The sequence below is a fragment of the Neodiprion pinetum genome, chromosome 5 (genome assembly GCF_021155775.2).
Source record: "Neodiprion pinetum isolate iyNeoPine1 chromosome 5, iyNeoPine1.2, whole genome shotgun sequence".
Taxonomy (NCBI): Eukaryota; Metazoa; Arthropoda; class Insecta; order Hymenoptera; family Diprionidae; genus Neodiprion; species Neodiprion pinetum.
In genome coordinates this window covers 16,164,378-16,236,466 of record NC_060236.1, presented here as the reverse complement: position 1 = coordinate 16,236,466, position 72,089 = coordinate 16,164,378, and the positions used below count along the sequence as shown (strand labels likewise).

The following is a 72,089-nucleotide window of genomic DNA, read 5'->3' as shown; positions in this document are numbered from 1 at the left end:
ACAAGACGAAAAAGCAACTAATGTCAAAAGTCGGAAAAAAGATATCAGACAACAGCCAAGCTGCTCCAACTGGACAGGAACTAAAAAATTTGCATCCAAGAATAAACCTTCAATACAAGAAAGACTGACAAGAAAAAGTGAGAATGAAATAATTATCGCAACTGACAGGTATGTTGAATTGTTCATGACTCTGAACAGAGAATTGAAGAACGGAATCCGTTTCTGGCGTGGGGAACACTGCAGAAACATGCATCCGCAGGGTGGAGAGGGGCAAAAGCAAAATGTAGTTGAACATATTCGTCGTCTTTCGATCAGCTTTTTAAAATAAAAATTTTAAGAAAGCTTAAGATAGCTGCAATTTACCGTTTACAGCAAACATGTTAATTAATTTTATCACATTATCGAATTGAACCTCTGTCTTTAAATGTAGATGTTTATCACTTTCTGCCGATGGAAAACAAATTCGACTTGGCGTGGATTTCTGTAAAAAAAAAAATTCAATCCTTCCGAATACGAATTGTACTTTAAAGTAGATTTTCAAGAAATTTTATTTATTTTTTTATCTACGGGGAATTCTTTTACAGTATAAACAGTAATACATGTAACATAATACAACAATCTCCATTTCACAATTTTCATTTCTTTTTCATACATATCTATGAAGAAGCAAACTCCAAATGCGCCAATATTAAAACAAGTGAACAATCGCGATATCAGCCAAAAATCTGTGCTTACAATTAATTTTAAAGAAAGATTCTTTGCAAAACTACGAATGACAGGGTTCGTAAATCGTGGTTATTTTAAGATGATTTTAACGCAGGAGCCAGTTTTTTTGGAGATGCTTTAGGTTGTCAAATCAAATTTAACCGATTAAAATAAATATAAATTTAAGTTTCGCAAAACTACTAAATAGGCTACTAGCATCTACCCTCATCGAGAATTCCGCAGCTCATCAAATTAATTTGAACTAATCTAATAATTATGACTAATTCGTATATTTTTACGTAATTATGACTATGAAACACATGACAATCATTTTCATCCATTATATCATACAAATTGATTCAGTGGCAAAAAAAATTTCCATTACAATGTGACTATAGACAGTTATCTTCTTTATATTGTATTGAAATAGTTCTTTTTTCGAAATTTACAAATTTATGCTGAAATTCATACTACTGACACCATTCGTAGAAAAATCTATAAGGAACAAAAATTTTTTATCTTTCATGTTTTGTGAATGTGAATACTTTGTGAATACTGTAGAAGTTATTTTACCAGGGGAATTGCAGTTCAATAGCAAAAGAAAAGAACAAACCAGACAATATTTGCTAAAGAATTTATGTTTCTTTGCTTGCAGTGATTCTGATGTGTCAGAGGTGGGTCCCAATCGTCTTCCAAATCCGTAAGCAATACTCGTCTGACATAATAATGCATCATTTATTCGCCTGTGATTGTTGTTGATGCTGTATTTTTCAAATTTCATTTTAGTACCAATAAAGTCCGTCAAAGTAATAGAATATTACAATCGACAGCAAGACGACGTCGTCCTATGTAAGTTGATACTTGACATTTTGTAATTGTGTGGGTTTGCTCGAAATTAAACTTTGGCCCTTGTTCGCCTCTCTTTATTTCACGTTAGTAGAAACCAGAATGATCATATCCTGCTTTGAAAGCTGAGAATTTGGAGTACATCCCTGAAGTATTATGTTTTTGAATTGGGTGGCTGGGCATCATTTCGTATAGATTCATTCTTGTAAACTCCTGATTGACCTATTTACTAATAATTACACCATTTTCATTTCTACGTAAAACACAGATGATATGAAACGGAAATGAAGAATAACACTGGTGAATATGATCTTGTGCCTGAATAATGCATAATTTCACCTCATTCCTTCCACCTTAAATGTGAAGAAAATTATCATTATTTCGCATTTTCATTCTGTACCCAGAACTACGTTTTTCAGTTTTCCTAAGAAATGAAAATAGGTGCGGACTTTTTGGTAGCTACAACCACCAATTTTTTACAGCATATCACTTATCCACTTCTGAATCAACATAATTGATAGGCCAAGGAAAAATTCTAAATTCTAAGGGTAGTACTTTTTAGGTATGAGTCCGGAAACTTGATCTAAGGGTAATTCGATGACATTGAATCGAATGGTAATAATAATTTTGCAATGAACTGTCGAGATCATTATAAAAAAAACGGTTAAACGGTTTAATTCGAAATCTAATAACTTTATCAAAAAATATGGACAAAAAAACACGTAAAAAAGTATCTAATGTTTATCTTCGTATCTTCGAAAATTAGGGAGAAAAAGGCGAATGAAAATTTATTCTTAAACGTAATTTCTTTTCAATCGAATCACCACTGGTAAGGTAGGGATGCAAGATATGTCTGTCCTAAATATACGAATTTAATATTTTTTTAATTATTTCATTTTTTTTTCACTTGAATAACTTTTGTTTTACTTATTTTTCAAATTAAACGGTTTGAGCCTCTTTATAATGATCTGGGGGGTTGATTGCAAAATTACTATCACCATTCCATTCAGCGGCATCTAATTACCCTTAGATCAAGTTTCCAGATTCATTCCAAAAAGCACTACCTTTGATGCTTATTTACTGGTCTACGATCGAAGTATGCTGCATATAAAGATACATCATGATGTATATGCGATACAAATCCTTCGATTTGACAAAGTTTATTTTGTAACATGCTTTTTCTTTTTATGTTGTGGACAGACACAGAAATTTTGATAACTGGGAACAGCAAGAGATGGTAAATTACCTAATCAAAAACAGCTGTATCAGTGAAGCACGTGGAAATAGAGTATGGAAGCAGATGATCGAAGAAGGGGTAAGCATGGAATATATTGTTCGTTAAAAGTAACAATCTATATGGTGAAAAGAAAAGCTTGTTGATTAATTTCAATACGAACAAGTTGATTTTAAAGTTTCATGAATTTTGGGAGTTTGTTTGCAAATTAATTCAAAGCTCATTGTGTTGCATTCGCAAAAACTCCTCCACCATAAGAACACACACAGTATTTTTATAGTCTCATAACTTTAACACAAGTTCCTTAAATTTTTGGAAATTTTTGCAGCGGTTTTATATCACCTGTTATACTTGCTGTGATTCCTTGAAAAACTTAATCACTATTTATTAGATTCAGACTCTGTGAACTGGCAATATGTGTTAACTTCTTGCGCTTCTGTGGATGTCGCTGTTGAAACTCTTTCTAAAACTCTTTTTCGAAATTATAACTTGCGATACCATGATCTGTAAAAATTACTCAAACTTCCCAAATTGGTTCACTCCTAGTCTAAAGCAGTTGGTTACTCAAAAAAAGCACTGCATAAACGATTCAAGGAACAAAGAGATGAGTCTGATTATTTACTTTTTAAAACATCGAGGAGTAACTGCAAAGACCTGATGAGTCACGTCTACCCGGTGTTCATCGATAAAACTGAATCCTTAATTAAAGCTGATATTGAGGCTCTATAGTCTTATTTAAATATCTGTAAAAGTATTAGTGAAACGCCTAGCTGCATGTACCTTGGTGATTAGGAGTCTGCAAGCTTGGGGGCGGCATTGCCGATTTATTTAGCGACCACTTTGCAAGTGTATATGATGCTGAAACTCTGGCTACAGTGTCCTCTTCCGCTTCTAGATGTCTGTTCCTCTAGCCTGGTGTCAAGCGGTGTGGATGTAAAGCGTTGCCTGAATTTGTTAAAGGATAATGGTAGTTCAGGACCAGATGGTCTGCATCATCTGTTCCTAAGACTTGCTCTGACTGTTTTGTGTTACCTCTTATGCTAATTTTTAATAGGTCCATGAAGGACGGATAATTTCCAAAAGTTTCGAGAAAGAGTTTCGTGACTGTTATTTAAGACCGAGGCTTAGAGTTGTGTTAAAAATTGCAGAACGATCTCTAAATTGAACTCTATAGCCAAAGTTTTCGATATGATGGTTAAGCGTAAACTCGTTTATTATTCCAGAGCAGCATGGTTTTATGCCTTCTAAATTTACTGTCATTAACCTCGCGGTATACACAGATATCATTAAGAGGGGATTTAATCACAAGTTTCAGATTGACTCGATATACACAGATATAGTCAAGGCATTCCATAAAGTTAACCACTCACTGTTGCCGGGTAACAAATATTTCAGGACGATTATACACTTAACAACGCACCTCTGCTGTGTGCTACCAAGAACAGAGACTTAGGGGTCATTTTGATAAAAGAGTTGACTTCACGATTCATGTACGCTTCGTTTACGGTCAAACTCTCAAGAAAATATATTTTGTCACAAGGATAGCTTAAGACTTTAAAAGGCTGAACGCTTTCAGGACGCTTTACCCTGCACTAGTGAGATCCACTCTTACTTATGTTACGATCATTTGGAGCCTGTATCATGCAAACTGCGACAAGTTGCTCAAGGCTGTGCGGTACAAGTTCTTGTGCTCTTTGGCTTTTACATTTGTGAGACCCATCTGTCTACGACCATGCTCACTCGAGTTTGGCAAGGGATGTTAGTTTTCGCACCCTTAAATTCTTCAACACCTATTTAGACATGATTTTTCTATTGAAAATCTTTAATAACTACGTTGACTATCCTACCATCTTGAATAATTTCTTGCTACACACGCTGGGTAGGCTTCTGAGGGCAAGTTTCCAATTGTTTGTGGTACCCGTGGATGCGGGTAAAAGACAGCACCGTGTCATTACGGACAGGCTAGGGAACCTGTTCAATGATCACTTTGAATGGCTCGACTTATTTGAATTTTCGATCTCCAGGTTTGAAATACTCTGCAGGTGCAGGATCTTGCTTTTCGAGTAGGGTTTGGCTTACTGTTATTCTAATTTATGATATTCGTTCTGTTACACTTTCTTTTTCCTTTATCTTTAATTTTTTCTATATATATAAGTGGCCTACGTTACTTGTTTCTCTTTTTTGTATTGTCTTTGTAAGTGGGAGAAATATCATGAAAAATAAATGAATAAATAAATAAAGTAATCATTTTTTCTATAATTGATACTTTTTTACTAGTCGATTAGTTAAACTGATTTTCCTAACTGATAAATCTTCTGGTATGCTTGGATTGAAGTTTTCTTTGGAACGGAGGGAATTATATGAGAAAATATATTTCGCAGGTATTGCACCTCTTTAACTGGTAAATAATGCATTTTACGTCGAAAATGCAAGTGATATAATGTTTTAAAAATTTTTATTTCCACTGAAACAGTTCATGTAAGCTTTTTTCACAAAAGCTGTTGTAATAATCAAGTGAATAGCGCCGAACTAAAGTTAAATCAATCAATTTATTGAACCAATTTTATATTTTAGAATTATTTCCTTAACGCTATTCCTAATGAAAAATTGACAAATAATACAATTTGTCACTGAAATTAAATACTCCAGAATATTAAAATGCCAACTAGTGGCCATTGCTACATATTCTATATTTTTCGATAAGCTGTACAAGATATTTCTCTGACATTGTGAGCGTCCTAAATTTGTGATATATCAAACCTTATAGATATCTAGAATATACACGTTGACCATTTTTGGCTTCATTTGTGTTGAATGAAAGGTCAGTGAATGGAAATTGAACAGTAAGAAATTGAAACAATGAGAAATTGTTCTTGCTTGCTTCAATATCTGTGCTGCACAACCATTACAGTGAATGATAAAGTGCATTTTGGTTTCAGCTGCTGAAGCACAGAACTGTTCACTCCCTCAACAATCACTTTCGGAGATACATCCTGCCAAATATTCATCTATATAGAATGAGTAAAGATAGTCGAGAAGAGTTCCAACGTCTTAAACAATAGGTTTCATCGTATCAAATAAAAAGAGCTATTATTTTTCTATGTTTGAAATATATTTCTGCGAATATTTGTTCATCCTTTCTAAGAAATTCCTCAATAACAGAGGCTGCGTTCCTCTTGTCTGCATTTGAATCGCCATCTCAGGCAAGGCACAATTTAAATTTTCACCATAGATTTCTTACGTTTTGATTTGATTCTGGAGCCAAACATGAATTATTATGGCGCTAGATTACACCTGCCATATATTTCATTGTGAAAATTACATTTCATTTAGTTAGTTGCATAAAAAATATTTATTCAGTGAATGTCATTGATTGACAATTTGCAAACTTAATTTTTTGCAATTTTGCTCGGTTTCGGCTGGTTCCAGCCGGCCATCATCGGGCTGTTTATTTACAAAATCAAGAAAATTAACTATCCTAATCGTTTTGGATGTGAATTACATGGCGATCCAGGAGATAGTGTGCAATAATTCGAAAAACAAAAAATTCGAAATTTTTATTTTCAACTATTTTATACAGACATATTGTAACGAAGTTGTGTTGTTTACACCCCTTATACATCCTGGCACGATTGATACCGATATAATATTCATGAAATGCTTAATCATATGTCTAATGTTCAGTTACTCGGCCCATTAATATTATTGTAATAACAGTCAGTCTCCAGACTTAAATAGAAGTGCTTTGTGCCCAAATATATACGGTTTTCGCATATCATTCTTTTCTGTGAGACTTCTTTGACTCACCGTTCGCTTAAAACGCACGGTGAACCCATTCATTCTTTTAGACGCAATTCGTAGATTGCCCTTTATGTGTTTAGTAAAAGCACGAGATTATCAGAACGAGTGGGAATGGGTGAGATTTGATGTGCAGCTACCTTCATGCGGTGAATCTTGGATAATTTCCGACATCCGCGGAAATAAACTAAAGGATGCATAAGCGCATACGCAAAGACTTGCGCAATTTCAGTATTTTTTATTCTCATTTTTAAAAAAGCAAATTTCGTTCTGATAAACTCAGGCTTTTTTTTAAACACATGTCTGTGTTAAATAGTTGAAAATGAAGCATCATTATTCATCAAAAAATGTTGAAGCGACTATACCGATTGTGGTTTCATTCGATTGGAATTATGCGAGAAATGAGTTTAGAACCTCCAAAACCTCCTAAAAAAAAAAAAACGTACGGTGTTTCTGGTTATGAGATAACACAATTTTGCGCCCTATTAAAATTTGAAATTCGAAAAAAGTTTATTTCCGATCCATCCTTCTGTAGGTACTTAACTTGGCTTCATTACGTTTTCATGGTGAGAAAAATGTGCCATTTAGCGGTTATTCAAGAATATTATTTCACACTTTCTCGTGTCGATGTTTTTCCGCAAAATTTTTACGAATAGCACATTATGTAACTAGTGCGTAAAATGTACACACGTTTTTCATCATATGATATTTTTTACAATGTCGTGTGGAAAATTCAAATCGCAGGTCAATAATGAAAATATTAAATTCGAAACATTATACTATCAGTATATGGGTGTAGGTTCGAGGGAGTGGATCCAGGGGCGAATTTTACGCACAGTATTGCAAAAAAAAAAACTTATTTCGTTTCCAAGTTCTAGATTTTCTCGATGACAGTAAGAACTCGTCATTTTCTACGATATTTTCTACGTAAGACTGTAGCTGTTTCTATTCAATTTTAGATATTCGTATGAATCTTCACAATTCTACAAGAGTCCAAAGTTTATTTTCATTTTTATGGCCTGTGGATTTTTTAAAATTTTATCGTAGAAAACTGTCGACTGTCACTTTATATACGTACTTTCATTTCAGTTTTTGGAGTAGGTAGTTGATTTTTTATACAGTTGTAGATAGATGTCACGTACTTCATCTACATTACAATTTAATGCAATTTCTACATTGCACGTGTAATTCCTCGTTACAATTCATCGTTTTCTACGAATAATCTAAAAATACATGACGTTTTCATACGAAAGACAATAAAATTCCATTATTTTTTCTGTTTCCGTGTTTTCGTCGAATATTGTAGAAATAAAGGGTCTAGCCGGATAAGAATGGTCAACCTATCCCCACCGAAGTTTGCGGCGCCGATTTTTTCTAAAGTTCCTGACCTAAAAAAAAAAATACCTTGCGCAAAATTACAGCATTCTACATCGATTCCAAGGAGTCTGTCTGTTGAAAAAACGTGTTTTTTGGTCAGGAACTTTACAAAAAATCGGCACTACAAACTTCGGTGGGGGCAAATTCACCATTCTTATCCGGTTCGACCCCTTCACTAGAGTAACTATTCTTATTCCAATTATCATAAGTGTCCCAAATTAGCTCATTGCCAAGTAGCCCCCAATTATATGGGGTACATTGACCCCGAGAAGTTGGGGATTTACGAAAAAATAAACTGTCTCTATCTTATTGGAGATTGAGAAAATGGAATAACCGATGTTAGTGAAGAAACTCTTAGTCTTTGAAATAGATTTGTGGCTAAAATATCCAGAGAAGCAGAAAAATATTGGAAACCAGGGTAAAGTAAGGTAGGTAAAACAATTCTGAAAGAAATGTTTTCTTTCTATATTTTGTGTGTAGGGGAATTTGTATCTCAACAGTCAATTTCAGTAGAACATTGTCGTTCCGGGGGTAATTCTATTGCTCTGCACGTACCGACCCGTTTTATGGGATCCCAATGTAAAATTGAGTTGGTATTGCAGAATACTACGATCTCACTTTCAGCTCCCCTTCCAGACGAACCAAACTCTATAAGGTTAGCAGTATTTGTTGCCGGAAACTTTTACGCAATCATTTTTATGCGGCAAATATATAGCAATAGTTGTTTGTTATTTCGATGTACAACAAGACTTGCATTTAGCAGATATTTCCTTAGAATGCTGACAGCTTTTGCTTAGAATGATTGACTTGAATTTTGATAGCAATTGAGGATACACCTTGTTTCAATATTGCTGACAATGCTTTGCAACCATTGCCGTATTTGTCCTCCAAAGGGTATAGCCGGGTTAATATGAGAAATCTGCCCCCGCGGCTTTTTTGACTCGCACTTAGAGGATCGATCTGGTGTCGAACAAAAATAATTCACCTAAATTTTTAGCTCTTTAACCCAAACAGTTTTCGAGATTTTCAAAAAACCTGTTTTTTAGATTTTATTTTTATTTTTATAGTAAAATTCAGAACTAATCAATGATGATTTTTTTCCTAATTCTTAGGAGTCTAAGACATGAAAAAAAAATGTGATCATGATTCTTAAACGAAAAACTAATTTTTAGCGAAGATGGTACTAAGATGCAGCCAAAAATAGTACATCTAATATATACACATGCATGTACGCACTAATGGATTGATCCTGATATAATCAGGGGGGAGTACAAAAGTTGGTCCGATTTACTCGTAATCCCACACACATATTAGGTTTTTTCGATCAGAAGCAACTTTATTTTCTCTGTTATCTGAAAAACTTATTGCACACGGCAAAAAAGAAATCATTCCAAAAAGATGTCTCTTAACTCTAATTTCAAAAGGTCGACTTCAGATTGAGTAACGTAGATGTCCAGAAATAATTTTTTTCCCATTCTTACCACTTGACCGTTTAAATGACCCGGGGCGGACTTGGTTTTGGAAACAATTGGCGAAGAATGAAATTCTGTACAAAAACTATTCAAAATATTGAAGTACTCGCTCAAGAATCAATGTTTTTATAAAAATTCACGTTTAAACATCTTTAGTGGCTAAACTACAGACTTTAAAACAAAAATTCAATTAATTCCCTGCAAAATGCTACCTGCAGATCCAAGTCTGTGTCGTAGTTGACTGATAACAATTTCGAAAACAAGTGACACCTCCCCCATGCATTTGAACGGGAAAATTTACAATTCTGAGAATGCAATCTTTTGAAATTGGATTCAAGAGTATATCTTTCGCCGAGGAATTCTTCTTTGCTGTATGTAGGTAGGTAGCTAATATTAGTTTTCTCATTTAAATGTGAAGGGTAAGATTCACCAATATATTAGTTTTCTCAGCAGGGAGGGAAAAAAAAATAATCCTTCCAAACGAAACACTCCGATACAACCCATAGGTATACGACGTGTGTGACGTGTATCCGTCGATTTATCTCCTCCCCCCTCCGTCCGCCCGCGGCGTCGTGTTTGCTCCACGTGATTCGCCCCCTGCACGATTGGCGCGTGGCGCTCGCGTGTGAGAGGCGTAAGCAGAACTGATTCCCACGCGCTTGACACTATACGACGGATTAACAGCCCCGTTGGCTTGGTCACTGCTGTTTTTACATGTGGGTTATATGCGCGTATTTATTATAATCGGTACGTACGGTCTCACGCACGGTAAACGCATTATCAAGGAAAGGTTCTAACCTTCCTAATCAGCATTTCGGTGACACGTTACTTTTTTTTTAAACACAAGTGGAGATTAGAACACTGAAATTCTTGTATGCAAAACCTCTACAAATTTGAAGTTTTCCAAAGTCGTAGACTCTTGACGTCGTTGATTTTATCACTTTCGGGCAACCGCTTTATCTCTGGGACGGTTACACGATTCAAAAATATCAAAAGCGGGACGTTATTTATAATATACTGACAATTCTTGAAGAAGAGTAAAAATAAAATTTTGCTCAAACTTGGTGTGACGGACTTTTGGCGTGGAAAATTTTTAACTTTAAATGACTTCGATCTGGAATTTTTGAAACTCTTTATGGTAAATGTATACTAAAACTGTGAAGCGAAAAAAGTCGATAAAAAAACGGTTCGATAATTAACTTCGATGACTTTTTGTGAGCACAGATATCATTTTAACGGCCGGATTACACGGCGCGTGGTTCGGCGAACTTGCTCGTGACTCGGCGCACAACGCGTCATGTGAATGGGCTTGTGCGCTAAGGCGCGACCACGATCTTATAGACAGGTCTGGGAACTCCAGCTGTAAAACCGTGCGCGAAAATGAAGCCGATGTTGTGAATTTTCGCCACTAGCGCTAGTGAGGGAGAGGCCTACTTACGTACGCATACACCGGCCTCGGAGATTGCAGCGCTCCGTCCTTTGGTGCAGAAATTGAGAAACACAAGCTTCAAGACGGTCACGTTGCGTTATATAGGAACGGGCTTGGAGTGCCCAGACCTTTCTACAAGACCGTGGGCGCGACTTTTCCCGTCGACTGTCATTAAATTTAACACAAGTCAAAGGAAACGCGCCGCGTGTTGAGTATCGGCCCGTGAACGCGTTCACACATGTTGCTGCACGACTAGCGATACGTTCTCGTAGGTTAGGTATTTTTGACTACGAGGGATTTTTGGACTCGGACAAGCCTGTACAAGTCGCGCCACTCGCCAATCTGCGCGGGTGTGAGAATGCTCGAGACTTGGATTCTCGCACTAGACAAGCCTCAACGAGTCGAGCCAAGCTCGTCGAACCACGCGCCGTTTAACCAGGCCTGAAAAATTACCGAATTATTTGTGCCTCTTCCCCGGTTCGAACCCTGTTCGTTCTCAATGTTTCGGATTACTAGTGGGACACCCTACCTACTACGCCAAACTACCTCATGGAAAATGACTTCATTTGTTTCATAATACAATGGACGGTCCTCACGGGCATGACAAATAATTCACACAATGATAGCTTACGAATGAGATATTTGCGAAATTTCTACTAGCCCGGTCAATCTAGACATAAAAATAGTGGTCAAATAGCCAAAATTGGGGGAAAGCTGAATTTTTGTGGAGAGCTTGGGTTCACCATGAGAAAGAAAGTTTCGAAAGTCCTCATTAATCCCATGTGCGCTACAAAAGTTATTCGGGGTCATAGGTCAAAATTTGAGGTTTTTTGGATTTTTTTCGAAAACGGTGAGTTTTATCGAAAAAGTACCTTTGACCAAATTTGTAGATCCTCAAATTATCTACAAAAATGGCCCTTATAATTTTTTTTCCAAGAGTCACCATTTCTGAGATATCGCGATTGTAAGAGTCACGTTATACATGATATGCACACATTTCCACGCCACCTGTGAGGTAGTGTACTCGACGCGATTTTTTTTTACGTAGTTTCCCCAGTAGGCCTATTCCACGAACTATTATAATGTAATTTTCAGGGATAATACTTTTTTAAATGCATAATGAATATTGATATTGATATTGGATATTGACTTTAATTGTAGTTTTAATTTTTTTCATATTTTAATCTGATTCATACACTTCAACGTCTACTTCAACAGTCATGTCTTGCTCGATTTCTTCTTCTTCTTCCCCTTCCTCTTGCTGGATGTTCATCAATTCTTCAAATGCAGATGAACCAGTTGTCTCTTCATCAAAATCACATGAATCTTCCTCTGTCGTATTTAATTGGACATTTGAACAAGACTGACCTTGGCAATTGGTACATGCTGGAGAACACAGTAATCCTACTTTTTTGCAGCCACATTTTCCACTGCAACCTTTTTTGCAGTTGCAAAAAATAGAATTAAGGAGTATTTCTGGAGCGGGTGGCAGTAAACTTGAAATCGGTTCGAAATTATTATCTATGAATTTCCAACCCCAGTCTTCTGGGTTAAGTTGATTGCCTAGCCATGTCTGAACTTGATAGAATACTCGATACAAGTGTTGAATAGCAGATGCCGATGTTGGGGGGAGACATGATAATTGTACTTGCTTCTTGCGACGAGTATTTTTGACAAAGGTTAAATATCGGTATTTATCTAGACGATAAATTTTTTTTGGAGCTCCATAAACAGCAAGGAGAAAGCGAATTCCTGCTGTGATTATTGTTTGCGGAGAAGAATCAGTTGCTTTAAATACTTTTGCGCAGTCAATCAAATCTTTTTTTTCGAATAATTTTACTACTGAAGTTTTGCCCTTTCTATACATTGCTGAGGTACTTTGTCGATAAAACTCACCGTTTTCGAAAAAAATCCAAAAAACCTCAAATTTTGACCTTTGACCCCGAATAACTTTTGTAGCGCACATGGGATTAATGGGGACTTTTGAAACTTTCTTTCTCATGGTGAACCCAAGCTCTCCACAAAAATTCAGCTTTCCCCCAATTTTGGCTATTTGACCACTATTTTTATGTCTAGAATACCGGGCTATACTCACAATACGATTTTGAATGAATTTACGAACCCAGTTACTAACCAATTTCAGTCAATTTTCAGAACGTGACAGTAAATTAACGGTGTAATTGTCACAAATTTAAAATCTGATTACTGATTCCGAAATTTACATGGTAATTTTTTTATGGGCATTGCTCAAATCTGAAGCTTCTAAGGATTTCGTATAAAGTTTATACATGCGCATGTTGAGTAGATTCAGAAAAAAATTCCGTAATTTCCAAACAATTGTAAAATTATGGTGATATTATTTAACGAAGCTAAAGTGGAACAGGTTTATATTACATGAACAATAAAGTCAAAGATAAAATGATTGATACTCACACGTTACTGCACATTGTACACAATATTTCATTGAACAAAAGCCTCAAAATATTCATTCGTCAATTAAGATCAAGTATGATACTAGAAAGAATAGCGACATGGGCAAGAAAGAACAACAAAGTATACATTCATCTACACACCATTCATACGTCCACAATAAATGTTATAAGCAATATGATGCCTTGTATAATGAATGAATGTATTTGTGTGAGTGTGTCATAGGGCTGTAAGAATGAGCTGAGGAATTAGGAGGTCAGTCGTGACATGAGTTTCGTCAGAGTAACTACTCTTGTACCACACAAATCTGTGTATAGTTTTGATTTCTATGGCACCTTGAATATATCCAAATTAAATTCAGTCTATGTTAGAATTTCCTACTCCTCCACCCTTGGTCATAGCGGCATTAGTTGCAACATTAAAATATGCCGTTTAATAAAAAAAATGATCAAGTAACTGAAAGATCCACCAGATAATTAATACGGTATATCAATAGACAAAAATTGCAATTGCAAAGTTCGTTTGTGACATTACTTATTTGTAATTGGAGCAAATTGATAATACGGTATGGAGAACTCATCCAAATCCAACGTGAGACGCAACAGCTTTCGAAGAGAAAACAATTCAAGATGATGTGGATAGAGATCAAAATGGATGCCACGTGTGATGTTGGAAAATTCTATAACCCAGGGGCGACGAATCAACCACTTGATTTGGTGCTCGGTTAATGTGGAACTTGTTTGGTCTACTGTGTGACACTGATGATGTTCCTTTTATCTATTGCATTTTATTGACGTTGATATACTACGTGAGAACAAAAGGTCGGAGAAAATTATTTGAGTCACAGCAAAAGTAAACAAAAATCACTGCTACGATGTATTATGGACCGTTCGTCCCTTTAATTTAAGTTTTGCTAACACATATTTAAATTTGATTTTATCGTCACAAACTGTTAAGAAACTTTCCAAATACAGACGGTCAACATTTTAGAATTCAATTTTAGTGTCTGATAATTTCAGCAGCATGTTTAGCAAACTCCAGATGCCGTACAGTAAAAGTATAGTAAAATTACAAACATATAACAAATTTACCACAACAATGTATAAATTCAAAATATGCTTTTGCGTTTTTCTAAGCAAGAAGCTAAATTAAAAAAAATTGATTGCAAATATAATGAGAATGCTGAGAATGCACTTTCAAATACTAAATTTTTATTTTTGCCAGACTTTTGTGTAGTAAATGTGTGGCAAATTTACGAACATTTTTAACACTGCAGACTTCGTTCAGGGCAGATTACCGAAGGCTGCACATGTTATATTATAGTACAGGTATTTTGCTAAACATTTTACCGCATATCTCTGTCGTTTGAAGCACGTTCATTTATGGATAATATTTGTAATAATTGCAAACAAATTTGCAATGAAACACATATAACAGTCTGAATAGAATCGAGGCAAGCTAGCGAACTTCTCGCTCAGATTCGTGTCGAGTTCATAATCTGTGCGAGTGACAAAATCTTCAACTGTTGTAATTACTAAAAAATTTTGGTAAAACGAGTATCGTTACAATAACGGATCAAATACTGTTGAAATATGAGAAAATTTGGCATAATAACTATTTTGTGTGACTTTAGTTGTCAGTATTAAATTTTCGGATTATTGCAACATTAAATTTTGTTTTTTTAGTTTACTAGGGGCTTCGCCCCTGCGCGCTTCGCGCGCCAACCCCATCTCGGCGCTACGCGCCTCACTATTTCCTTACGCATTGTCTAGTAGACAGGCGAATTCCTTCATGTTGATTTGATGACAGGTCTGCACTTGCTGTCCACTTCAATTCCTTCTGTGCTTACTTTTCTTTTTTTCATCAATCTAAGCTTCCATTCGTTGGTTGAAAATTGGTGTTCCTTCTCTATTGATGTCGATTTATCTCCTTGACTTGCTGAATTATTTTTGCTACCGCTCTGCCCGTTATTCTCCAAAATCACCTTCTTTATATTATTTTTTTCTCTATATTTGTGCTGCTGTTCACTCCGCAAAACACCTCTTTCTCTTGTGGTTAACATAGATCCTAGTCGTCCTCTTGCCTGGTTATAGAAATATTTGTTTATTATTCTTCTCTGGCTTATTTGGTTATGTGCACTTACAATTTTATTTTCCTTTTTCTTTTGTGATACGTCCGACCATCCACCGTCTCCATTGCCTTGTCTGCTGGTTGAAACTCCTCCTTTCTGTTCGTTGGTTGAAAAGCCAGTATGATATTTTTTGTTCGCTTCCCTATATTTTCGCTGCTGTTCTCGTCGTCTAATTTTTCGCTCTTTTATGTCCATCACATTGGTTGGTCGTCCTCTTGATTTATTTTCCAAATCAATAATCACAATCGATTCTTCTAATTCTTCGACACCCTTCGTTGAATTATTTTTACTACCGCTCTGCCGGTTATTCTCCAAAATCACCTTCTTTATATTATTTTTTTCTCTATATTTGCGTTACTGTTCATTCCGCAAAACACCTCTTTCTCTTGTGGTCAACATCGATCCTGGTCGTCCTCTTACCTGGTTATACGAATATTTGATGGATATTATTCTATGGCTTATTTGGTTCTTCGCACTTACAATTTTATTTTCCTCATTCTTTTTTGATACTTCCGACCATCCACCATCTTCATCGCCTTGTCTGCTGCTTGAAACTCCTCCTTTCTCCATTGTCATCGTAAATCCTGGCTGTCCTTTTGACTGTTTGGTGATATATTTAGATTTACTATTATTTGATTGTTACTTTTCATACTTATTACTCACTATTTGAATTTTATTTTGGTTCTGCAAGACATCAAAGTGTCCACTGTCTGCGTCGCCGGTGAAGAGTAGCGAAAATTGTGTTTCATTTTGTGATCCGATCCGGTGTGGATGAATTTGTTCTTCGAGATACACGATTAAACATATCTTTAAAATGTCCGCAGCTGCAGCTAATCCTGCTTCTCCCCCGTATATTCCATTTTTATTCATATGTGATTTGTAATCACGAGGTGACCTAATCACAGCGCCGTTTGACTCATTACCTGTAATAAAACCCGCAAACGTAGACCAATTATCCACTATATTTGAAACGATACTCAGTCTCACCTCTGCATGTCGATCTTGAGTGCCGTATACACAATACGCCCACGCGCGAAAAAGACAATTCCCGTCGGGAATCATCTTGATAATTTTCGTTCGCATGTTCATTTTTTGCGTGTCAAAAACAGATACCTATAAAGATATTTGTCAAAGACTGTCATAAACAGCCGATGACAGCTGTCAAAGGGTTTGCTAGATGCTTTTTGTTTTGTTTTCGGGATCTCACCCCACCGCCAACTTCATGCGTATACTATTGTTATTATAATCTTTTTTTTACTATTGTTATTATAATCTTTTTCTACGTTCATTTGTTTGAAACTTTTTTATTAGATAGAGAGATACTTTACCTTGCGAGTTGATGTTCCATTCGTTTAATCGAACAATCGGGATAGTGATTGGTTGAAATTTCGATGAATGGATTAATCGAAAAAAAAATAATCGAATTATCGCACAGCCCTACAAGAAACCGAGTTTTTTATAATACGTTATAACGGATGTGTTTTATTTGCCACATTCTGAAACCAAAAGTTTCAGTATTGGTCAGTATTAAAAAATTGTGAATATTAGTTTTTTTTTTATATACAGGGTGGGGCATTTAAAGTGTGACAGAGCAATAGTACTCAAACTATTGATGATACTCAAAAAAGTCTCAGTTAAAAGTTGCATTGTTCGAGAAGGTCGTCAGACTGGACCATCTTATTTCTTTTTCCTGCAGTCGTGGAAGCTACGTTAGGGCAACGCCACTTTTATTATAAATGTAACAATGTGTTTTTTTTCTACGAAATTATTACTGACTTTGAGGCAAATTCAGTGATTTACAACACAAGGTCGTCTGGGCACGCGAAGTATGAAAATAGTCGAAAAATCGAATTAACACTTCGTCTGTAAACCTGGGTCGTTCGTGTCCGAGCGAAAACAGTTTTGGTTTGTACCGGGAAAATAAGGGAAGGGCGAATGCTCCGTCCTACCTGTAAAAAAAGTTATATAGGAAGGGGATCTAACGCCCAAGTTTCGAAATTTTAGTACCTTCCAGGCAGTGGTGACGAGCGCACGAACTTTGCGGAGGACACGAAAGACCCAGGTTTGCAGACGGCGTGTAGTAAACAGGTAAGTTCGTAAAATTTTTTTTTGTGTTTTACAGTATCTTGACATCAGTAATTAGTCAGTATGCTTAACAAAAAATTTTGAATTTTTTTCTCCAGTATTTTTTAAAAACTCTGGCTCTGTCGCTCATCAAGCCGCATTTGCAAGAGCGTGTAACGCGGCCCGGATTGCACCGATCATTGGCTAATAGTATCCGCGAGATCTTGTCGGCGACCGAAATTGGAGAAAGACCACTGCTCGGGTCCGATAAAATGGATAAACGCAAGCGATGTTATTATTGCAAAGTTGAAAAAGATAAGAAAACGCAGTACTGCTGTGTAAAATGTAAGAACCCCGTATGCGAAGAACATCGCGCCGTATGTTGTTTTCAATGCTTGGAATATAATAATAAGCGTAATGTGTAATAATTCATTATAAAATTATTATTAGAAAGTATTTTTCATTGTCAAAAAATGAAAAAAAAAATTTTCGCTAATAAAATGTGTGAAAACCAATATGCATCGTACGTAATTTGTTGCCTGTTTTCATGTCCAAAACTTAAGCACTTTACTTTAGATAAATGAAACAAAATATTTTTTTTCTTCAAGCTGCACTATTTACCTTTAATTTAAAATTTGAAAAATTCCGATATCTTAATTTGTCTCTGAGTTACAATTTTTTTTGTAAATCAAAATTTTTTCCGGAATTTCTTCATTTATTCAACAAAAAATAAATAAAAAAATTAAATTTTCAAGAATTTTCCAATCGGCACTTTAAAATGAATGTTTCAAGAAGTGACATGAATTTTTTCAGAATTTTCTGATTGGATTAAGGGAGTGAAATAATGGCCGGACGCGAAAGACCCACGTTTACAGACGAGAGGTGCGGAAAATACCTTTACAGACGAAGGGTTAAATCAAAATAGTTATTTTCAAAGGATTTACTAACCTTGGTCAACATCAGCTAATATTATGGATCAAGTTTAGGCCGCACTTTTAAAATTACGTATTATTGTCACAAAATTAGCTAATCGGCAGCTTTATTTAAACCTTTCCTTTTCCAAAGTTAGAAATAAAACGCGTCAAAAATAACGGTATATTAGACAATTTTTGAGACACTTGAGGTAATTATAATTTCTCGTGTGGGTATAGAAACACGCTTGCTGGCTTCCGTATACCGGGTGTCTCTGGTGAAACTGCCGACTCCGATTATAGCTTATCTGCTATGGAACTGAGAGGCGAGATTCTCCGAATCTTCCCTCTACGACTCTTTCAATCTACTCGCATTTTCTCTTCCATATTCTTGGAACTGAAAAAAAACGATCTGCACCCCTCTTTGTCGGCTCACCTAACATAAGCTGATTGCAAGTCTAGCATTGCGCGCTGATAATTTTCAAGCGAAACAATTATCGGCCGTGATGACGTAACCAGAGACGCGTGCCGCCGCGTGGCATAAATGCGTTTGAACACGACCTTTTTTCTTCACCCTCGACGGCTCCGGCAGTATAAGGTATAAGGGCTGCGCGGATATTCAAACAATATGCAAGAGTACATAAGGCCGCCTAATTGCAGCTACCGTTCCATTAGAGATTAAACTTCAAAAGAGTATGAATTCGATTCGGTCGCTCGGTTAATTAACGTACATACTTGATACTTCGATCCTCAATCTTCGGTCTATCTGCCGGGTAATATCGCATTTATTCTTATACACTTAGAAGAATTTCATTTCTTACAGTTGGGTACTAAATAAAATTCTGCAAACGACGTATCCTTACAATAACTGTTTGAATATTCTTAGAATTATACCTATATGTACAAGGAAATGTGTAAAATAAGTGACTGTGTCGAGGGGCTGCCTACTTGAGAAATCATTGAACCATTTCATCCAAAATCAGACAGGCAATCGCTAAAAGTCGCTGGAAATCAGTCAAATCGCATGATTCCTGATTTCCTCATGATTTCTTAAAGTATAGATATATTCATAGGCATAGATACATTCTCGATGTCATCCCCTATTACAAATGAAAAAATTTTAAATGTTTTTCAGAGAATAAAAAAATTATTCTAATTTCTTTAATAATCTCTGTTATTGATTGAGTATCCACGTATCCCCGATCGTAAATTAATTATTGTTAATCTATAACAATTAATCGATATTCATTTCTCGAGAGTCTAAAATTCAATGATTTCCAAAACCTAGAAATCACTTTTAATCGTTGGAATAGGTAATCTCATTGATTCGGAAATCACGGGAATCACAGTCTAAATCACAAGAAATCGATTCCTTTCGGAAATCGTCGTGTCACCGAATCCGCGAGTGAGCAGCCCCTCGGACTGTGTTGTGTAACTATCGTTGCCAGTAATACTTTTTCTGGTTATTGCAAAATTCAAAATTTCATCAGTATATTAAAACCTTATCATAAATTTATTTTTTCACCAGCATCAAATTATCACAACAGTTACAAGAAAATATAGTACGAGTGAGTATAATCAAGAAGTATCGTAACACATACTAGATTATATGGTTAAAGCTGCAAAATTCATATTTATTTTGTACCCAGGGCTACATAATTAATTTTTCGAACATCTCAAAGTGATCAATGCTGTTATTGGTCAAAGTATTTTCCGTGCGAAGAATTCATCTACTTCCGCGTTCATGATTTTTATAGTGCTCCACTTCACCTGATATATGAAATAAATCTGCTGCACTGATGAAATGCCCTCTGTAATTTAACGTTTGTGACATGCAGAGTATTATAAGCCGTAGTTTGTAATTGTTTAACCCTCCGCCGGCTATCCCTTTTTTTGACTACGCCACCGGCTGTCCATGACGATATCGTCATCGGCTATTTTTAACCCACTTAGGAGTATCCGAAAATTCCCAAAAAATTGAGGGAACCAGTTTTGGGTATCATCTCAATATTCCAGAAGTTTTCATTCCAAAATGTTTAACCAATTAACAGATAGAAATTTATAAACAATGTAAAACGGGTAAATTCGACCATTTCACTAAAAAAACGATATCTTGAACCCAAATTTCTATTAAGAAAAAATTTTCTACGGATTTATTCTTGATACTATGGTCTTTCAAAAAAACCTACTCACATTGGGCTCGGTTCCAAAAAACCTATTTATTTCACCACCTGAAAATGGGCTAATGCGAAAGAAGAAATTTCGCATAAAATTGAAGTATTCATGAAAAAACAATGTTTTTATCGCAAAAATATGTAATTTATTAGTGAAAAAATGAATGTTGACATGTTATATGACATTTCAGACTCGCTTTGCTCGTGCGAACAACCTCGAGCAAGGTAAAAAAAAACAGTTCCCACAACAGTGTCATAACATACTATTTAGGTAAACTTGATAAATAGGGTCAGAAACTTTGATTATCAAAGAGAAAATGTGGATTTTATACGTACCTCAAAAGTCGAAAAAACTGATGCCGCCGGCTATCGGTGACGAATTCGTTCACTTTCAAACTTCGAACCGTCGTAACTTCGCAAGGTCCTGACGCATACCAACGTGCTTGCGCGTGTAAGCGTATGCCACCGTGAAGTTTTTTTTAGGTGCGGGTCCCAAGCCGCATCCACTTCTCCCTCCCGAGATACCAGGACGTGCCAAAGTTAGATATGACGATATCGTCATGGATAGCCGGCGGAGGGTTAAACGTTATATATAATCATCACTATAAGGAAATACATAGAAAGTAAGATATGAAATTTGAACCTTTCTTAAAATATAACTAGCCATTTTTTTTAAATGAAAATTCATGAATAAATATGAAAAAATTGTGTAGTACCTGCGATCTTCGATCATTATTTCTACATGCTCTAGCACTTCTGAAAAGACAAGGATCTGCGCCTGTTGCGACGAGTAACGTGTAATTTTGTTGCCCAAGGGCTACTTTTCAACTTTTCAATAGTTTTTCCTAGAACGCTTCGATTCTGATTGAAAGGTGAAAGCTTAATTTTCAAAACGGCAAGTCCCGTACAGCGGACTTCAAGCAAGAAGTAAAATTATTCAATTAGGGGAGAGTAGGCTACACCGTACCACCAGGTAAATCGTACCACTTCGAGATCTCTAATACCCCTCGAAATAACCGCTGTCTGGTGGCAGAATATCGAAGTGTGACGGCTGACAAGCGCGAAAACGAAATTAGACGCCGCTGGACGCAATGGTCGAAAAGGTAAACATAATTATTCATTTCACTAGTATTCGATAAGGTTTCCGACAGTCAGCCCTAAGGCTAATTTGTTTTTAAGGAACCACGTAATGCTTTTCAGTATTAATGCATTAACAGTGCGATCTTTCGTGGTTATTCTACCGCGCTGACATTCAGGTTTTGGTTGCTATGAAACAAATGAGAAATGTTTTCGTAAAACAACAGGTAGTCGGCTAATTCGTACAGATGCTGTTCGGGTATAAATTGTACCGGGGCACGTACCGAGGTACGATTTACTCGAACCAACCTGACATCGATAAGATGGTACACCATTTTTTTGACTTTTTTTTTTTTTGTAAACGTTGTGTACCATAACAAGTGTATATTATTTTTCTATAGTGCATTTTTCGAAATGGCCGTCAAAAGAAAATATCGGTTGTGGTCTCAGGATGACATATACAGCATACAGAAACGGAGACTACGGCCTCAATGAGGTGTGTAGACGACATGGTGTCCCGAAACCTACATTGAAGCGTCATCTCGACGAAAAAAATGCATTTGCAAACAACGACTCCAGCTTTTCTGGCCTACCACCAATTTTCTCTGACGACATCGAGAAAGAACTAGTGGACCGCATTTTACGTTTGCATACGCAGATGTGAAACGAAAGGGGAAACCGAAGGGTAAAAAAATCAAGAAATTGAAATTGTTTTCACCAGAAACTGCCAAGCCCGATGGATTGCAGATAAAAAAAGAAAACCAAAAAGAAGAAGTCACACCAAAGGGTGAAAAATAGTTAAAAAAATTAATTTCTTGTCAAAGACTGCCGAGCCCGTTGCATCTACATCAACAAATAACATCACGATTGACATTGATGAGGAAGAATGGTACTGCGGAATTTGTGATAGGGCTCAGATTAAAGATATGATTCGGTGCTGTGCCTGCAACGACTGGTACCATAAAGCCTGCTCTCGGTGTAAACCCGGAACTAAGACGTATTCGTGCTTTTCCTGCAAGTAAAGGCAGTTGCAGTAAGCAATATTGATACTTTGTTTTGCCAAAGATGAAAGAGAGAATATTTTAGTTAGGTATACGAAATACTTGTTATCCCAAAGATAAAAAAGAATATATTAATTATACGAAATACCTGTTTTCCCAAAGATTGAACGAATATATTAGCTACGTACAAGTTGTTTTTATCTTTAAATAATAATAATTTAGTAATATTACATAACATAAATGTATGAAAAAATGTTATCGTACTAATATAGCATATTATATTATTAAATATTTCAAAGTTTTAATAAATAAAATCATATGTGTTACCAGTAATATGTCAGATATTCCTTTCTTTTGAGGTGGTACGATTTACCCGAACGGTGGTACGATTTACGCTGCTGGTCGGCTATATCGTACCGTTTGCAGAGGTAGAGAAAAAAATTGTTTTCTTACCTTTACCGTCAAATTGAAAGGTCGATGATTTTTGTGGTGATTCCTAAATGAATGTAGAGTACAAAAAAAATATATCCATGACATCTGAATTAAGAATAAAATTTAAAAAATTCCAAAGTCCAAAGTGGTACGATATAGCCTACTCTCCCCTACTGGATTAAAAGAAAAACTTCTGGTGGCTGGGATTTTTTCCAGTCGCTCATTTCGGATTCTAGCAAACGGCTTATTATTTCAACATACTTATTTAGAAACAGTCCTACTTCTTTATAAGAGAGTGCTAGGACGATTAGAGAAATAAGATTTCAAGAAATTCGTGGAATACTGCCTGGAGAGCTCGAGAAACGTGAATGTCTCGATGATCATCACCAATCCTCTAATCCTTATAAGAGAATCACAGTTATACATATACGAATTCGGAGTCTAAACACGTATCATTCAACGCAATCGCTCGTTCACTTATATAACGAGGAGTCTGCACCAAAGTTGGGAGACCTCATGTAACAGGTACAATGGGGGAAGCTATGAAATACGCTCAAACGAAACGAAGGGGAAATTCTCTCATAACAAGAACTCTTATGACGTATTACTTATTATACTGGTTGCTGGGACGATGGCGGCAAATGGTTCATTACCTAACGGCTCATGTAAATAATGAAAGATAGCCGTATAACAAGATTCGTTTGAATCCAGTGATTGATTGTTTCTGCCCTCCTTAAAACCCGCCATATTGGATACGCCATGATGAAAATCACTTTTTGGGCTTTGACCTCAAATCAAGGGTCTGAAAAAGCCCTCACAGACCAAGTTTCGTAAGAAACCATCGCAAAGTTTCAATTAAAGCTTTGTGGAGCTGGTTTATACGGTACTTTTCGTGCAATGGATCCTCGTTTTCTCGGAACCATCTGCAACACGAAGAGTAATCGATCGAGGGTCTTTTTCAATTTTCTCATGTACTTGAGTGGCAAATTTCATATACTTTAGGCCCATGTCCTTTGAACAACACAATGTATTTATGTCAATTTATATTTTAGGTTATCTAAATTTACGGACGTTTTGCAATATCCACCGAATTAAAATCCGCCTCGCTTCAACCGCAACTCGTGAGACTCGTAGAGGCAAGTATGACTCTGTTCTGTGAGTAAAATGCACTTTCGAACAATGCGGCACGGTGCTTGGATGTTATGACGATTATGAATTTTTGTTCGTGTCCCGCAAGGCACGTGCGTAAGTACGCGAGGGTGAGCGGCCGATAGGGCGCGTGGCACCACGCGTGAGAACGTTACTGCTCACACATGATCCACCCCATTATCCCCCGCCGCCGCTGGCAGTAGATGGTAGCTCATTATGTGGAGTATTTACTTACATACATATATATATATCGAGTTATCGAACTCAAAGCTGCTCATTCAATATATGTATTATAGAAGACACAAAATGAAAGTGATTCTCAAGTTGATTGACGTCGGTTCATATTTAGGGGTCGCGAAATTCAAAAATGTGTGTGTTTTTTTTTTGGATGTTCTGTGTGATTTCCAACATATTTTTGAGTTTAGCGGCCCGTAAATATGAACCGATTTCAATCAAACTTGGGTATCCCTTTAATTTTGTGTCTTCTATGAAATATTGTATGAGTAACTTCAAAATCGACTACTCGATTTTTTTTGGCACATTCTAATATATACATAATATATCGTAATAAAAGGTGATCTAGGGTTGCGTCTAAGGGAATGAATGAATTGAGTCAAACAAATCTTACGGCAAAGAATAGTGTGTGAAAAAGCGGAAATATTTTGAATCGGACCGTAAAACAGGTGATTTCACCCTTAGCAACAATCCATGTATGTGTACTGGGACAATCTCTTGAAACTTGAAAATCAACTGCGCATGCGCCAAATAATTCAATCTTATTGGTCGGCGAAATCTTCCCGTCGCGATATTTTTGTCTGCGATGCAGCGGGCCAACGTACACAAAATGTGTACGTTTGAATTTTCAAAAAGCTTAAAGCATTAAATTCCGACCCTTCTTTGAAGAATCAACTTTCCGACCCAATAACAAATGCTTCCCAAACCTTTCCGATTGGCTACCTCAATTATTTGAGATTCTAACCTCGAAAATTCGGATGAACTACATCGCCGCCAGAAAAAGTTTGACAGCTGAAACGGGATGGCCAGCCTGCACGAACAGCCGATAAAACTCGCGCATGCGCAGTTAATTTTCAAGTTTCAAGATATTGTCCTGGTATATTCGCGTGATTGTTATACATGCACGACATTTTTATTCCCAACATTCACGAGAAAAAATGCTCTTACGATGCCACAGCTCTATTTTACTATGATCTTGGAATGAATATACCTATAGATGGCATCACTTTTAAGGAGACAAGTGAGCAAAAACTTAAACTTTGTTGATTGATATGAAGTTTTGGCTATTAATAAAATTCCATTAAGCTAGTATTTTCCTATCTGTTCGAAACGATTGTATTCAGTAAAGTTCTACTTAGATATTCATTCAAATAACTATAGACAATTTGTGCTCTTGAAAAAACTCCTCCCGTTATACTGTTTTTCCTAACAATTTGAAGTGATTATACAGCTATCCTGATAGCATATAGAATAAAAGTTAACATCCAACCTGCAATCTGATGATTAGCCATCTAAATATGCCATATATTTGCAATTGTCGATATTCAAAGAAAGTTTCAGTTAGCAACAAGTCTTATGACGCAGAAAAATTTCATCTCAGATATGATTTGAATATTGAACTTTAACGAGTTTATTCTATGTTTCTTTATGATTTCAACCTTCTTCTACAAATATAAGTGGCATAACTTAACGGCCAATCGTCAGATTTCAAATGAAATGTCAACTTTTGTTATCTACTTTGCTAGAATTCCTGTGAAATCATACATAGTATTACAGTTCGAAACCAAATTTTGAATGTTCGGATGTTCAGAAAGTGACAATCAACCAAAATTTTTTCTCTCTTGACGTCCTCGATCTATAGTAATCATCGGCAACAAAAATCAGCTAGCCGAATGCCTCAGTCCGGAAACAACCGCTCAATAGAGAGGACGTATGAGAATCGCGCTCCGCAGATTTCGAGTACCAGGTTCTCTACCTCCTGGATCATGCGCTCCAGGTCCGCCACCTGCTGAAACTCGACTTCCAGGACAAGCTCTCCGTAGTTCTGGCTGTCCAGGTCCTTGACCTGGTGACTTTTGACCTTCAGGACTAATTTTCCGTAGTTCTGGCTGTCCAGGTCCTCCACTTGGTGGATCTCGACTTCCAGGACAAGCGCTCCGTTGTTTTGGCTGTCCAGGTCTTTTACCTTGCGGATTTCGACCTCCAGGACTAGCGCTCCACAGTTACTGCACTCGAGGTCCGCTACCTGGTGAAACTCGACTTCACGGACTGGCGGACCAACATTTATTACCCATTGAATAATCCTCAAGCAGCCAGTGAGGTATCTGGTAAATCTCGTATCATCTGATAAAACACTGACAACGAGTACGCGAGCGCAGCGAGCACTCGAGCACAAAAACCAGCTCACTATAGGCATCCAATCCCGAGCGAGCTTCAGCGAGCGAGTGTTTTAAAGCTAGTTAACTTGAATTTGTAAGACCAAAAATGTGACCCAATAGACGCTTATTTGCAGAACCTCAATTGTCAACGTTCTTTGAACCAGTATCTAGGAACTTATTGAATTCGATCGTTCTAAATCGACAGAAAAATACTGATTTCGTGATATTTCAAGGATAATTAAAAGTTCATCGAGAAAGTTTGAGGTTTTACTGGCATATCCCCTCAATACACCCCTTGACTGGAGGGTGTATTTACTACCAATCACCGCACTGGTTTTCAGGGTGCGTCAATCAGACGTAGGAGATTGGATGTAAACGCCCCGCACTATAATAAGAGGCGTACCCATGGCATGCCCTGTAGAGTAGCAAGGACTGTCGTACCTTGACCAGAATATACCTTGAAACACGCCCTTCTATTTTAGGGTGTAGTAGGATCTGTTGATCTATAGAAAGAAGCGGTAGCTTGTCATCAGAAATCGTGTACAATGTACTGCTAACTTAAATTTGGTTTATTTACTCCGTGCAATAAACTTGTATCGTAATTTTAAGATTTCAGCATTCCAAAAAAACTGTTAGAGGATTTCGCTCTCGATTTTTGACTGGTTAATGTACAGTTTTTCTTCAAATTTATTTATGAAATTAGATACATATACCCCTAGTAAGTGTACTGCAAAATTTGTGTTAAGTATAAACTGTGACATGTCGGAATTCGTTCACTCAAATCCATCAATTTAATCAATTGTGTCAAAATTTTTTTTCAATCGGAAATGCAGGGTAAAACAATACTTTGCATTAAACGCAGGCAATGCTTCTCTCACCTTGCCGCGTTGCTGTCCCCTAAACAAATTACAAGCATTTTTTTATAAATATGTAGGGCTCGTATGTCGAAGTCGTCTGAATTTGCCTTTAACATCAGAATAGTATACTGTGTGACAAGAGACGAAAGTCTTGGCCCGCGTTACACACCATAGTTTTTGTAACAAGTAAATGAAAAGTGGTTTGGCTTTGCATGGCAGTTTTGCGGGAAGCGAGTAGCCAATTTCATGGCGGACCAGGAACGAATATGAAAAAAACCTCCCAAGAGATAAAAGTGAAGCAAATGTGGACTGTGCTTGCGTGAATCTATCTTTACAACACTGTGCCATGTGTTATATACAGGGTGTCCCATTTTAATCTTACATCTAAATTATCTCGAAAAATATTGCTCTGATCAAATTTTGTTTGAAACAAAAGTTTTAGAGTTCAAAGGGGGACGTTCAAAAAAAATTTTGTTGAAGGTCCCAAATTTACAATAGCGACGCTACGATGGCTGACATGGTTTTTTTTAATGGAAACCCAACTTTTTTTTATGACAAAACAATGCATTGCATTGAAACTAACAACTTTTGTGAGAAACATTTTTCGATTCAGATTGTGGTTTTCATGTTGGAACTCCATTTTTGACTGTTTAGCGCTGTCCGGAAGGTACCATACAAAACCCAAACAAACCCAAATAAACCCAAACGAACCCAAACAAACCCAAACAAACTCAAACAAACCCAAACAAACCCAAAAATCGGTTCGTTAAATAGTCAAAAAAACAGCGCTAAATAGTCAAAAATGGAGTTCCAACATGAAAACCACAATCTGAATCGAAAAATGTTTCTCACAAAAGTTGTTAGTTTCAATGCAATGCATTGTTTTGTCATAAAAAAAAGTTAGGTTTCCATTAAAAAAAATCATGTCAGCCATCGTAGCGTCGCTATTGTAAATTTGGGACCTTCAACAAAATTTTTTTTGAACGTCCCCCTTTGAACTCTAAAACTTTTGTTTCAAACAAAATTTGATCAGAGCAATATTTTTCGAGATAATTTAGATGTAAGATTAAAATGGGACACCCTGTACAACATTGGCTAGTTTCCATCCCGCAAAACTGATATGCGAAGCCCTACTTTTCATGCACATGTTATGAAAATTATATTAAATAACTCTTCTAAGTATAAAAGCATCTTAGATCGTACTTCGGTCCTTCTGGCTGTCGAATCCTTTGACATTTCGAGTTCAATACACATAAATTTTTAAAGAATATTTTCATTATTTTCAAACTTCCGTTTTTGACAATTTGTAAAGGCTGCAGTATTTACGAAACTGTTCGTTCAACGCCCTGGAAACTTTTTAATTGTAATGTACAACGTTTTTACGAAAACGTATCCAAAATGCAAGATTTTTCCTCAATCTTTGAATATATAAAATTTTCGAAACCAGCAATTTCAAAATAATGACAAAAATTCTTTAAAAATTCATGTGAATTCAGAAAAAGGAAAAAAAGAATTCCCTGTACATTTGTTAAACAATATTTTGTTTAAACAATTTATTGATAACTTTTACGCATTGTTATTATTCAAATTTAATTTTCTTATCGTCTTCATTATGGTTGATTTTGTTCCGATCCTCATCTTATCACAAAGTACTTAATATTGTCGACGAGACTCACTTTTCGTTAATGTATAGCCAATACATCCTCAAACTCATGCCCATTTAAACACACAATGTTTCAAGTAAAACGTTTAAATGAATATGTATGTATTTAAAAAAAGGATGCGTTAGTAAAATGTGGACACACAAGTGTTTTTCCAGGCTAATTTTTTGTAACCAAATTCACATTTCCCTTGCAAAACAAACATACTGCTCGAATAAATGAATGCTGTTGCGCTTTAGCATGGAAAGGCGTCTCTTAGAGATGACACCAAATTCCATGTTAAAACGTTAAAACCTTTACATTTTACACCCTCGTGAAGCATTTGCAGGTCTGATTCAATATTTAAATCTTGGAACTCGGTTGTTTAATACTAGTTCAGTACTTTCTCAATTGAAAAACTGTGATAGCTAATCGTTGTTGCAACGAATAATAGCTTGTATTGAGTTTTACCCAAAAGTTTCCAAGTTTCGCGAGAAACCTCGCACCGACAATGCAGAGCTCTCTCGTATGATTTATTACAGTCATTGCTTGGAACATGTATAAATGTATTTGTTTATGAAACCCCCTTAATCGTTGGCAGAGTCAGGTCGATCATCCGAGACGTTCGAGCATAATTTAATTGGTCTTCCATTTTCGTGACCACGACCTTGTAGGTAGGTCCCGTCGCTTCGTGTCAAAAAGTGTCCCCAAAGTTAAACCAATATATATTGCGGTACCGGCAGTCACGATCTATTGAATTGTTGTAGTGATTGTGGCTGACCGTTAACTGACGATCATCATATGCGCATGTGTCGTGTGTGTAGACTCCCGGCACCGCCATATTGAATTTCTGGTTTCACATGTGAGACATCATCGTAGGGAAGGGTGAGCAAGGCAAATTTGTCTGGCAATCAAATATTTTGAGAACTAATTAATAATTTTACAATAAGATTTATGAAAATATTCTATGAATGACCCTAAAATTTCGGTAAAATGATATGCCAAACAATTGTTCTTTTTGAAATTGAATTAGATCGAAATTTGCAGCTGAAAAACTAGAGCAATTTGATTTTTGATCGAGTTGGCAGGAATATAAATATATAGATAGAATCTATCCAATTCTCTATCCTGTCAAAATTTTAATCTGTCATCTTCAACCTACCGTTTTTTTGTTTTTACAACAAATTGTATGAAATAAAATTATACTTAATTTAAATTTATGTCGTAATTTAAATAAGCACGGTGGCTCCTGCGTGAACTACAATCCGGCGCTATCAGCTAACTGGGAAAGTTCTAACCTCACCACAAGTCACAAGTACAGAAGAGCCAGCGTTATTAAGTTTTTTTAATTTCAAGTAGGACCTATTATTCGAAAATTTCAATTCACATAGAATGATGACTATTGTAGGGATGATAGAGGCATTCAAAACGTATACATCTTCAAATATCGAACTCGATCATGTTTTCTGAGGACTTTGTATCTCTATAATTCTTTTCTATAACTACAGACGTTGCCTTTACTTTATGACGATATATCTAGCTATTGAGATTCTTTTCTTTTTTCCAGTTTCAGCAAATGGGTTTTCTTCTCTGCTGCATGTTTACTTATTTTACTTATTTATATTCCTTACTTTTTTTCATTTATATTTGAACTCGTAGTCGTACCTTCTGATAGGCTCCGGTTCTCTTAGGCTCCGGTTCGGCGATCATTTCAAGATTTTTCGATCTGTTTCTGTTGATTGATTGAACACTATGATTTTCGTCTTTATTTATATAGATGCACCCATTGGCGTTAAATCGTATCGATTACCGAAATTTTAATTACTTGCAGAATACTGATACAGTCCGACCTCCAAATAAGAAACCCGGCAATAAGAAACTTTCCCCAGTTCCTCAGTCGAGCGCTTCCCCCACTCCGACTTGAACTCCGAGCTCGAGATTTTTGTGCGCGAAACCTCTGGTTAAGAAACCAGCCCGAAAGGGAATATTTTGGCGAAATAGAGTGAACGCTGTGGTGTCAATTGATGTGTGGATGCGTACGTGAGTATGTGTGTGTGCGTGTGTGAATGTAACACAAAATTTAAAAGTTTATTTGAATCTTTTTGTATTTATTTGACAGATATATGTGGGCGTTGACAAGATTTCATGGAACATAAAAACAGAGAGTAGGGCATTTAAAGATTTTCATATAAAACAGCAAAAGATTCCGAGACGTAATGAAAATCGTTTTCGTCTTGTTGAGTATCATTTTGTTCCACAACGCACTCAGCTGACGGTCGAATATTTTCGAGGCAGTCGAACTCTGCCATCGAAGATGAATCCTCAGAAATATCGACTGTTTCTTCTTTTAGATTAATGGGATAAAATAATATGGACATAAAATTAAACGTTTATACTCACTAGACGATGGCATAACGAGCATAGCTCATGGCCAATTTTAAAGAAGAAACAAAAAAAAAATAATACGTTACGTTTTTCGGTTTTTTGAATCCAATTTAATACCGTTGTTGCGTCTACCTCTTCATATCCGTCGACTTTTTTCATGAGATTCAATAGCTCGGTTACGTCTCGATCGTCTGCAGTTAGCGATTTGAAGGTGACGTCAGTGCCCACAGACATATCGAGATTATCGATAATAAAAGAGTCCTCGTCCGTTTGAGTCGACGCATCTCTGATTTCTTTGGGCCATAAGTTTTTCCAGCAATTCTGGATCGTTGTGGGTTTGACCTTTCTCCATGCATCAGCAATCCAGAAAATCACTTTGTGCACGTCAATTGTCTTCAAAAACTCGATCAGCGTCACGTTTTCATTTTGAGCCTCAACGATTGCATTTACGAGGTTAATCTCGTAACGTAATTTGACGGTTTGGATAATGCCTTGGTCCATAGACTGAATCAGAGAGGTGACATTTGCCGAAAAAAAATTTACTCCGATGTCGTTAATTTTTACGTATCGATGAGTTCGACAATGGTCGACGAGAAGTACTGCCGTCTTTGGTAAGTTCTTGGAGTTGAGAAAAGTTTCAACTTTTGGAACAAAAACATCTGTGAACCATTCCTCAAAAATCTCTTTATTTATCCACGCGTTTGTCTGACTGCGGTACCAAACTGGCAATTCATCCTTATTCACGTTCCTCAGACAGCGTGAATTTTTTGATTTTCCAATCAAGATCAGCGGCAACATGAAATAGCCATCGGCATTAGAACACGCGGCAATAGTAACCCGTTCCAACTGTTTTTTCCCACCAGCAGCTTGTGCCTGATCAGCTGCAACAAATGTCCTCTTGGGGGTACTTTTATACATTAGCCTTCTCTCGTCCATATTGAAAACTTGGGACCTTTCAAGTTTTTTTGTAGCCACCATTTCAGCAAATTCTGCTTTATACACATTAGCTGCTTCCACATCGGCTGATAGTTTCTCCCCTTAAAAGTCCATAAGACAAATACCATCATTTATTGGACAATTTTATTCAACTATTTACTAGTTTTTTTGATCATTTATTTAAAAAATAATTCTATTTTTGTTTACAACGGAAACCGGAGCAAAGAGAGTAAAAGAAAGTTCAGAATCAAGTAAAAAGCTAAATTAAGTAAAGAGTAGAATAATGAAAATTCCATTTTGAATAACCCGAAAAACAATCATAAAATGAAACATATAAACCTCACAAAGGCCAGGTTTCTAATCTAAATACAAGAGTCGCAATTTTTCGCAATACATTTTGAGTAAAACACAAAGATATTCCTTAATTACGAGGAAAAAGGAGGAAATAAGGTAAAAGAGTGTTTTTACTAACACAAAACTATACATATTTTGTTAGGTGCTCCGATCTTTTTCCTCCCCTATATTTCCAATCACCTGTGACCTGTGATAATACTTACCGGTGATTTTTAAATTTTTAACGTGGGTTCGTCTCTTCCATTTCTCTAGCCACCCGTGGCTTGCTTTGAAATTTTCTGGTCCGCCGATTCGAGAGTTTATCACGAGAGCTTGTCGGCATAGCATTGGTCCAGAAACTGCAATGCCTTTGCAACGACAATCAGAAAGCCACGTGAATAATTCGGCGTCACGTTCATTTGTTCCTGAAACTTTTTTCAATGTTTTCGAATGGCTCGTTTTGGCGGCATTCTTTATTATCTTCTCATTGGATCTCCATTTGCTGAGAACACTTTTATTCAAGCCGTATTTCGCACAGAGTTCTCGAGAGTTCAGGGTTTTACACTCTTCCAAAATTTTCTTCTTTTCTTCAAACGTATATCGATTACGTTTGGTCACAGCGACCTCTTTGTTTAAATTAATATCACTTTGTGGCGGAGATTCCGTAACATTCTCTTCGACTTGTACACTGCAGTCTGATCTCTTACGCTTTTTCAACGTTTCGGTCATTTTAAGACAGTTATATAATCGAAATTCAGACGTGAAACAAAGATTCGCTAGATAAATGTCCACGCGCAGTCAAAAAAATTTTTGCATGAGCGATGGGAATAACAAGTAGGAACTTGTTCGAGCGTGTTTCCTATTGAGAGGATCGCATGCGGAAAAGAGTGAGAGAGACGGACGGACGGAAGTATGCGATATATACGAAAAACTCTTCCCCTTGGGGGCTTTTGGTTTCTTATTGGGAGGTTGGACTGTATTTGATTATAAGTACAATGATGTACAATGATCCTATAGATTCAACGAATGCAAAAGAAACTTCTACGTCATAACACGGGTTCACAAAATTATCTCTGTATAGAATGAGAATCAAACATCCAAAATCCATTATCAAGTTTGCCTACTGTTACCGATACTGATACTCCGTTCATCCTTAGTATACCCCAAGTAAGAATCGTAAATGAATTTACTAAAGCGTTTTCCAAATTGAGTACGCTAGTTTCGACATTATCGCCGAAGCGCTAGCAAAATATCATATCTCCAAATTCTAACTCATCTCTCGTCGAATAATTCACAATATTTCTGGGCTGCAGCGCGCATGCAGCCAAATAGTCTTGATTAATTGTAAAAGGGTAAGCTTCGTCGCGTGCAATTCTGCTGGTAGTATACAATTTGCCCTCAATTTTAAGAAAATCGTTAAAAAATATCACGTGTCCAAAATAGTGATGCGTTACAGTATAAATTACCACAGCTGCAGCACCATTGGCTGAGCATTGATTTTCCCTGAAGAGGTCATAAAATACTTTGTTATCCTGATGAATAATTACGAAAAATGTTGTAATTTAGAATAAGAACGTTTTGACGCGACACTCGCAAGGCAGAGATCGAACAGGGATTGCGACTATTCTCGTCTTAGGTTCACTTAGAGAAATAAACTCAAAATTCAGGTCTAGAAGTATGTAACCTTTCAAACGTGACGTGACCAAACAGTCTCTATCAAAAAACACAACAAATACTCTTTCAACATCAAGAAACCGCGGCGATCCGAGGTATGCTTACTCAAGTAAACGAACAAAGTGTCAACAATAAAATCTGCTGTGAAGTGGGCAGCAGGAGTAAAAAAAAATCCTCATCTACTTTTCAACATAGGATCATTTTATATTTCACACGAATTTAGCATCTCATTATAGGTATGTATATTGGATCTTGAGATGATGCTCGCCAAAGTTCAGTAAATTGTTTCACTTTTGGATCGCTAATCCGAATGAATAAAAAATGTTGCAAAACGGAGGTTAAATGTTATACTCCAGTAGTTTCGATAATTGTGTCTTTGTTAGGATACAGCCTAGAAAAGTTCATAGGATCCATGATCGAGGACGGTAAGTAGTTTTAGTTGCAAGGAATACTTAGAGTTATCGATAACAGCATAAAACGATTTCTTTCACATATTTCTTCGAAATAGCGACTGCTAATTGCTGTTAGTAACATATTCCGTAACGATATGCAGTCACGAACGACGTTTGTACAAGAATCTTTCAATCCCATATATTATTATCATAATTATCACCAGTATTATATTTATACAAAAAAACTGACTTTGGCTCGCTGATGAGCTAAAAAAATAAAAATAAATAATTGTCTCGTCTTATTATATCTAGCTATGAAATATGACATTTCATCAACTCAAAACTTTCATGTACAGGGTGGTGAGGCTGGATATTAGGTATAGCAATGTTTAAAAACAAATCTAGATATTCTATAGCTATTCAGACAACTTTTTCTCAAGACATGGTCGAAACTAGAGGAAGAATGGCAAAAAAGTGCATAAGTGCGTCATCTTCGACGTGGCGCACCACTCACAAAAATATGAAATCAATCATAGGGGTAATATGCACCTGAAGTAATGAAATGAGCAAAAAAAGGTTCCGTTAAACATCGATTAACCTTCGAAATATAACGTTTTTTAACGTTTATGCATTATTTTCGGAATCATTGGATTGGCTCCTCGTGTTAAAAGTCTTTTGGTACTAGATACCCATAATTTCATTCGTAAGGATCCGTCAATCGATTCTTGAGATAAAAAATCGAATGCACAAAATGTCATTTTTTATCCCCCGAAGAAGGTAGAGGGGGTTGTTCAGTTATGAATCGCTGGGCACATATTTTTCTGACCGAAGAAACAGGTTTAAAAAGGATAGTTTGAAAATCCCGAGACAGGGACATTTGTCATTTAACCAGAGATATTCTTTGTCCATGCAAAGCCTCAATTTCATGCATAGTAATTTTGATTCAATTATACGGTGTTCGCGGTTTCTCGAAACTATCAAAATCCGTTGCTATTGCGAAAAGTAAATCTACCACTATTCAAAAGGTATATCATTAATCCCGAGGTGATAACTATTTTCCTTATGCAATTTTCGTAATACTCTTCTTAATTATAGCTTTTCAAGTAATGTTTATTATTTGTTTTCATACGTTTGTACCGGTCCAGGTAGAGGGTTTACTATAAATTTATACTATTTTTCTACGTGCACTGGTTCACATCTTGGATCCACAAGTTGAAGGATAAATATTCTGGCTTTTAGCCCTAATCGGTCACACAATGGTTCCGTAGAGTCGCATAACGGTCACTCAATGAGTTCTAAAAATCTAAAAAAAATATCTAGGTATTGTTTAAGGATCGCAGAAAAAGCTCTCTCAGTTTTCCTAACCAAAATTTATTGTTTAAATATTCTAAAAAAAATGGCAAAGTTAGAGAAAGTGCCAAAAATGTCAAAGAAAAGGTGTTTATTACCATGAAGAATGACGCCAAGAGATTCATATCCACGACTTAGGGACTCTACGAGGGCTTTGAAAAATGTTTAGGGTGAAATTCACCCAGAGTGACCAATTAGGGTTAAATTCACGGACACTAACGAATGCCGATCGCATATGAATATGTACTGCTTACGTCAAGACAATTGCGACTCGTAGACACTGCAAAATTCAACGCATGTCCGGCCACGGTTTGTACAAATGCATTTTGTTTTATTTTCTTTCGTAAAGCAAGCGTCATATTAAGGGACACACCTAGTGTGACAGCCTAAAAAAAAGGCGATCTTTAGGAATTGAAAAAAAAAAAAAACCACTGTATCAATTGTTTTTAAATTTTAAGGGTATATTTATACATATTTTAAGAATACACAGTAAAATTTTTGAAGAAAAAAATTAGACATTTTTCGAGTTACACGCGATCTTCGACGGCGCTGAAAAAAAAAGGTCCTCCACTGCTGCAGTTATTCCGACCTTATCCGTGGATGAAAACTAAAAAAAAAAAAAACCTTGTTAAACTAGAAGATATTGTCCGTACAATGACCTACCAGTTTTTTGATCTGATCAAAAATCGAATTTTGGCAAGCCAAAAAGGACCAAAATTTTGGGTAAAATTCAACTTTTTTTAAAAAAACGCCGCCATTTTGTCAATTTTTGATTTTTTTTTCGACCGTAGGTCATTGTACGGACAATATCTTCTAGTTTAACAAGAATTTTTTTCTCTTAGGTTTCATCCACGGAGAAGGCCGGAATCCCTGCAGCAGTGGAGGACCTTTTTTTTTTCAGCGCCGTCGGATATCGCGTGTAACTCGAAAAATATTCAATATTTTTCTTCAAAAATTTTACTGTGTATTCTTAAAATATGTATAAATATACCCTTAAAATTTTTAAATAATTGATAGAGCAGTTTTTTTGTTTTAATTTCCCAAAAATCGCCTTTTTTTAGGCTGTCATACTAGGTGTGCCCCTTAAACCTTTTTGAAAGCGTTCGATTTTTTATGATGAACTACGAGGTCGTCATGAATATCTTGTCATTACTGTGATTGCGCAGAGAAAGAGCGAGGAAAAGTTTATTGTAACAGCGTCAGATATCACGCTGGTGAGTTTGGCATATTTTGTCCAAGAGAATTGAGCAAGTAGCATACCACAATCTGGTCACTGAACGCCGATAAGACGAAGAATTTAATTCTTCAACTACCGTCGAATGATGCCGATAGGATTTAATATTCTATTACGTAAAATAGAATTGTCAAAAATTATGTAACCAGAGACCCACTCGCTCTGAAACACATAGCTGCCGGTGATAACACGGCCAGCTTGCATTATCAATATCGTATCGGAAGAAATACGGTAACTAAAATAATCACGGAGAATAATGAAGCATTTCGGAAAGCCTTTCAACCTACTCACTGAACTCACGGAAGAAGACTGGTCTAAAAGTGCTGAAAATTTTGCCGATAGGATTTTCCTAATTGTGTTGGCGCCATTGATGATTAACGCGTTGAAGTGCAATGCTTTAATAATACAGGATCTGCTTTTTAAAATTGTAAAGGCAGTTATAGTATTGCACTCTACTTGCTGCTTGTGATGCTCCGTATCGGTTCGCCTACGTTAGTATTGGATTTACTGAAAGAGAAAACAATGGTAGAATATTCCAAATCTCACATTTTGGAAGGTTCATCGCAAATGACACTTTATCATTGCCACCTCTTGCTACCATTCGGAGTAGCAATGCTTTTGTACCACACGTATTTGTTGGTAATCCGGCCTTCCCATTGACGGGAAATTACCGGTTGAGTCGAGGGAGGATAACGATTGGGAATACATTTGGGGTATTAACTTCCCGGAGCATATTTTGAGAAGAGCTATCGATGTATTACCAAAGACTATCGAAAGCATTGTAAAATGCTGTGTAGTTTTACATAATTTTCTGAGAGATAATGGATTAAGAATCGATCTGAGAAGAAGGGCATCGCTTGCTGCTACGATACGTGGACCGGGTATACCGTTTTGGTAACTTTGAACCTGGAGAATGTCGAGAAAATAACAGCGACGCGGGACTACGAAACCTACAACCTAATGTAGATCGAAATTCTGCAATGGCAGCTAAAAGCATACGCACGAAATACACAGAATATTTTGTACAGGAAGGTGAGATTCCTTGGCAGTTGCGGAAGCTCTCCTACTTTTTACGACCAGGATTTTCGCGAAAGGAAAATGTCTATGACGGTATTTTTGTTATAATCAATAGTTCGCATGACGGCATCCGACACAGCCTGCCTGATTTTAAGTCTAAGCAGTAGATTAAAATGCTGAACGACATGCGCTATCGACAAATAAAAATGCTCGTCGGGCATAAATTTTTCCGTATTCGGGGTAGTCCTTTATTCCTTGGTTTTTTCCATATCCAAATGTCAGTTTCAATGGGATATGGCGTAGAATGTCGTACTCTTTTAAGCGTTCGTGAAGAGGTTTGAGTTTAAGTCGGCCGAGGTTCAGAGCAATGAGGTGGAGGTACCAGCTGTGTCTTCTTTTGCTCCACCGTAGCTGTAACGTCACTACTGCCATTGGATCGAAGAATCTGTTGTGCTGAAAAACAAATGAAATTAAGTCGAATACTTTGAATATGTACTATGTATATGCGCATTATTACATTTTTATGATGAAAAAAAAGTTGGAAACAATAAACATTACCGTGGGCTGTCTAATTCGGTCGTTGAACAATGGCAGGGACTATAACAAATAAAAAACTATTGTCAGATGTTTTAGTATGTGTACGTGACTTACTAAATATTCAATCCCAATTTCTAATAAATTATCTGAAAACTATATTTTGTCATAACTTTTTATCAAGTTTTCATGATTGATGTGCTTGCATATTCGAATTATCGAATTATTTATTTCGAATCGAATATCGCTATTTGATTTAATTTGACTCTACGGCTGGTTTCTAACGCCATTTCTAAGTGTAATGACATATTTGTGAGAAAAAAATATTACAAAAATGTTTAAATGATAATATACACCGTTCAACATTTTCTTTATGAAATTATGGAATTCCGGTTAATTATGATCTCTTGTAATAAAATTATATGATAAGTATACGCAATTAGTGAAGTTGAAGCCAGCAACTAGAGTTAGCAGCCAAACCTGTTAAACTTTTCGGAAACAGAAAAATGTAGTTCAGTTTTATCCTCATAAGTCTATAAATGTATTGGAGGTTCAAGGTGTTTCACGAACCTTTTAGTCTCGGATTTCACTACCTTATTCGAACGAACGTTTTCAAACAAAATTTACTAAAACTGTAATGGAAGTTTTATCCTCTTACGGAGGAGTAAATTTACGTTACTTTTTTCAAGTATTCGAAAACTAATTTCTTGAATTTACTGTAACATTACCGTAAATTTATCAAGTATTAGTGCCGTAATTTCAATAAATCTGTGTATTATTTTTACAATATTATGAATTGTAAGTTTAATGGATGAAGAAAAAAATTGATGTTAGATGAGTGTATAATTGATGTTAACGATTTTTTTTAGCACAAACAGCATTTTAAGAACTTATCAGTAGCTACAATCGATGTAAACGCATTTTGTATCAATTAGAAAACATAACGCATTATTCGTTCAGAACCGGGACTCGAAAATCTCGTTCGCTCGCAATGTTTCGGATTACTAGTGGGACACCCTACCTACTACGCCAAAGCACTTTGTAAGAAACCACGACTTTATTTGATTAATATTACAATGTACGATCCCACGGGCATGACATATAATAAGTACAGTCACTGAAAACTCGTCAACAAGATTATATTTTCAGAATTCGTACTCAGAGTACAATTTCAAATAAATTGACAAAAGCATTTACTTTCCAAATTTAGTAAATTGTTAGATAGTCTTCTTCCTTTCGCTGTAATAGATTTTTAATTTTAACAGACTGTAATCGAATTTCTTTGTACATTTATCACGTGAATTCTGCAGAATGTTTAATAAATTCCAAATACCGGATAGCAAATTTATAAATATAATACATTTACTACATAATTTAGTAAATTCAAACTACGCTTTTACGTTTCTCCAACCAAGTTAATCAAAATTACAAAATTTTATTGCAAATTTATTGAGAATCCTTAATAATTCACTTTAAAACACGAAATTTGTAATTTGCCTACAATTTTGTGTAGTAAATGTGTAGTAAATTTACAAACATTTTTAACAATGTAGAAATGTTTTGTGGAGTCTCTAAATCACGCTACAGGTGTCCAGATGAACGATCTCTCAGTGATATCAGCTTAGGCTATCATAAATTGCCGAACAAGTGCCAACTTTGCAATAAACGAAGCACCGCCTGCAATCTTATGTAACTGTCAGCTCTTTAATGTGTTAATAATTGAAGGTTAATCCTGAAATGGTGCACTGACACACCGACATTGACACTGATATAGTAATAGTAATTCACTGATAGTCTATTGTGTAGAATCGAAAATGAAAGAAGTATGTACAAAGAAAATATGGAAAATAAAGCAAATAAGGGAAATATAGAAAATGATTAATTAGCCTTTGACCAATTAACGAAACGAACACTTTCCCCTATAAATTAATTGAGGTTAACTTAATAGACTTTGAAATTATTATTTTACTAAAATATTCTAAGTTATTTATTATTATCGTCCCTTCATAAATTTATGGGGAGATTCTTTCATAGATCGACTTTTCACGGTTGATAGATTATGCGGTACCGAACTGAGGATGTTGATGCTGCTTTGTCTTTAGCATAAATGATTTTATTGTATTCTCATTTCCCCTCCTTATATCGAGTAATAAGTGTTTGTTTTGGGACGGACGGGCGTCGATAAGAGCGATCGCTGTCGAGAAGCTTCTACGACCTTCTACGAACTTCCAGAGTGTTCTTCTGATTCTAAATGTTTCCATTCGCTTCTATATACTCTTGTGCATATGATTGACATACTGATTTAACAGAACGTTCGAGATTTGTATCGTGGGGATATTTTCTATACCGGGACAATCTCTCGAAACTTGAAAATCAACCGCGCATGCACCAAATAATTCAATCTTATTGGTCGGCGAAATCTTCCCGCAGCGATATTCTTGTCTGCGACGCAGGGGGCCAACGTATGCAAAATGTGTACGTTTGAATTTTCAAAGAGCACAAGCATTAAACTCCGACCGTTCTCTGAAGAATCAACTTTCCGACCCAATAACAAATGCTTCCCAAACATTTCCGAGTCACTACCTCGATTATTTGAGATTCTAACCTCGAAAATTCGCATCAACTACATCGCCGCCACAAAAAGTTTGACAGCTGAAACGGGATGGCCAGCCTGCACGAACAGCCGATAAAACTCGCGCATGCGCAGTTGATTTTCAATTTTCAAGAAATTGTCCCGGTATGTGGTGCATTATGTGCACGTCACACATTAATTTTATTCATCAAAAGTTTCATCTGATACCTGTACTGAAACGTTGTAGTACAGAAAACGATCAGATGGATACATGTGGATGTGTGTAGGGATTTTTGTTATCCCGAGGGAAAGTGAATAATGGGATTCTAAAAGCCTTTCTTTGACTTACTCCATTCATGAGATGTATCAGCTATACAGTTAGTATTGAACAGTATTGATGCACTCTTCTGCCACTTATCGTTGACAAGATAGCGTAAACAGCTTCCCGACGTACTCGAATTAAAATATTCTCACGAATCGGCACAAGTAAATTTCTTTATACTGTGAGACCCCGTTGTATTCATTGCGCCGTGGATCTTTCTCTGCCAGGTCTTCAAGTCTTAGAAAAACAATTTTCGACAGTCATTCATCAGGCATTTCAAGTACTTTCTCAAGCCAGCTAAGGGTATCATTGAGAATATCGACCGCCAGATTCCTTTTGTCACCTTAAATTCTGACCGCGTGATTCGGGGTTCCTTGATTACATACTAGATTTAACAATTTTTTTTAAAGTCGATGCCTCAAACGAGTTTCAGTTTTTCAAATAAAGAAGATTCCATTTCAAAGCATGCGAACTTAACTCTGATATTTGTGAAGAAGTTCGTGACCAGGAGGTTGATTGAAGATGAAATTAGTCGAAAATTCCGGTCAGGAGAAGAAGTTTAATTATTTGGAAAACGTAAACATAATAATCGACGTTTCGGCCGGGCCCTGCCGACCATCCTCAGGAAAATTTAAAATTTGACGACCAGTTCATGCTTAGGTGTTGCCAGTTCAGCATTTTGGACGGAAGTGGAAGTTACTTCCGTCCAAAATGCTGAACTAGCAACACCTGAGCATGGAAGTGGAAGTTACTTCCGTCCAAAATGCTGAACTAGCAACACCTAAGCATGAACTGGTCGTCAAATTTTAAATTTTCCTGAGGATGGTCGGCAGGGCCCGGCCGAAACGTCGATTATTATGTTTACGTTTTCCAAATAATTAAACTTCTCCTGACCGGAATTTTCGACTAATTTCATCTTAACTCTGATAGTGCACACTGCCAATTCTTGACCATGACTTCAGCCGTATCAACCTATAAATTGCACCAACTATCCGAGATCTTAATGCTGAGTAGGTGTTGTACTCGCCCCAACGAGTATCCAGCTCTGACAATGAGACAAGAATAAAGGTGCACTCGACATTTATACTAACCTACTCTACAAATTAATACGTACAATGTACTGTAATCACCTATGATGACCTACACAAATACGAAAGTCGCAATGTGTTTAGTCATACGCATACCGTATGGCGTATGGTCATGTCCCATAGAATGCCAAGTGTCTACCATACCGTGGAAGACAAATCTTACGGTTGAATGTATTAGCACAAAAGACATCGGATTTCGAGACACAGTGTAGGCTGTGAATACCTGCACTCTGTACCTTTTATAGGTACTATACGTCGACGCCTATAGCAAAAAGTATCACGATTCAGATATCTTACGAAAACTAGCATGTTGTGGTTGTCATCGCGAAAACTAGCACATTTTGGTATTCACCGCGAAAACTAACATGTCTCGGATTTCACCGTGAAAACTAGTATACTCGTCGTCGAACTGAAATTAATAATATTTATATTTTGGGACGTTTTGTCACTCTTTGACTATGTACTGTGAAATATACAAATGACGAATTAAAATCATTTCGACCAACCTTTTGAAAATCCTTATCACACTAATCGAAACATGATAGTTTTCGCAGCGATAACCTAAATGAGCCAATTTTCACGGCAATAACTGAAACGTGCTAGTTTTCTCAGCAATAATTTAAATGTGCTAGTTTTCGTTGTTAAAACCGAAACGTGCTAGTTTTCGTAAGAAATCTGAAACATGCCAATTTTCGTAAAAGGCGTCGACCCAATATAATGCAGTCATAGTATATAAGCCGAGGGGCTGCTCACTCGCGGATTCGGTGACACGACGATTTCCGAAAGGAATCGATTTCTTGTGATTTAGACTGTGATTCCCGTGATTTCCGAATCAATGAGATTACCTATTCCAACGATTAAAAGTGATTTCTAGGTTTTGGAAATCATTGACTTTTAGACTCTCGAGAAATGAATATTGATTAATTGTTATAGATTAACAATAATTAATTTACGATCGGGGATACGTGGATACTCAATCAATAACAGAGATTATTAAAGAAATTAGAATAATTTTTTTATTCTCTGAAAAACATTTAAAATTTTTTCATTTGTAATAGGGGATGACATCGAGAATGTATCTATGCCTATGAATATATCTATACTTTAAGAAATCATGAGGAAATCAGGAATCATGCGATTCGACTGATTTCCAGCGACTTTTGGCGATTGCCTGTCTGATTTTGGATGAAATGGTTCAATGATTTCTCAAGTGAGCAGCCCCTCGGTATAAGCTATACACGTATATCCATATTATTGTGACGGGTTTTAGTCCGCACGAAATATGGGGATAGGCAACTAACGAGAGACGGGGTTTCCGAGAGAGACGAGAGCATGTTTTGAGGTGAAACTTGATGCGTGTATCGAACGTGAAGGAGAATCTTGAAACTATAATAGTTGACAAAATGGATCGGTCCCTCGTGGCGATCGGCCACGCTCCGGTCGGTAGTGTTCATCTTATGAATACTTAATCTAGGTGTGTGAGCGCGTGTGCGTAAAGGTACAAGGTAGGATAAACTGCACTTCTGGCAAAGACAGGGGTGTGATGAAAGGAGCACTATAGTGTGCCCTAGACGATTTCGACGTTGACGTGTATTATACGTATATCCAAATATTGTGACGATTTGATTTGACAATTTACATATAGTATATTGAATGAATTATTGATTTGTGTGATATCATAAGTAAATCGTCAATTTTATTATAAATCATAAATACGTGAAAATCAAAAAAAAAAAGACACATTCGTTCTTTTATCAAATAAATAAATTAGAGGTGTATAATTGTATAAATAAAATCGTAAATATAAATCATTAAAAATCATTCATCCGTCCATCCATTCATTCGCAAGATTTAAAATACGCCTTTTATGCATAAAATATTCACTATCAAATGTTTTCTTTCTCTTTTATTCCAATGCGTCTAATTTTCAAACTATTCGGCTTCTTCGAGCCACCGGTTATTTGTTGTTCATTATGTTTTACTTAGCTTTAGTTCTGGTTATCAGTCGAAGTCGGTTTCGCAGTTTTCGCTTTTGTAGACGGCTTTTTCACTTTACGTTATTTATAAGAAAGAAATGAGAAAGAGAAACGAGGACTACGAGGTATTCTGTTGTCCGTTTGTAACTATGAAAATTATGAACGAAAACACTTCGATGCATTTTCAATGGACGTAGAAATACAGAAATGGCACGGATTCTACGAAATTGCAATAGTAAATTCGCAGAATTCATACCTTTTCTTTATGTCTGCGTGAAATGAAAATGCGTTGGAATGTTTTTGCTTAGAATTGCGTATGGAATTGGGCTGTAGAAATATAAACAGTACAGTTCATCACTGCGGGATCACTTTTCGAATTTTCGATCGGGACAAAAAGTTAAATATCTCAGCCAAAAAGAGGCGTAGAGTGATGTTCTAAATCGCACTTGAAAGTAGAAGAAATCAGCTTATTTACCGTTTTGTTTTTTTTTTTGTAAATTTCTCTGCGAGCTTTTCAGCTCTCACTAGGTTATGTTAAACATGTTGTTTTTTTACGGTTATCGTACTTTCATAAAGTCACGCGTAACTTTTTGAAAAATAGCAATAGGAATGTTTTGTCACAAGGTATTTCAAAGGAGCAAGATTCAACTTCAATTTATTTTTTTTTCGAGTATTTGCGATTTGTTTCCGCAAAGTTATGCAACTTTTTGTACGGTAGTTCATTTTTTAGAAAATCCATTGTAACTTGAGACCTATGGGGTTTAAAATTAAATGTCAAAGGTGGAAAAAGTTATAATATTTTATTTCGAACGGGACGGAATTTTTTATTCCATTTTTTTATGACAATGCCTGGTCAAAATTCCGTAAGATAAGTCTTTTCAACGAGCTACTGGAGATCGAATTAAAAGTTCACATGAAGCTGCAAATTTTTTATTTTTTGTTCAATTCTAAAAAAATTCTAACCCGTTCAAAATCAAATAATACCCCTTTTTTCACCCTCAGCATTTAATTTTAAGCCCCACAGTTCTTGATTTACGACGGATTTTCCAAAAACTGAACTACTGTACAAAAAGTGACGTAACCGGAAACAAATCGCAAACATTTATGAAAAAAAAAAAAGAAACGAAATTGCTACTGAATCCCACCCCTTTGAAAGTCCTTCTAAGCAAAAATTGCTATTACTATTTCCCAAAAAGTTAGGCGCGACTTCATGAAAGTATGAAAATCGGTAAAGAACATATTAAACATCACTTAGTGAGTGCTGAAGGGGTCGTAGAGAATTTTGCAAAAAACGATAATGATGCTGATTATACTTTCAAATGCGACATGGAACACCTCTCTACGCCGTTTTTTGGCTGAGATATCTTTTTGTCCCGATCAAAAATTCGAAAAGCGATCCCGAACTTATGGACGGTATTGTACGTTAACCTCAAAATCGACCAGCGTACCCCCTCAATCGTTGAAGCGGAGTCGCTCCGTCCTTTTTTCTCTCTCGATGTGGAAACATATCGTGCACTAAGACTGTTCAATTACTGATTATTATGAGTGACGTTGCTCGGCGCAGGCATTCTTAGCAAAGCCGATCAGGGCCGAAGATTCCCGATTTTCGATTAAATCGATTATTTTTTCTCACAGTCGGTTTTTATTCTTTACTCCCACGAACGATGCAATACAATATCAATTTATGCGATTATAGTATCAATTATTGTCATTGTCTTACTTACTGACAATAAGAACCTATTTGATGTAATACGTAAAAGATAGATGAATATTTTCACCTGAAATTAAAAAATATTTTGAATAAAACTGTAAATTATCAAAAAACTTTTCCACTATTAACATAATTGACGTACTGAAATTGACGAAATTTTGTTTTCACATGCTCCGTTTCAAAAATTACGAAATAATCGATTGATCGATTAAGTTTTACCGATTCAATCGAGTCGCATTCGATTATTATTGCAGTCTCGATTAATCGACGCATCGATTATTTGTAGGTGACGAGCGACCATCGCGAGACTTCAACGTCACACTACGTATAATATAGCATGTATACCTCTCGGGTATTTTGTTCGAAAACAAGTTGTTTGTATGACTATTAATATAATAATGGATCAAATCGATGTGTTCAAGCGTAGGTGGTAAACTACGTAGAGCCGTAGTGGGTGGTTCCTACTTCATGAATCCAATCCGTAGCAATGATAATTTATCATTGCTGAAATAAGAGGAGAGTATAAACATCCAGTGATTGCTTTCGTAGAATACAGGTGCTGAAAAATATTCAACTGGGAAAACACTGTTGAAAACTGTGGATAAATGATTACCGTTCAAGTAGTTATGAATGTTTCAATAATATAATACAGATAGTCATTGTGTCTTTTCGCCATACTTCCGGGTTCAATCTGCAAGGATAAGCAGAAATTATCAATCGATCAGCAAAATACGACAGACTATGAATACCATGACACATGGATATTACAGAATTAAAAGGGTTGTTTGTTTTTGGTCCATGATTTGGCAGCAAAAACCTCCAACCGAATGGAAACACCGCGTCGGTTGACGTATTAGTTGACCATCAAACTACTAATTGCAAGAAAATGTAGTTATACAAGTGACCATAATCAAAGAGAATAGTAACACATACAAGACTTTCTGAATACAGCTAGAAAATTAATTTTCACTTTGTATTCAGAACAATATGTTTCGGTTACGGTGAAAAATGAAACTAGTTAAGGACTGTACGGTAATAACACCTAGAAATGTTTTTCGTTGTGTCTCCATTGAATGTGGATAACGTGATTTTGAATAATTTTCCCATCTCATAAGTTCACTTATAATATAACGCCAGAACTACTGACCGATTTTGATTCTTATTTTTTCTGTGGATAACTACAATGTCTGGCCAGGTCTTAGGCTATATTTTATTCCAACAAGATTAGTAGTTTTGGAGATATAACAATATTTGTAAGCCAAGTCGGAACGCGATCACACACTTGTGCCAACGCTGACTATAAACACTTTCAGATGGACGAAATTTATCATAAAGAGTTTTCAAGGTCTCGAAGAGCTCTACAAAAAAAGTCCCCGAGAGCATATACCGTTTAATAGTTTGCCACAAAAAGTATTTGTATAGTAACGCGGGCCGAGACATAACGGGCTGTTAGCACTCCATAATTCGAAATCAATAATATAATTTATCGTCCTGACAGAATTTACCCGGTAAGCAATGGCATAAAAGTGTACTGATTTTTTTTGTTTCGTCAATAGGACTGCTGATAATAAGTAATTTTGATTAACAATCTATGACGGTGAACTATATTATTATAAAAGTTTTAGTTATCAAAATAGAAATGAGTGTAGCAAAATATGATTGAGGCAATGTTTGCTCACAGCGGATTTGACTGAAATTTAATGCATATGAATTCGTTGTTTACGTGAAAAATAACTTCCCACCACAGTTCATCCATCAACGTCAATAATTCAAGAAGACAATCATGGAAAAACATTGGAAAACTTTTTTCTCTGAAACGGATGTTCGATTCAGCTATAAAAAATATGTGTTGTCGAAACGGTATAACAAGTACGGAATATCGTACAAATTTGACGATGACTTTTTAGTAGGGAAATTTCGCATAATTTTATGGAAATATTTTTACGCAGGAAGAAAGAGATATTGGTAATCGTTTCTCTTGAATGGTCTTTTCGAAGTTTAAATTATACGTGTAAAAAAAAAAAAAATTGTGCGGATGTTATGGCTATTATATTGTAAAAAGATATTCTGCCGTTACTGAAATCTGGGAGAAATCATGGAAAATTATCGTGTAGTCAGGAGTTTTGTGTCGTTTATCTCAAACAATAATTCGTAGAAATAACGATAAAAATTTATAGCATTTATAGAAATGAAGTATGAACGTATAAGTCAAAAATAGAAATTTTCGTAGTCATTAGGAAAGTCTTGAGTCGGAAGATATGACTCAGAAATTTCTTTTCATTTCCCATACTTTTGAAGTTAGTTATTTTACAACTTAATAAGATATTTAAAAAATACCGGAAAGCCTGCCAAATTTATTCTCACCCCAAGATAATTTTCAAGCTAACGTATAACGGTTCAGTTTTGGGTACATAATTTTCTAATTTCCTCCCATTATCACATCCACAATGTAACGGTCTATTCCGTTATACGGTTTGTTCCGACAAAGATTCAACTGGAATTGAGGAGCCTCTCGCAATAACAAAATTTTCCGTTATCATTTTTTTTCTTATTTCTTTTTTAATTGAAACGATACCTTTTCAATGTTTAAAATGATCGGCAAGGAATTTCGGATGTTAGATACTATGGAATTACATGCATATATAAGCTAAAACCGAATAAAAGAAACGTATAAATATGTGACATAAAATGATATAAATAAATTGTATAATTAAATAGGGACGACGGACATCTATGGCGAGAACAATTCAATAAAATGTATCCTGATAAAATCACAAAAAAATAACATGTCAGACTATTAAAAACTTATCATAAACGTTTCTTCCTGGATCTTTTTCACGTTCCGGTTTCCCTTTCCGTTGTTGCATTCGCTAATTCCTTGCCTGGCCAATAGTACTCCCATCGTCCGTCATGTTCTGGTGGTTTTTCTTTTTCAGCGATTCGTAAAAAGTAGGTCGCTGATAATTTCTTCTTGGTGATCGCAAATATACTCCATATGCGTGTACTTTATTTTTGCAAAATTTTATCAATTCGTTGGTTTGTTTTTTTTCTTTTTGAGAGCGCGCTCTGATAGCTCCAGACCGTTCATTCGTCGTCTCAGGATCACACTAGCGATTGAGAGATCATACATCATTCAAATAACCGGCCAGGTCAAGGCTTACCTACTACCGAGTCCCGTTGTCTTTATTATTGGCGGCGTATTCAAACTGTTACAACTAATCCTGTGCTAATACAATTCACCTTCCAGTGACTCAGACGTGAGTTCAATTATCAATTATACACCGTGTACCGTGTAGGGCAGGAAAAGTACGATACAACGATTGCGCTATTCGATCTGACAAATTTCTTTACTTACAATCCATTATATCGAGCACTACCGTAACCACCGAGTTCAATTCAATTAAGTTCATTCTTGCCGTCAATGCCACAACGGAATCCCCGAGGGTCACTGTGCAATCCCACTGATCAAATCCTGACCCTCGTTCTCTCAATATCTACCGGTTAGCGCACGAGTAACCCCCCGCAAATGTCGTTGTATACGCATAAATACGATGTGCGATTGTGCGCTCACTTACGAATATTCCAATCCTCCCTCCCCCACCCCCCCCCCCCCCCCTACTTTCATCCCCGCGACCTTTCGCTCCGCTCTCAGAAGGGTAGAAGTTTGATAAGTCATGGGGAGGGGGTTTATATATAGGAGAAGCCGCGGGGTGGAGGCAGCACTCCGATGAGAGTCACCCTCGCAGGCGCGTCGACGAATTCAAGTTTCACCTTCGTGCCAGGGTTGGTTCGGAAGGTCAACACGGGCTTGCTCCCGAATCAATACGCCAACCCACCGCGTGGCTTGCGGTATAAAACTCCCGCGCTCGCGTAATTGGAAAAGCTAGTTTTGATCGCCTCGATATCGCGTCGAGTACTCGTGTATCATCCGTCAAGCTGTTGGCAGTACGCGTTCACTCTTTTTCCGATCAGGCTGCTGGTTCAGGCGCAAACGAGATGCTGAAGAAAGCGCTGTCCAAATCTGGCCTCAGGATATTAAGGGTGAGCGACACATTTTTTACTCTCGCAATACTGTTGAACAGTTGTCATCGTCCGTACAGTGTTGAGGGGGTGTTATACGAGTGTTTGGGTGAAACAGTGGGTGAATTCTAGAAATTTACGTATTGGCCGTCATTCAATTCGTCCGGGGTTAGTTTTGTTCAGAAGTGTGTAGATCGATATGTAGAAACTTGATTCACTTTAAAAAAAGATTTAATTTACTTCTAATTTTGAGACAGTATTCTTGTATAGTTTTACTCTATTTGCTAAGATTCGAGGTTTATAATTTCTTCCGTTTAACCCAACGGTGACCGTTTCGAGTTGACGTTCAATTATTTGTGAAAAGTTTACCATTTGTTTATTGTATTAATGAAAACAAATGGGTTGATTCCAAAGAGATGGATTGTGAGGAAGAGGATACTCTATCCAAAAATACTGTCTCTAAATTCAAAGTAAATCGTTTGAGCTGGTTTTGAAATATATTGCGATGTCACTCATAATGCTTTGGGTTGATTGATTTTAACGAAGAAAGCAAATCAAGCTCGATCTACATACTATTGCACGAAATTAACACCAATCAAATTGAGAGATTGGTTGTCGAGTTATAAATTCCCAAAGTTCAGAAACTTATCCCGCCGTCTGTTTGTATATTACGTTATGAGTCTGGTCTTTGCTCATCTTAAGGGTTTTTTAAGTATGTACAGCAAATCTATATGCCGTAATTGTTCTGCTAATAATTAATCTGATAATTATTCTGGACTATGCAGGCAAAAGCAGTACGTTACTTTTGTCACGGAGCCACTCAAATACGTTTCATACCATTTCACACAATTGTTGTTCGTCTGCCTGTAACGCATCGCACTTCATCAAATAGCCTTTAACCCTGTTCCCAATACTATGTGCCACATTTGTTTACCCTTTGCTTCCTTACTTATCCATGACTCATATTCGTAAGATAATAATGTAAATGCACGGTGGCCAGCTACAGTGTTCTCAACTTAGCATTACATTTTTGTCATTCATCCTCGTATATTTTCTCAATGAAAATTGTAGGAAAATGCCTATCGCAATCAATTTCACTGGGTCAAAAAAGGATAGCATCAGCCATCAAAGTAAAAGAAAACCGCGCTACTGCATTTCAAAAATTTGCCAGAAATCATTGCAACGTATATTCAAATTTTTCAAAACCGTTCTCACGCTTTTGAATAAGGCATGACCAGAAATTTTCTACAGCTCTAGAAGCAAATATTTTATTGCTACATTTCACCATCATATTTGGAGTATCAGAATGTTTTTTGTTGAATCATTCTAAGTAGTCTCTTAATTTATACACCATAAACATATTACGCACCACTGTCCGATTCTTTGAAAATTACGATGGAATTTTATGAACCAAGCATACATCATGGTTCTTATCATATTTGATGAAGCTTACGTTGATACATTTCTAGTAGGTGAATAGATATTTATTTATAAACAAAGACGCACATATTTTCAAATAAATGCATAGTCTTTTTTTTTGCTATGCGTAATCTGAGAATCAATAATAGAAACCATTTTTCGCATATTTCCGACGCTTATATTTTCACTCCGTTCCCATTATCCCATTATTATCCTTGTTGATTCGCGTGATTGTGTTTTGTGGCTTCAATGATTAGATTACGATTATACCGAAAGAAATTTCTAGTTGTGGTTAATGTTCTAATTTCTTACTACAACCCAAAAATATATTTCTGTGTACGAAATGAGGATGAGTTTTGTTGTTATCATCCACAAACGTAGTAGGCGATACTATTATTCTTGATTATGGTCATTCGTACTATACAGGGTGTTTCTAAGTACACATCGCAGTATGTTGGGTTGCCTGCCATTGAGGGGAATAAATAGTCCTCACAAGTGAGCTGGAACTGCCCGTATTGCCAAGTTGCGTGAATTTGGCCAAGCAGTTGTTCCATTCTTTATTCCTATGCTGAAGCGCTTAGCGATGGCGTTCCGAAATCACGTTAAAATGATTACATGACTTGACACGGTTGGCCTGTTTTACCGATGTTTGATCCCCTAAGCGGTAGCCAACCCAACATACTGCGACGTTTACTTGGAAACACCCTTTATTTTATTGTAATTGTTGCAATAATTGATTCCGAGGCTTTAGGTAAATGAAAAAATGTAGTATAAAACAAAGAATTTTAGTGCTGCAATAGATAATGATAATGTATTATTTACTACTACTATCACGCTTATCGTAAAACAGTCATTTTACCCGAGCCACAATTTTTTTTTGTAATTCTTACAACATTCGAACTTTTCCTCAGTGTAGAATCTGCGTACTTTCAGGCAATAAAGAAGCTTTCAACGAAGAGCAGATTGGCGAAGAAGTCGCAGTCGGGTGCCACGTCTAAACTGTCATTGGGATCTGCAAATTCGAGGCCTTCAATGCTACCAGAACACGAGGCGATTTCGTTATCTTGGTCACTCGCATCGTTGGATACAAAGAGCGTTGACACTTACCTAACGATGGTCAGTGAAAATTTTCTGGAAAGCCCAGAAAACTACAGCAGAAGGAAACGCTGTTGCTGTTGTGCCGAGTATGAAGAAAATCTGAGGAACGAAAACAGGGAGAATGAGATGTTTGTGTAACCTGCAGTGATCATCCGCACTTACAGATACAAGAGAGATTTTGGAATGAAGAAAGAAAAGCTCAACTGTGAAAGCTTCGCAATAAATTTCTGTTGTCCTCGCTCCCGCTAGTTATTATTTCCTAACAATATTTGGAAACGGTCGATATCTACGTTGACGTATATATTTCCAAATATCGAATTCCACGTATCTCAAACGCGAAAAAGAGTTTAACAGCCCCATTTCATATACAATTCTGAACAAAAACACCCCAATACATTTTCATTTTACGCAGAAATAAAAAAAAATGGCACGAATTCTATGAATTTACTATTACAGATTTAGTAGAATCTGTGACGTTTCTTTATTTCTGCGTGAAATGAAAATATGTTTGCTTATTTTTATTCGGAATTGTGTATAGAATGGGGCTGTGAAGCCCTTTTTTAATACGCGGACTTTAATACTTGGAGATATATACGTCAATAGCGAAATCGACTAGGGCACTCCCTTAAGGGCTCTGCTCGTTATCGGTTGAAAGGATCAGCCTGTCGTATTTATCCAATTTTTCAACCACTCCTTAAATTTCTTGTATCTTGACTTTAAATTGAAGGTGAAAGATGGATCTGTATGATACTTTAAGCCGAACAATGAACAGGAAACTTTTATTTCTTGCTACACGTCCCGGGGAAAAATGAATAGAACCAATTAGATACAAATTATATCTTTGTCTAATCTGATCTAAGCATGTAATATAATTATTAAATAGATATCTCAATATCTAGATTGTATAAATAGGTTTTAGCATTTATTTATTTAGATCCGTAAACTTTGTGTATGTGATTAGATCAAATTAGATGGCACTCACTTCTTCCCGGGGTATGATGCAAATTAATATCTTACGAATATGAGTCATGGATAAATAATATCAGATACTTTTGACAATTTTTGGAAAACGTAGAGACGTAACTTGGAAATTCCTCCAAAGCCATATCGCATATTCATACTTTATAATGAAATCGAGATATTAAAAATTATTGTTGACAATGAGCAAATGTATGGGGGAACAGGCTTTTTACAGCGGGTTTGAGTTTTGCTATTCTACAATTTAACCACGTTCCGCAACTTGTCTTTTATTTTATTTTATTGATGCTGTTAACCGAAACGCAATGTGAATTCACTAAGTGAAAAAACTACGTCGTGACCAGCAAAATTACGAGAGTAACTTGTACCGTATGATATATGTCACATTTGATTAGACGTAATCAAAACAACAACAACAACGACGACGACGGTGACGACGACGATCACGAAAAATTTTGAATATCGATAATATAGTCATTTCGTAAGGTCATAAATTTCGAAACGACCAATTTATCTCGGATTTCAAGAAATTTTGATGTGAGTTTTTCTATTCCGAAAAACTAAACAAATACTGGGACGATTTTCAAACTTTCGAAAGACGCTAACGACGAAACGTTGAATATTTCATTGACGATTGGACTCTCATCACTTGGAGAAAAATCTCTTCGTTACTATAGAAATCTTCTGCCACAACTTTCGTTGTCGACCGTACAGACTTGACGAAAAAGTTTAACCGTATATACAAATTGCGTCGAATACAACGAATCCTGTGATCGAATTTCATATACCTGAAATTTCAGAGATTTAACAAGTGAATCGTTTTTCGTAATATTCACATTTTTAAATTCAAGTTAACTTGGTCATTGATAAAAATGTAAGCGTGAAGCATCTTATATTTGTATTTCTGCAGGCATTTATGAATATTCTCTGTTAAAATATACCTTGCGTGCGATATCTAATGATTGAATTATACAACCCTATGTGATAATGTACAAATGGGGGGGGGGGGGGGGGGGGGGACACTTGTTTGATGTGTATACATATTACATGACAAAAGCATTGAGTATCCAGTCGAAATAGTGTCAGTTTAATAATACAGCAGTAGGTGTGGTTTCATTTCAAAATAGTGAAAAAAATAAAAACAATGCACGTAGGTTCGCGAGATTTTTCTTCAAATTAGCATACTACACAATCTGCATATTTCATAAACCACGTCACATGCAGTGTTTGAAAATACGATGTAACGGTTGTTTAGAATTTTTTTTTAAGGGATTAAGTTGGCCGCAGAAATTAAATAAAGTTTTAAAAATTAACACCATTGTAATATACTTAGAATCACAGGATTCGTGAATATCTGAAGTTTGGATTGATATCTATATGACAATAAGATTCAGATACACAGCAAAAAACACCCATCTGAAAAAACACAGTCGTATGAAATCCATAACTCTAATGAACACGTACATACTGGTCGTCTTGTTCCATAGGCCCTTGATTACCTATAATAATTATGTTTGTGAATAATTGAATAAGAATATTATAAAATAATACAAATTTATTATTTGAATCAAAAATAGACTCTTGCAGTATGGTACAGAAATAATGTGCAGTATACACATACTTGATCGAATAATATACTCCATAGATAGGTATAATACGTCTTTGAGGCTGTGAATTTTTCCATGTCTAACATACTGTATAATATATATATAATATAATAATATATATATATATGTATGTATATAATAATATGTATATGTATTATATTATTTTAACAAATAAACGGCTTATTATGTTAGATTCGACAAATTTTACCTTTATTTATAAAAATACTGCGAAATCTTGAAGGTTACTGGTTCACAATGTTTCATTATAAGACCGTCTCGTAGCGTATTTTTGATTAATTAATAAGTGCTATTCTAACTATACGTCCATAACTCGATGAGCTCGCATGAGATATTATTTCAACCAAGACTCTACCAGTTATAAACGTAAGTATAATACGGATCAACACTATTTTTTGTGCTTGCGTAATGCATGGTTTGATTTTATTTTCTTCACCTTGAAAGTGTTATCATTCTTCGAAAAACTTTGTTTTTCTAACCAGATGAGCAATATTTCGATGTTTGATGAGAGAAAATTATGACCAAGTCAAGCTGACTGTCGACAATCGGTTCCGTCAAGTAAGAAAAAACTTTTCAACGATCAGACAGGTTTATTTTCGGCAAATGTACATCGTACCACCCATCTGAAGTTGACAGTGAAGGGTGTACCACAAGCGCCGAACGTTACCTGCTGCAGAGAAATTCATGGACCCAGCTTTGAAATTCAAAGAACTACGAACTGGTCACGGAAATTATGTCAAATCATAAAGAAAGTGGTGGAAATTGGATCCAGATACCTGTGACTATCTTACAAAAGGACGATCATAAAAAATAACATGTCTACGAAGTTGTATTTTTTTATTTATTAGGCCGCAAGACCAAATGGTCAAAAACCTTAATCTTATCATTTTGCATTTCAACTCATTCTAGGCTGTGCTAACATAATTTAGTCGCAACGTGTTGTAAGAAACGTTATTTGCTTCGGATTTTACCAATCTAAAAAAATACTGTGTCTGAAAAGTTCTTACAATTCCGCACGCAAGGGGGAAACCATTTGATCGCGATTGCACCTTCAGGAGTTGTAAAAAGTTGTAAACCTATTTTCAAATAAATTGCGGTTCGGGAGTTTGAAATAAGGCGATTCGAGCGAATGAATTGAAGTACATGCGCTATAAGTCACTGAAAAATTTTTTACTCAAAATCCACGTCATTCATTGGTAAAAAATTTGAAACTACTCAGGAGTTATTTCAGCACAAAGAAAGAAAATTCAACCCGAATTTGGGTGATTTGTTTTTTTTCAGAACCGATTGAGGTCGAATAAGGTGATCCTTGAAGCTGTTTGTCTGCAAATTGATATTTTTGGAAACGAAAGATTTCTTGCAGATACCAATTTTCGCAAAGTGGAGTATTTCTCACGTGGAAAGTTCTTCACATTCACAATATAATGAAAATAATCAAGTTTCATGACACTTTAAATTTTTTCTAAATAATTGTCGATCAAATTTTTGTCAAATTTATTATGGCAACTATTGTTGGTTTGAAGGATGTCAGTATAAAAAACTTTTTTTTGCCTTCAATCACTGTTAGATCTGTTTTCGAGTTGTAACGCAAGGTGAAAGTTACAAAACTATTGTACCAACTTCAAAAATCTGTAACTTTTGCGAATCTTAAATTGCAGATAAATGGCTTTGGGAGTCGTATAATCTAACCTCGAATAGTACATAAAAAACTGTGACATATTTGTTACATCATGTGTATAATGTATTGGCCGTATTCAGGCCGTTCACCGATAAAAAGAGAGTCCTTTGTTTTATGCATTTGTTCTACGATATCTTTTTATGTTTCTTCGTATGTCATTATTCAAAGAGTCTTCATCTTGTACACGTCTGTTCTCTCGGAATAAATTCATCCTTTCCTTTCTAATAATTCAATAGTATGTAATATTTTGAGTGATATATTCAATATTCATTGAATTATAGTAAGACTATGGAGTTTTCTTTGAAAATGGAGAAATACAAAATACTAGAGTTATAAACAAAACGTTACAAGATATCGATTTTTCCTTTCAAATCGCTTAAAAATGGTTACCAATTGTGATGGATTCGTTTAATTTCTCTCTACGGGTCAGGGTGTCGTTTTTTTTGTCGATAGCAGGTTAGAAAAAAGGTGATCCTGAATATTTGAGCTCGATGCGCCCAAATCCGGCCACTAGAGGATTATTAAAAATTTGAAAAAAGTCTATTTTTCAGTAATTTTCAAAAATTTATATCCCAGCTTCTGTATGACTCAGAGATTCCAACCAAATGGCGTCCTTCTTTGGCAACCTTATATTTTCAAGAAAAGAATAGTTAGTTCAAACCCATATCCGGCTTAGCTGGGAGCTCTCAACTGGACTGCTATTTTAATAAAATTTTCCTTATTTTCAAAAGACTCTCAAATCTACATATTTGGAAATCGAAGGATGGTTGACGGCTTATATTTTTCGTTAAGGTATATTCTGATGATGTCTGCCCTATTTTTGCTTGATAGCTTCCATTTCACTGAGATGTCACCACACAAAGTAGGTCGATTTGTGAAAAAACGCTGTTTTTGAATAGCTAGAACATTTTTATATCGACTCGAAATCCTTGGAAATTTTCACGAATTATGCTTCATTGTATCCCTAAGCAACCCTGAAAATTTCAAGTTTGGCTTAGAACTGGTTTCCGATTTATGAAATTGTAAAAATGTCAAATTTTCGATCTAATATGACATTTTTTGTGGTTTATTATAAGTTTCGATAATTTTACGCACTTAATTAATACTTACTCGAAATTCGATTGTAGAGTAGGGGGCAAAATGAGCCAGCTAAATGAAAATTATATTAAAATAGCAGTCCAGTTGGGAGCTCTCAGCTAAGCCGGATATGAGTTTGAACTATTTTTTTTTTTTGAAAATATAAGCTTGACAGAGAAGGATGCCATTTGGCCGGAATCTCTGCGTCATATATAGAAGCTGAGATATAAATGTTTGAAAATGACTGAAAATCGACTTTTTTCAAATTTCAAAAAATTCTCCAGCGGTCGGATCAGGGTGCATCGAGCTCAAATTTTCAGGATCACCTTTTTTTCCAACCTGCTTTCGACAAAAAAAAAGGCACCCAAATCGGAGACCCACCCCCGCAACTTTTCGGCGAAAAGTAATGAATCTGCCCATATATAACCTGTATTATCTTTTAAACAACAGTTTCAATACTCTGTGGTAATTTTTGCGAATTAAAATAACCAGCTCACTCGTTATATGCACTTCAGTGGTTAGGGTGTGAGACGTTCCCGTATGCCAGGCATGTTACGCTGGAAAAGTGTGCCGGCTAAGGGTTAAATAGATCTTCGTAGCTTACGAATACAATAATTCAACAACTAGTCAGCATATATGCCCATCTTGTAACAAAGGTAATAAAAAATTATCGACTTTCTGGCGAATCAACCTCACTAGCAGAGTTTTCTCGTTTTTTCGTACAGAAATGTCTGTATACACAATTATCGCATTATCTTCGGTTTGTCAATCTTCGAAAAATGCGAACAACGAACCTCGCAGAGATTGGTGAGTGTAAACTTATTGTTAGTTTGAAATGTAGAATAAAGAGAAGAAAAAATTGTGGCGAACAGAAACGCAAGCGCGTATCGTGCAGCTGCCAACGACTAATGAGCTCTATATGCAAATTGTGTATTGACTGGCTGCGCAGCCGAGAATGCCGACACGTGGCCGGATATTTTCAGTTTTTGAAAATCACATGAATATGACTCGGACGCTACTGTCGGCGTGAATTGTACAGAAAGCGCAGAATCGATGACTGACTAGTTATATTGTATACATCTAGTCCTTACCCACTGGTAATTAGTACCGGTTTCGTCACGTTGTGCGCAGTAAGCAGAATGACATTTTTCTTCAATCATGCATAGCTGATTTTTAACCCCCTCTGAAAGGTCGGATAATGAGACTGAAACAGGTTTTTTGACGAACTAAGATGGGTGCACAAATACAGCTCGGTCGTTCACCTACAGGATCTGAAAATTGTACTTTTGGAAATGTTTTCCACCCATTGGCAATGCTAGTAAAATTTATTATCACACCAACATCACATTACCGCTGCAGTTGGAAAAAAAAAATAACAATAAAAATGACCCAAAGTAATCAAAAATAATAGTAATTTATACTATATTTTCTCGTTAAGGCCGCAAAAGCGAATAATGTACAAAGGATCATAAACAATTATATGTTTCGTAGAAAATGGTGCTTTATTAAAACATCGCACAATTATAAAATATTAAGGCATTTTTCACGCGTATACATTTGGAATTGATATTTGTTCGATTAGTATCACATTGTGCTGTGTTTACATCTGTCATACTTTTCCAATTATACTCGGTCAAAACTGTCGAAAATGGTAAAGGAAAACTATTGATTAGTTCATTTTTCATTTTGTCAGGAAACAGATGCGCATGTATAAAATATCGAATTCAGAAATAATTTCTACATTCTAATAAATTTCTGTGTTGCAATTGAGCCGCATGTGATATCTATAAATTATAATACATACTTAATTTAATTGGTTGATTAGTTGTTTGGGCATTTACACTGTACAATTCCTTAAAAGAATATTCTATACATTATTGTATTACAACTAGACTGGTATAAATAAATACTTTTTTTTACATTTCAAATTAGGTACTCGTATGACTATCATTTTATCACTTATAGAGTATGGGTTTAGGGATTTACGGTCGTTTCGATGCAATTGGTTTCCTGAGTTTTTGTACAACCCACATATACCATAGAAATATATTGGCAGCTTATGAGTTGCAGGCGGCTGTTTCGCGGTTAATCGCAATTACAGTTCTCACATATATTTACATATACATATTTTAATAATAATAATAATAAATAAGTACACGCACCTCGTAAAACTAAGCAAACTGCTCTCGCTTTATATCAAAGTTATTTTCATACGCATTTCATTTGATTGACTATCTGCTCACGAATCGCGAATCAGACTAGATTCTCACTCGCAGCAGCGCGATATAAAAATGCTCGGAAACTTCGAACAAACTCTCATCACTGGCAGGTTATTCATGACATAAACAAACAGTTAGCGGAGTTTCTGACAAAAGAAATGACAGGCGCAAAAAGAATTATTGAAAAGTTTTTAGCTTATACTTTACACAAGGTTCATGGCACTTTAGTTCGGTTGGGTTTCATATTTGTACAATTGGATCGTCTGGCTTGAATTTCATCGATACAGCGCATATTGAGATGCTTACTTTTTTATTTGATATATTGTATTAAAGTATTATACTTACAATTAATTCAAAGGCAAAAGAAACTAGGTTGAAAGGGATTAACTGACAACGAGTCAAGTGTTCTATGCCGTTCCATCGAGATGATAATTCTAAGTTTCACTGTTTTTAACCACACGTATTCATGAACACGTACAGATTTATTTTATGAGTTTGAATGGAAAACAAAAGATGGCCGCACTTACAGCTTCCTTTCTACTTCGGAGTAAAATATTTTCGAACACTCGATTTTCTCCCAAATATTAGTTCTCATACGCAGTTTTCACATCAACCAAAAGTAAAATTTTTACAGGAACAACTTACCTTTGTCCAGGCTAATAAAAATTTATCAAAAAAAAAAAACGTAGCCCCTCTAAATCATGGTGAATCTTCACGGACAATGCTGTTATTTGTTATTAGAAGTCAATCAAAACCAACAAACCATTACCAACCTTCAATTTGTTAATTAATTCGGCGGTATGAGCTCAATTTCGGTGTTCCGAAAATACGTATAGTCGTTTTTGTTGCGCAAGCCTCGGCATACCGAAAGAAAACGGTGAAACTTGGCTGATTGCGCGTCCGAATTTTTACGCAGGTTGACCACCTCAAGCTTCAGCTTTCAAATACAGTTTGTTGAGGCTATGTAGGTAATGCGAATTTTTTTATATCCAGCAGACCTTGAATAATTCATCGAAAAGGCTCGGCAAACTTTTTATTACTGTTAACTGGCTGACGATCGATGACTGCTATGAGTCATCGCAACAACATAATTTCAATTCGCCTCTTGACGCGAGAGAGTTTTACATCCCATACCCCGTTTCGAGTAAGTTGGCTCCCCTGCCTTGCAGACGAAAATATTACCGCGGTGCGACCTCGCCGACCAATAGAGTCGAATTATTCCGCGCACGCGCAGTCAGTAAAATTTCCCAGTTTCCTCTCGGTGAGTCTATGTGGTTGAATTTCCCAATTGAGAGTGTTTCTCGTCGCACTAAACGCACAGTCCAAGAAAATATCCTACCATGCCGTCAAAGTGAACTATAAAACATCGTCGTCTCGATTGGTCAACGGCTAAAGCCGATCAGTCTTGCAACGTTACATAAACGTCTCACAATCGATTAATTGCTTGGCTTGCATTATCCACTCGGGGGATAACCTATTTGACTTCAGTAGGCCAACTCCGCGCCCCAAGGTCGATAAGGTTTTCCATGCTGCTGTTGGACGTACTGTCCAGGATACTGACCCCAGCCAAGAGCGCCGCTGCCAAGAAGCGGCGGCATGCTTCCAGGTGCTGCGGGCATCCCGACGGAGGAAGAGCTCGACGGCTCGTAGCTTCCGGTTGTAGTGGCGGAACTGACGGAGGATCCGGAAGGCAGCACGGCGGTGGTGGTCGGCGGGTGTTCTCTGTGGAAACTTTGAAGGTGAGACAGCAGTCTCAGACGCAGCGGATCTCTCTCGTCGAGGCCTTCCATGGTGACCAAGTATCGTCCAACTTCGGCAGCGCATTCGCCCCAACCGACAGCGTGGTAGTCCATTGCCAACTTGGTGCTGTCGTATCCTTCCGGTCCTGCGGCACAAAGAGGAAAAAAATATCCTAAGATTATCTCGTTTTCGGTTTCTTTTTTAAGGAACAGCTGCTGAAAGGTAAGAAAATGATTCAAAGCGGAGTTCCGAAGCAGAGTCTCACGGTCGTCATTATTTATCAGCCAACCATACCCGCTGCTTTTTGCAATACATCATGTATAAAGGTGCCCAATAGTCGTTTTTGTAGACTGAACTCTTGGATATTACAATTTAGTTGAACATGAAGTTCAGCAGCGCTGTAGCTGTCGTTTTGTTTAGCACGAATTAACATTTGATATCTCAGGAGCTTACAAAACCAGTTCGGGGCAGAAATAATGTGATAAGTGTGTCCAACAGTGGTCAACTTGATTTTGCAGCTCACAATAAGTTCCAATTCGTCTGGCGAATATCTTGAAAACCAGATTTTTATCGGTAATGCGAGCCTGAATTGTCGAACGTCGAACCAAACATTTTTACTGGAGGAATAATTTCATTTTTTCAAAATTTTGTTAAATGCATTTTCACTTTCATGAATTTGACCAGCAAAAATCACTCGTACGCGCGAGTACATGTGCAGCAAAAAAAAACGGGTATAATGATTAGTGGTTATTGACTCTTAAATGCGGTGAAGGTCATTTGTAGCCTCGCTCCATTCCAACATGCCGTCTACGCGGTTTCCCAATGAAGTTGAACTTAAAAGCGTTAACACAACGAAATACTGAATTAAATAGAATATCGCTATTTTTTATTTTTACTTTTCATCACCTTTGGTGACATAATTTGTAGTGATATTAAAGGATTTCATTTTCCAAAATATCTGTAAGCGTTAGATGCGATTATTGACTGAATTTTTGACAAAATATCGATTCTTCTCGAAAATGCACCGTTAAGAATTTCAACTTCGCGTTTCCCACGTATAACAAGTATCCACTTACGACTGCTTTAATGTACCTTCCATATTTCCAAATGTGTAAAAAAATTCATATCGCTCGCATGCGCATTGCGCATTATGTGACAGGTGTCAGTTCTGAACAAAATAATACGTTTTTTCAAATTACTAATTTTGCGGAATGATCTGTATAATAAATCTGTCTTGTACGTATAAGAATACGATTGACGAGAATGTATACAGCCGCATATAAACCGGTGGGTTCAGTGCGTAGAGCAGTGAATGAAGCTGGTATTAGCTGGGACATGATAATGCGTCTTATTGTTAGCGCTAGGCAGGAATTATACAGCGTAGCGGCAGGTAGCGTGGGAATTATACTGCCAAACCCTTCGTGCTTGGTGCGGTTCGATACTCGGGCAATGTTAAGTCAGCTAATGTTATGCGTTATGGTGAAAAGCCGAATCCACCCTACGTGACCCACCGTGACCCCCAATGACCTGCTTTATCGTTGGTGTCAGGCTGGCGATATTGCGTAGGGTTGAAGCGGTGCATGCTTGTAATCTGATTACCTGAAGTTGCGAGTTGCGCACGATGGGATTTTGAAGTAAAGTTTAAAAGCTTCAATTTTTTGAAGTTATACTTCTTTAGGCGCGTTATGAAAAACTGATGAGAGTGAAATTTCAGGATGCGCGCGCATCACTGTAACACAAAACTGTAACACAAAATTAACAGGATGAAGTTGCCCACTCAACCGAATTCATGCGCGCGCATCACTGTAACACAAAATTAACAGGATGAAGTTGCCCACTCAACCGAATTCATTAAGTCTCGAAAAAAAGCTAAATATTTATCCACATGGTTTTAGTTTTTACAGTCACAACACGTGTTTTATTTTCATACAAGTGCGAATTATATATGTGGCAATAAAATATATTCAGTAGTGATTTAAATTGAATATTTGGATTAATATTATTTACTATTTGTGAATATTAGTGAAAAAATTGTGCTAAAATACTTTTTCAAGTGCTCCAATATAATTGAGGTTAGTTATCCGTATGTATTATTCATTGATATAAATTGAAATATCATTATTTAATATAATTAATACTAAATATTATTAAATTATCAATGTTGAATATTTATTATTGGTTTTTTAATATTCACAAAATAAAGAAATAAATTTAATAGAACATTTAATAAAAAGTTCGTGACAAAAATTTAATAGATTATTTAAATATAATGTAAGACATCCGTTATTTGTTTTATTGTTTTTTAATGATGCCAAAGAAGTATAACTTCTCACGCGCGTACATAAGTACACGCACCCATTTTTTTTTTTTTAGTTTTTCGTTTCGTTCCAACAATCGAAAGCAGCATTCGTGATGTTTTTTGAAACTTCTATCTTGTTCTGGAGTTGTGCACTTTCTGAAAGTACCTATTTCAATTTGTCAAATGAATGTAACTCGGAAATGAAATGAGATATTGAAAACAGTTGACACATGTTTTTTGCCATCTTGAGTTAGAAATTTAAAACATATACGAAAAAATTATGTTTTTATATTTGACAAAGTAAATAAACATTTCTCCATCGTGATGGTCCCGTTTTATTTTCTTGCGAAACGTATCCACTTTCTAATAAAAGATAAACTTTGAATGATATTTTCCTATTTACTTGTGTAGAAGGTATTGGTACGGAACCACATCATTTTCGTAATGATCCGACTTAAATTATGTATATATACTAAAATCTACAAGATAATATTGAGATTGGAATATTTGAAAATAAAATGAGAATTTTCGAATTTTTGTTACAAAATCACTCCTCTGGTAACAAGGTAACAAGAGGCTTGGCAAAATCGATAAACATCCAAGTAAATCAGTTTAGCCCTTTTTGAGGTATTGCGAGCACCGTAAGACGTGTCATCGAGCGAAACGGTGACGTTACTATCAATAAAAATTGCTTCTTATCACTGAATTCTAATATAAAAAAAATGTATAAACGAAACTTGATCTACGTACTTTCGAATAGAATATACCCGAATTGAACGGGATGATTGGTCGTCGGCGTGTAAGTTCTCAGAATTCACCCACGTTTTCAGCCTGCCTCTAATACAGGTACGCTTATACACCCCCTTGCATAAAATATACGAAAATCGTCCTTCTTACTGGTTGAAAAAAAATATAATCACGAATCAGTGAAATTAGAGAAGAAATGTAATTGATAAAAATCTTGGGTCGATTCCTGACTCCAACGCAACTATCGTTCTAATTATAATCAGCATAAGTGGTGATTATTGTATTGGCAATGTTTTATTTAATACCAATTGGCCATCCCTCGATGGTGGTTAGTCCCATATCCGTAAATACTATACGGAGTAGAATCGCTATTATACAGGGCTGGTTTCCCACACGGGGATCGCATCTGCTCCCTACCAAACGCATCGCACAGTGGATGGCTCTTTCCTACGTGCGTGTACAAACACATGCATGCATACATACGTACGTATACAAACGGGCCGTGCCTGCGAATGTTGGACTGAGAGAGGGGCAAGCTGTACCCCGCACCCTCCACCGTGGGAACTTCTCTAGGAAGAGTTTTTGACTTCCGTGCTTCCCACAGGATCTCACAAGCCGAGTCCTAGCACCTGCTCTCTGCGCTCGGTTAGTACCAAGTGCTGGGAGCGATTGTGAATGGGGACGAGTACCGTGTGCTCACGCATCGATATTGCATAGATTATTATAATTCAAAATTATTATACTTTCCCGCGATCTTAGGAGGCTGGTGAGCCAAAAATGTTGACGATTTATTGGAATAATGTATTCGCAAGCTACAAAGATCTCTTTGAAAATACAAAAGTGGAAAGTACTGGAATCGGAAACAAGAGCTAGATATCGATACTACATTTCAAATCGCTTCAAAGTCGTAAATTCGTTCGATTTTTACTCTACGTCGATTGATTTTATCCAAGAAACTATCTTCGTATTTTATTAGCAAAATGCTGGCGCATTTTTTTCCCGCGAGTCCTCATTATCTCACGGAAGATAATTCTTGCGAGATTTTGCAACATTTTTCTAATGCTTCATGATAAATGTCTTTACATACAATATGAGAAAAACTAATGAAGACACTTTTGAACGATTATTCGAAAATCATTTCAAAATCTTGTACAAAATTTTGCGGTCTTCATTGGAAACACATGCAAATATTTACAAAGAATTGGCATTAAAATCTCCGACCGATCTGTAAATCATGCATGTTTTAGAAAGTTTTTCTGCGGCAAATTCTGAGGAACAAGTCCGCTGAACACATATTATCGCTTTTCGAATACCGACGCTCACGGATTTTGGTTCCCAGAACCAAGTAATACGGAAAAAGAAATCTCTGAACAACAGATGGGCTTCACGGTTGCCGAGTTACAGTTACAGTTGAAATTCTCGGCGAGAGGCGGCCGGTCAACAGGTGTCTTCCGGTCTGGGCAAACCGCCGGAAAAGCTATCACACCTTCGCCTATAACCGCGACCATTCTGCGAATCGTTGTTTATTTTCATTTACACGTTCTCCTGATATTTTGTTAGTTGAATTTTGAGTTTGATCGAAAACCAGATCGTTACTGCTAATACTGAGATTCGATGGTAAATTTTGGATAAATGATTGAAACCTACGCGATAACAATATTTAAGTTTGCCAAATTGTCAAGTTATTGACTAAATATTGTATGGGTACATGTTCATTGATTATTGAAATTATTCTCGATCTACGTTGATCGATTGAAACTTCAGGTACATTTGATTTCACTGATCGGACTTTAATGAGAGCACTCGAGGAGTTCATTGAATCAAGAATCAATTATTGCTCTTATTTCATCACGAGATGGTTACAGATTGAAGATTTGCCAAATTCACATATTCGCAACCTACGATTAAGATTTTCCTACATAGATTCGTCGGATTTTGTATCAAGATGGCGCTTATTTCGTTGAAGCGACTCATCTCTACAGCCCCACGAAAATTTTTTTCTCATCACTTTGGGAAATATTCAATTTTTTAAGTTCGCAATGATGTTGATTTCGATTAAATAATAACAATGTTAAATTTACTAGCATCAACAAAAAAAAATACCGTTTTGGTCAATTTGTAACCAATAACTTTTACAACAACATTTTAATCATCATGGAGTGAAATTAAAAGACCCTAGTAGATTTAACACAATTTAAAAGCAATTTCAAATGAAAGGGCGATAACTAAGCTCTTGTCAACATTTTGAGTCTTTTTTTTCTATGGCACTTTTATCGTAGCTTATGAATCTTCAATATCAACTCATCAAGTATTCTAATTAGAATAAACAATCAGAAACAATCAGAAAACGCTTAATTAGGTGCAGCTTCGATTTGGAAGATTCTTCCCAGCGACATCATGTAATATGATTATAACTACACCTAAGTTTTGTCACTCCATCCACACTTTCTACTCCACAACTTTCATAATTACGTTTTGCAGTTCACGCAGGATGAAGGCTGACGATTTTTATGACCGCTAAAATATTTCAAAAACTGACCTTTATTTCTCAAGGTACGTAGATGTTCGACGGTGAGTTGAAGTATTTCAGCTTTTTCTAATTTTCCACTGTGAGGATCCCTGGCGGCAGCTGGTACCAATCTTCGCAATTCTCCGAGGGAAGCGTTTATCCTGTCACGTCTTTTTTTCTCAATCATTCCCCGTCTTCGTTTGCGCGAAGCGTGCTGACAGGAATCACCACCTGGCGAGTTACACCTGTACAAAAATCAGAAGAAAAATTTGATTGATAATTAAGTAAAGTTGAAATTATCCCAAGCCTACGATAAGGGTATATATTTGTTTGTCAGATTCCACAGGCTATATCGAAGAAACTCCGACGATTTTTTGAGAACTCCTTGTTCTAACTACTACAGCATTTGAGACGAGAATTTCCATTTCAACTTCTCTAAATTATCTAACATCTGTATTATAACACGTGTTAGACCAGAGAATAAAGTTTGAGTATTCTCCGATATCTTATTTACTTTCATTAATTTGAACAATCAGGCGTGATGTAATAAGCGACGGCAAATATTAAGATTAATTTTGAATCGAGTTTTGAAATTTGAATCATAACGCAAATTCTACGTCTATTTTGAATGATTCGTATCGATATTTTTACATTAACCACTAATTTTTAAGCCCCTGATACCGTTTTTATTACTTTGATAAATTCAGATTATGATCTTGAACTTCACGAATAGGCTGTATTTCGTACATTATAGTATATTTCTAACGCGCAAATCGATTTGCCGACGAACATCTTTTTGTATAGCACTGACAAAAATTTATCTGTATCAACTCTGGAGATGAGTATTTGTGAAATTTTTGCCAGCCAATCTGCAGATCTCTGTAACGAACTAAATAAGCCCAAAACGTTAGAATCGTGTCAGAAACAACAAAGTTATTTTTTTCATCATATTCTCCACATTTCGATTATAAAACCTTTCTTGCAATTGTTCATACTTAGTTTACATCGAATTTGCTCAGATTCTGTCATTCGTTTTCACTATCAATAGCACGAATAACACTCCTAGAGATTTTTCACGAACGAACCTTACTCTTTTCAAAACATTAGCTTCAGAATATCCGGCAGAATTACTGCAAAAATTTAAAAGAACTGCTCGCATTCTTATCCATAGGGAGCCGTATAGGTACATAATTCTTCAACTGCGGAAAAATAAGTTGAACATTGGATTTTACTCCCGAACGAACTTACTAAAATTAACGAAACGTATATAACATCAACTTATATGTTCTTACTAAAACTAATCTACAAATCTTCTTTTTTGTCGAGAATTTCGTCATCCCGTTTACTTGCAATGGTGCGAAACCTCCTCCCTCACAGTCGGGTTTTTGTACGAATAAATTTTCTATGCTTCTAAAGCGGAAAAATCAAAAATAGCATGGTGATATTTTTTGTTTTTTTCAACCAAACAAAGATTGACGAAAATACAGCAGATTCAAAACTGCAACGATTTGACGTCACCCATTCATAAAGTACAACATCTACGCATATATCGCCAAATCAGTCAAAGTAAATTGCTTCTCACGTCCGCAATTATAATTTTTGATGAAAATGAAAAAATACGACTCGATTGTTCGATGTTTCTCTGTGTTGGACGTATGTGATTTTTTTAATTTTTCTTTTTTTTTCACCATAATCACGCGGAAGTCCACATTGCTCGAACGTAAGGATATATCAAACTCACGGTTCTTTCCCACTCTCCTCGGAGAAGACATCGTCGCAGTCCGAATCGCTCATGGTCCGTTTCATCCCCCTTGACTGTGACAATTGTTGCTGTTGCTGCTGCTGGTTGTCCTGTGCCCTCAACTCGGTGATGTCGTTCTTCAATTCGGGCAGTTCGTGACTGGGTCTTAACTCCGTGAGGTCCGGCCTCATCCCGGCTATATTATCGTGCCTCATCTCGTGCCTGATGTCGGCGGGGTGGCGGAGTTCCGGCCTCTGCATGTCGTGCCGCATCTCGTGATGGTGACGTACATCCGGGTGTTGAGGTTGGTAGGAGGGATGCGGGGGCGGCGGATAGCCCCAGTGGTGAGGCCCCGATGGGCCCGACAGTGACGGCAGGTGACCCGGGGCGACGGCACCGGCCGTTATGTCAGAGGATAGCAGGGTGCTGTTCTCGTCAGATCGCGGTACAACTACGCGCCACATTATATCTCGCGGTTACCGAATGTCCGTTGTCACTTTCCAAAAAAATATCACAAGGACGTGCAAATTTTATACCATATGTTACTCAACCTTTCACGTCATCTCGATAAATAGTAATATTGACGTAAGACATGACCTGAAATCCCAGTGTTTATGCACAATGTTTAAGAGCACAGCTTATTGGTCCCCTCGCATGTTCTCCAGTAGGCGGAAGGTCTACTTCGAACAATTAGTTCCTGTAGTAGTTGTATAACTCGGGGTTGAAAGGAGATTATCGCATCATTTTTGTTCCGGGTTTTTTTTTTTTATTTTGTATTTCTCTTTTTTTTCCAATTATAATCCGGAGATGCGGATAACTGTGGCTGACCCTCGGCGAAACATGACAAATTATTTACCGTTAAAATATGTAAATCCGACCACTGGTAGCGACGAAAAATTTCTATTTATGAGAAAGTTTTTAATTTTTTTTTTTTTAAATTTTTTTTTATTTTTGTAGAATATACACACTCGTAACGTTTGTCACGTGTCTTGTTCTGAAAATTTCACTGTTGTAAAACTCTGCAAACGTTTACAACGACGATGTAATTATCCCGCGAAAATATCATTTGCATTTATTTACGATGATTTATAATGTTCGACGCACTTCACTTCACAATTCGCGGGACAAATGTTTCTTATTATTCGTCAATCCACAAGCCACGTGTAAGAGAAACGAGTAAATGTTCGCCTCTGATTTATTTATTTTTTTTTTTTTTCGTTTGCTTCTTCAAATTATCTTCAACGGTGTTTAATTAATCTTTTCTCAAAGTAGCGTCAATTCGCAAAAATCGCAATCGAATCGTCGAAGATTGGCTGCACCTCGCCGGCGCCTAGAGATAAGTTCGCATTTCCTTCCTCTGTGACGTAACGAGTAAAAATATCGCCGTCGCGACGGCCGTGCGCGATTTTCAAACGGCCCGTGCGGCGTGTGCAGTGCGACGTGTGCACCGGTCGCGTGGCGGCGAGCGTATGTCGTGTGCGGGCGTCTATCGCGCCACACGACTAGCTGCCGCCAAGACGTGGAGGGTTTCAGGGGCGCCGAACGGTGGTGGGGAACTCGATCCTGAACCATGGAGATGCGTGCGTGTGTGTCGCGTTGCGCGTAGCTGCATCCGAACGCTGCACAGTGTAATAGGAAACAAAGACGGCGAAGCGTGAGCGAAATTTCTCTGCAGGGTATGTATCGACGAAGCTGTGATGCGAAAAATTGTTCGTTTGTGTCATTGCTGGTTACGAATTCGAGCAAGAAATTTTCGAACTGACAATGGAGTATCCGGACTGACCGATGAGAATGCAAACAATTACTTTACTTGGACTGAGATTCGTTCCCCGGAGTTTTTGACAACGCTAATTGCCTGAATCTGTAGTTGAAATTCAAAAATATAAAACGGCGAATCCGGGGACTCGGAAGTTTTGAAATTCTGAAATTAGATTTTAGATTCGTTATCGATGTGCTCGAAAACCACCGAGTCACAAGATTTGTCCTGATCAAGCAATTACTTGCATTTTTGTTGGCCATATTCAATTTGCCATTGTCGATTATCAAATTTTTAGTTCTAATTCGTTATCATCGTTCTGAACATCCTGGGTACAAAAAGTTTCATTCAAATTAAATAACTTCTTGGATTATCATCAGCCACATTGGATCCAGCATTCTTAATTTCTGAAGTTTGACAATGAGTTCAGAATCGTAATTAGGATTCTCGAGAACCTTCGTTTACCAGATTTCATCGAAATCAAATAAGTTTTTGCATCATCAACGGCCATATTGAATCTACCGTGTCGAATTCCCCAA

General features: G+C 36.5%; 3 protein-coding genes across 7 annotated transcripts in view; 2 read left to right on the top strand and 1 right to left on the bottom strand.

The window, feature by feature from the left end:
* Window positions 1–5,886, top strand: part of LOC124219169 (uncharacterized) — a 13,146-nt gene extending 7,260 nt beyond the window's left edge. For 2 of the 5 annotated variants that reach the window (XM_046626390.2, XM_046626393.2), the window contains exons 6-10: window positions 1–168; window positions 1,361–1,405; window positions 1,492–1,554; window positions 2,752–2,866; window positions 5,725–5,886. The exon at window positions 1–168 is cut by the window's left edge and continues 192 nt beyond it. In XM_046626390.2, the coding sequence (XP_046482346.1) occupies window positions 1–168; window positions 1,361–1,405; window positions 1,492–1,554; window positions 2,752–2,866; window positions 5,725–5,847 (514 nt within the window). In that variant the 3' untranslated portion in view covers window positions 5,848–5,886. The remainder of the gene's footprint in view (window positions 169–1,360; window positions 1,406–1,491; window positions 1,555–2,751; window positions 2,867–5,724) is intronic. The other 3 variants (XR_006883327.2, XM_069136477.1, XM_046626391.2) reach the window with 3 other exon arrangements.
* Window positions 5,887–50,385: 44,499 nt separating this feature from the next.
* On the top strand, window positions 50,386–55,146 carry LOC124219111 (uncharacterized). The gene is made up of 2 exons (XM_046626282.2): window positions 50,386–50,685; window positions 53,017–55,146. Exons 1-2 carry the CDS (start codon window positions 50,641–50,643, stop codon window positions 53,317–53,319), a joined length of 348 nt encoding a protein of 115 aa, XP_046482238.1. The 5' UTR covers window positions 50,386–50,640; the 3' UTR covers window positions 53,320–55,146.
* A 4,898-nt stretch (window positions 55,147–60,044) lies between these two features.
* Window positions 60,045–71,859, bottom strand: Hey (Hairy/E(spl)-related with YRPW motif). The gene is made up of 3 exons (XM_046626281.2): window positions 69,795–71,859; window positions 68,084–68,298; window positions 60,045–62,643 (listed from the first exon to the last, which is right to left on the bottom strand). The coding sequence occupies exons 1-3, from the start codon at window positions 70,256–70,258 to the stop codon at window positions 62,243–62,245; spliced, it is 1,080 nt and encodes a 359-aa protein (XP_046482237.1). The 5' UTR covers window positions 70,259–71,859; the 3' UTR covers window positions 60,045–62,242.
* Between the last annotated feature and the right edge of the window lie 230 nt (window positions 71,860–72,089).

Bases quoted from the DNA above. Each gene is read 5' to 3' on its own strand.
- Hey (XM_046626281.2), bottom strand. From the start codon at position 70,258: ATGTGGCGCGTAGTTGTACCGCGATCTGACGAGAACAGCACCCTGCTA. The intron at 68,299-69,794 runs GTGAGTTTGATA...ATTTTTGTACAG, and splicing joins GAGGAGAGTGGGAAAGAACC to GTGTAACTCGCCAGGTGGTG. The intron at 62,644-68,083 runs GTCAGTTTTTGA...TTTGTGCCGCAG, and splicing joins ACGTACCTTGAGAAATAAAG to GACCGGAAGGATACGACAGC.
- LOC124219111 (XM_046626282.2), top strand. From the start codon at position 50,641: ATGCTGAAGAAAGCGCTGTCCAAATCTGGCCTCAGGATATTAAGG. The intron at 50,686-53,016 runs GTGAGCGACACA...GCGTACTTTCAG, and splicing joins CTGGCCTCAGGATATTAAGG to GCAATAAAGAAGCTTTCAAC.